This window comes from Nesoenas mayeri (assembly GCF_963082525.1).
Source record: "Nesoenas mayeri genome assembly, chromosome: 13".
NCBI classification, from domain to species: domain Eukaryota; kingdom Metazoa; phylum Chordata; class Aves; order Columbiformes; family Columbidae; genus Nesoenas; species Nesoenas mayeri.
Window position 1 is genome coordinate 19,263,811 of NC_137550.1, and position 69,996 is coordinate 19,333,806.

At 45.9% G+C, this 69,996-nt stretch overlaps 5 protein-coding genes across 12 annotated transcripts in view; 1 reads left to right on the plus strand and 4 right to left on the minus strand.

Annotated features, from left to right (window-relative positions):
- Positions 1-16,278: 16,278 nt before the first annotated feature.
- Positions 16,279-28,047, minus strand: PGK1 (phosphoglycerate kinase 1). The gene is made up of 11 exons (XM_080352832.1): positions 27,963-28,047; positions 25,259-25,309; positions 23,967-24,122; positions 23,709-23,853; positions 21,752-21,855; positions 20,935-21,054; positions 19,830-19,944; positions 19,349-19,528; positions 18,645-18,822; positions 18,289-18,387; positions 16,279-16,695 (listed from the first exon to the last, which is right to left on the minus strand). Exons 1-11 carry the CDS (start codon positions 28,025-28,027, stop codon positions 16,655-16,657), a joined length of 1,254 nt encoding a protein of 417 aa, XP_080208958.1. The 5' UTR covers positions 28,028-28,047; the 3' UTR covers positions 16,279-16,654.
- A 9,422-nt stretch (positions 28,048-37,469) lies between these two features.
- On the minus strand, positions 37,470-63,271 carry ATP7A (ATPase copper transporting alpha). 2 transcript variants are annotated; one of them, XM_080352685.1, is made up of 23 exons: positions 63,161-63,271; positions 57,413-57,549; positions 54,760-55,237; positions 53,265-53,978; positions 52,200-52,403; positions 51,049-51,212; positions 50,418-50,579; positions 49,798-49,874; positions 49,417-49,642; positions 48,881-49,114; positions 48,500-48,591; positions 47,962-48,089; positions 47,631-47,785; positions 47,190-47,324; positions 46,218-46,412; positions 45,832-46,014; positions 45,302-45,515; positions 44,504-44,650; positions 43,931-44,073; positions 43,382-43,585; positions 42,672-42,789; positions 42,100-42,202; positions 37,470-41,289 (listed from the first exon to the last, which is right to left on the minus strand). In XM_080352685.1, the coding sequence occupies exons 2-23, from the start codon at positions 57,518-57,520 to the stop codon at positions 41,013-41,015; spliced, it is 4,461 nt and encodes a 1,486-aa protein (XP_080208811.1). In that variant the 5' UTR covers positions 57,521-57,549; positions 63,161-63,271; the 3' UTR covers positions 37,470-41,012. The 2 variants fall into 2 exon arrangements, with proteins under 2 accessions (XP_080208811.1, XP_080208810.1); XM_080352684.1 differs by having other exon boundaries at positions 52,200-52,406.
- Positions 63,272-64,875: 1,604 nt separating this feature from the next.
- On the minus strand, positions 64,876-67,264 carry COX7B (cytochrome c oxidase subunit 7B). The gene is made up of 3 exons (XM_080352433.1): positions 67,076-67,264; positions 65,615-65,739; positions 64,876-65,074 (listed from the first exon to the last, which is right to left on the minus strand). Exons 1-3 carry the CDS (start codon positions 67,110-67,112, stop codon positions 65,000-65,002), a joined length of 237 nt encoding a protein of 78 aa, XP_080208559.1. The 5' UTR covers positions 67,113-67,264; the 3' UTR covers positions 64,876-64,999.
- A 36-nt stretch (positions 67,265-67,300) lies between these two features.
- MAGT1 (magnesium transporter 1) overlaps positions 67,301-69,996 on the plus strand; it is a gene marked incomplete at its 5' end in the record, with an annotated part of 11,582 nt that continues 8,886 nt past the window's right edge. For 3 of the 7 annotated variants that reach the window (XR_013922734.1, XR_013922735.1, XM_080352421.1), the window contains 2 exons: positions 68,371-68,481; positions 69,969-69,996. The exon at positions 69,969-69,996 is cut by the window's right edge and continues 142 nt beyond it. Coding sequence is in view for 5 of the 7 variants with exons in the window: in XM_080352421.1 (XP_080208547.1) it covers positions 68,371-68,481; positions 69,969-69,996 (139 nt within the window). Of the gene's footprint in view, positions 67,818-68,370; positions 68,482-69,583; positions 69,745-69,968 lie in introns of those variants that run through there. The other 4 variants (XM_080352423.1, XM_080352422.1, XM_080352425.1 and 1 more) reach the window with 4 other exon arrangements.
- The window catches only part of LOC308045249 (NTF2-related export protein 2), a gene marked incomplete at its 5' end in the record, with an annotated part of 19,223 nt that continues 18,746 nt past the window's right edge, over positions 69,520-69,996 (minus strand). Inside the window, one exon of the mRNA XM_080352430.1 lies at positions 69,520-69,658. Coding sequence (XP_080208556.1) covers positions 69,612-69,658 — 47 coding nt within the window. The 3' untranslated portion in view covers positions 69,520-69,611. The remainder of the gene's footprint in view (positions 69,659-69,996) is intronic.

A 69,996-nucleotide genomic window follows, 5' to 3' on the forward strand; every position in this document is an offset into this window, starting at 1 on the left:
TTTCTGAAAAGAGCACCACAAGAAACGCGGCTGCTTTCAAACACAGCCCGACACAAACCCACTTCACCGACTTCCACAGTAGTTTACTTTATCCAGTTACACACAAGTACATCACTATTAATTTTGGCTATTTACTGCTAATGGTGAAATGGGTGGACAAGTGTGTTTTTCTGCAAGAATTCTGCAAGATGAAGACTAACTTCTACAGAAAAGAGAAGTGATGAGCAAAAGCTGCCAGAGAGCCAGCCCAAGTCCCAGGTTTAGGCTGCAGGAATGAATGCCGAGTCCCCTGCCCCATGAGCACGTCTCTTACCTACTGATCTGCTGAAGACAAAAGGGTCTTCTTCTTTTCAGAAACTGGACACTCGTAGCTCGTTGGGTCAGCCACACAAAGCTTCCCTGCTGCCAAAGGTATTTTTTTCCCTCGGGTTTTTGTTGTTGTTGTTTGGTTTTTTACCCCAGAGAGTAAAGGGCAGAGCAGAGGATTCAGCAGGGGCAAAGGGTGGAATTCGAGACTCAACAGGCAAACTGCAGAGCTCCCTCCAAAAGATGTTGTATTTCAAGGCGCTTTCACTTGCAAATCCTCCTTCATCCTCAGTGTCAATAAAACGGGAGGGGAGGGAGTAAACTTTTTTTAACTCCACAGGAAGGGGAACGTGATATCAAGTGGATTTGTGGCTCAATTTTTTTTTTTTCATTTATTAAAAATAAATATACTTTCAGACAGGAAATGAAAATAGAAGGGTAAAAATCCAAGAGAGTCAGACAGGACCTGCCCGCAGTCCGTGGAAGGAGGATAGCGGTATCTCAAGAACGGCAGAATCAACAAAAAAAGAAGGCAAGTGCGGGTCCCGGTGGCCGGCGCCGGCTCCGCTGTCAGTGGCAGCGCCGCCCGGGGCACTCGCAGCGCCCGCGGCCCCGGCAGGGAAGGGCGGCCCGCAGCATCGCGGCCGGGAAGGCTGCTCCGCGCTGCTCCGCTCCGCGCCTCCTTCTCCGCGGTTACCTGTGCGCAGCGGGGCGAGCACGGAGGAGCCGCAGCGCCGGACGCGGGGCTGGAGCGGCAGCGTCCCCGGCACACACTCCCCGCAGCAGCAGCAGCAGCAGCCTCACCGCGCAGCTCCGCTCCCTCCTCGCCTCCTTCCGCCCGGCTCTCCGGCTGGCGCCCCGCGGGCCGGCCAGGGCGGGCAGGAAACACCGCCCCGGCCCCGCCCGCCGGCCCCGCCCCGCCCGTTGCTCCGCGGGGCTGCCCCGGCCGCTATTGTGCGCGGGGCGGCGGGGAAGCCGGTGCCGTCCCGGGAGGGCAGCGCTCGGCGCCTCCGCAGAGCTGCGGCTGGAGGTGCCAGCCTGTGGGAGAGCAGTGCAGGGGAAAGGGAGCTGGGGACAGCAGGGTGACCATGAGCCAGCACTGGGCCCTTGTGGCCAGGAAGCCAATGGTACCTGGGGTGGGTTAGAAGGGGGTGGTCAGTAAGTCAGAGAGGTTCTCCTGCCCCTCTACTCTGTCCTGGGGAGACCACACCTGGAATATTGTGTCCAGCTGTGGCCCCTGGCCCCTCAGTTCCAGCAGGACAGGGAACTGCTGCAGAGAGTCCAGCGCAGGGCAACAAAGATGCTGAAGGGAGTGGAGCATCTCCCGTGTGAGGAAAGGCTGAGGGAGCTGGGGCTCTGGAGCTGGACACGAGGACACTGAGGGGTGACCTCATTAATGTTTATAAATATGTAAAGAGCGAGTGTCAGGAGGATGGAGCCAGGCTCTTCTCGGTGACAACCAATGGTAGGACAAGGGGCAATGGGTGCAAACTGAAACACAAGAGGTTCCACTTAAATATGAGAAGAAACTTCTTCCCGGTGAGGGTACCAGAGCCTGGCCCAGGCTGCCCAAGGGGGTTGTGGAGTCTCCTCTGCAGACATTCCAACCCGCCTGGACACCTTCCTGTGTAACCTCATCTGGGTGTTCCTGCTCCATGGGGGGATTGCACTGGATGAGCTTTCCAGGTCCCTTCCAACCCCTGACATTCTGGGATTCTGCCACGGCTGCTCCACCACCGCTCCCAGCTCCGGCGGCCGCTGCACGCAGCACACGAGCTCGGGAAGCGGCGGAGCTCCGGGCTGGCTGGGATGGGGAGCGCATCCTGGTCTGCCCTGCTCAGCCCTGCAGAGCCCGCAGCTCAGCACAGAGCGGCCAGGAGGACTTTGTATGACCGGTCACTTGGCCACCAGCATTCCTAGGAGTCAGCCCCGAGGTATCAGACCCGTTCTAGTAAGTCACTGGAGTTACATGGATTTACACCAGTGTACAGCAGCCAAGGATTTGACTCACTCACTTTTTGCTGGCCAAATGCTGAAAATAACTGGAAGTGTGACAAGAAGCAATCGTAACTGCGGATAAGCAGGATATTAAAGGTGTTCCCTGTATAGATTGTTCCACTTAAAACTAAAATACACATCTCACAGCCTTCCAAGGCTTAGTCTATGGAAACAGCAAACACCCAACACCTCTACTGCTCTGCCACAGCTGCATCTAATGGTCAATATGGAAAGAGGAGATGGGAAAGACTTCAGTATTATCCCCAAATGCAACCACGATTTTGCTGTGTTTCATCATTTTACCACATGATAAAAGATGGTAGCCACATTCGGAGGTGTTTCTTGTTGGAGGCTTTAGTGCCTAGAATCACACTAAAATTTCAACAGAAAAATAGCTTAGCTTTAAACATGTAACAACTCTTAAAGAAAAGCAGGAACATGCCACCTTTGTGCATGTCTCCGCATTCAAAGGCCAGTGAAAGGATAGCAAAACGTTGAAAAAAGAAAGGCTTAAGCCACTCTCCCTGTTTTGCAGATCTAATAGCACTTGGTGATGGCGACAACGGTGTCACCTCTGCAGTGGTACCAACCTCTGTATCACAAAGGCAAAGCTCTTGTTCTGCAATGGTGTAAGCAATTTTAACTTCTCTCAGCCTGATGCCTGTAATCGGGGAAAATTCCCAGTCTAAACAAGGCCCAAGATAACAAATGGTCCTTCAGAGGGAGGTATTTGTGTACAAACAATGGTACCTTGCCTTTCTCACAACACAGCTCCTCCTCTAACTTGTGCATACAATGCACTGGAATTGCGCTGGTCCCCAGAGAGGTCACTCCTGGCCGTGAACTCCCGAGGACCATCTCTGAGCCACAGCTCCTCCTTGTCTCCTGGCTCCCACCCACCAACTTGTGATTTCAAGAAAAGGCAAAACAAAAAATGAGAGAAGCTGCCACAGCGTGTCCATAGCTGACTTAATACACTGAGGCCTGACCACGCAAATATGAACCCATTAAGTAGTCCCAGATTGGTAAGGTTTGGCCATAAGATGACTCTGGTTTCCAAAAGTATTAAATGTGCAAAAACTGGGCACATGTCAAATCCTTGCACTGTGAAACTTGGCCTGCTGGAGTTCATGAGGGCACTTCAGGTGAGAAGAGATAACATGATTCAGCCATTTACCTTTTAATTGCTCTAAGCAAATGAAGTCTTTCCAACATTCCCAACTCTTAACATTGAAACGAAAGATCTGGAAAAAAATTCAGGAAGTAAAATTCCAGAAATCCCAAATGCAGCATATGTTAACAGATATTTTTTCCCTCATAACTGCCATTCATTCATTGGAATGTTTCAGTGGAACAACTGTAGAAATACACGTAAACAGTTCATTAATGTCCCATAACCTTCCAGTTTGCAAATGCAAAAAAAAAAAAGACAACGCAGAACAGGCTAATGGAAGCACATATTTGCTAGATGCTGTGCGGTGGACTTGTAAGGGAAATATATAGCTACAGTGAGTTAGAGAGTTATAAACTATGCTTCGGCCACACATCCTGTCTCCCTCCCACACGCTAAAAGAAAATAGTGGGGAATAAAGAGAGAAGGTAGTCACCAGGAAAGTCAGAATGTCACTTAATGCAGACACTGCAAAGCAGCTAGCCTTGCCCAAGGCATATTCACCTCAACTCATCTGCCACTGTTATCCGACAGATCTGGCTTAACACACACAATTGGAGATAACAGCTTTATCAGAACTGGGAAAGAACAAAGAGGCATGAAATCCACATTCTCTTCCTTAAAACATTCTCTCCGCACACACGTTCCCTTCCCCAGCTCCAGCGCAGCCTCAGGAGCTCCAGCACAGCTGAACGGCCGCCAGCGGAGGAAGCAGCACTTTCCATACACACATCACGCCACAACGTGGGAATTCAGGAAACAACGCAAGAAAGGGGTTCCTAACAACTGTTCCACGCGTACCCTGGCCGATTTGTGCAATCATACGAAGGTCACAGAAGATGTGTTAAAAAGCACAAAAGATAAATGCCACAACGGCAACTAGATCAAAGTAGGAAAATAAATCTTGGGCTGACAAAGTGTTTGGATGACCTGGAATTGCTCCACCTACAATTTTTTTTAAGAGGTTGTCCTTCACATTCTTTAAAATTCCTCCATCTTAAAGTTCCTCCCTCCAGGAATCGCTGCAACTCTGCCATCCTTTGTCCACGGCAGCTGGAGCTCAGGAAGATGCTGACATTATCCCTCGTGTACGGAGAGAAATCACGGCTCAGCCCCATGTCCACTCAGCGCAGCTGAGAGGGGTGTAAATTCATTTCTGTGGATCTCTGATCTCCAGCCAGTTTAACAGAGTTTTTCTTCTTGCACATAAAAATAAACTGTTAATGGTGCTCAGAATTGCCATTTAACTCTTGGGACCAGACAGCACCCCCTCACCACCACCAAACCTGGGAGCTCTCTGTCTAGTCTATAAATATACCATTGGGGGAAATAATGGCCCTACAGTAAACAAACAGCAATTTAAGCAACAGCAAAAAAGACACAGAGGAGAAGATGAGGCCAAGATTACTGGGTGTGCAGAAGCAAGGAATAGGTAACGCTGAGAAGGGAGATTACTTTCTCTTTCTTGCCATAGAAGCCAAATTGTTTGGCAGATATACTCATTGAAGAAAAGGAAGTAAACACACAAATACAGTAGGAGATACAAATCAAAACAAGATAAGAAGATTTCAAAACCATGTAAGAATCACAAGAATTGTGTGGAGAAGGCACTGAGGTACAGGAGAGTTAAGTGGTTTGTCCAAAGCGATGCCGGGAGCTCAGTCGAGACTTGCGGAGGCTGGGTCACAGGACCTGCCTTGCTGCCTGCAGGTACCATGAACCTGGACATACAGCATCACGGCTTTTGCTGCCATTTTACCAGCAGGGTGGGACAGCACCCAGGGCCTTCAGGGTGGCCATGGCCATTTTTGAGTTGTATTTAGAGGATTTCATGCTTCTGCTGTAATATATCCAGCCCCAAGCTGTAACAAACGCTGACAGGCTCCCTCAGGTTCTGCCACTGGGTATGGCCGGAGACCAGAAATAAAAACTGATCTGACAGACAGGAGAATGAGTTATCATTCACCACCAGATGGGAATGACAGGTATTCACAGACCAACGACACCAGAAATTACTACCACGAAACCTGACATACGCTGGAAAAATTCTACTTTTCAAAACAGAAGAGCAGGAATAGTTCCGCACTATGTATTCCTCTTTCCTTCACTAAGTAATTGCGGTGTCTTTCTACACAAGTTTATTATTCTACCAATTCCATATAATAAAACTTTAATGGCCACGTAACTTCTGGGAGGGAAGTAATTGATACAGAGAGTTTTGCGCACACAACTTAATGTCCTGTCTATACTGTGATTTACGCTGTAACGCGACTCCTGCTCATCTAAGGTTTTGTATGCTATGGCACGTGAAGATTTTTAGAAGTATGTCAGCCTGGATGGTACCTGTAACGGAGTGTAACTCAAGTTCAGCATGGTTCCTTGGGTGAAGAAGAGAGAAAAGCAACAGCTTACCCCAGCGAAATGCAATGTGGTGCTCAGCACTGATGTGTCACCCACAAGCTGATTGATCAGGCACCACCTCTACAGAGAATTATTCCAACTGCTCAACCATGGCCCCTTTTCATGCAGAATTTCAGAAGAAAGCTGCGTAACCATCAGAGTGTTAAACAACGGCCAATTATGGAAAAACAAATGGAATGTTTCACCTTTCTTCCAAACGCATTCGCACCGCAGTCCCTTAGACTTAAATGTAGTTTTGGCAAAATAAAGACAGTCGGGTTAGTCTGGACAAAGGGATTTTCTTACAAGACGCTGTTCTCCCAAAGAAGGACCTGTAAGCCTTTAACTGATGTCTGTTGTATGTTAACAACCTTGATGTAAAAAAGCTGCCCGTCTCCCTTGTTTCTCTGCACTCTTGCCTCTCATGCCTCTTTAAATAAAAAAGATGTCCTTTGAAAATCTGCTGAAATGAATTAAAAAATTCCCTCAGTTTCCAATGGCTTTGGATCAGAGTAAACTGTAAGAATAAGGCACAGCGGCCCTGCACTTCAACAGTCTTTGTTTGCTCTCAGTGACTAAGGAATGTAAGAAATCACAAGAGGGCAAGATATACAGCAGGTTCTGCAGCAAAAACCAGATTTGATATTCCTGATTATTTCAACTACCATAAAGATTAAGAGGAGAAAACCATAGCTGATTTGAAATTAAAAAGACAGAGCTCTTCAAAGTCTCCAGGACTTATAATGGTGCAACAGTATTGATAAATACCATGGGGATGGAGGGAGGGGACGCTTTTTGATTTAAAGCTTTTGCAACTCCTTTTTGATATTGATGTCAGAAATTAAAGAGGCCCAACCAAAATTAATCTTTGGCTGGAAGCAACGTTCCATTGCGTGAGTATGAGTATGAGTATGGTGGCAGTGAAACAACAAGCGCCATATCGATGCTACAGCTCTGCTAACTGTAGCAGCAGGGCCATCTACCCCGCTACACAGAAGCTGTACTGAATAGTAAATACATTACTATGAACATGAAATTAAAGAAGAGAAATAATGTTATGTACAGAAAAGGTCAAATGCATTGGAACAAAATATATGAAATTCTGTTCAATAATTGCTTCAAAAAGTGGCAATTATAATTTTTCTCAGCACATGGTTGTGCTCCGAAAAACAATCTTTCTCCTGCAGTATGTTACACAAAGATTGATAATTAGAGACAGCAAGATATCACGTTGCAGATAATTGGTTCATTTTCACAGACGTGAAAAACTAAAAATAGAATTATAGAACAAAGTCTGATTAGATTTTACAATCAATTTCAGAGGGAGCTGTCACATTCTTGAAGAGCACCAGCACTCTCTGCTGGTGATCTGTGTTCAATAGTTAACCAGAGGAGAAATGAGGAGTGAAAATGCATTATGTTTTTGATATGGAATGCCATTTTTGTTTTAAATGGATGATTAATTAGATCCCTTACCAATTTAGCAAACAGCAACTCTAGGACTTAGTTATGTTTTTGCAAACAATACAATCATTACTAAGAAGTGTATTTACTATGGGCAATCATTCACTGGAATAAATTTCCCTGCCCAAATAGACATCTGATGTTTAACGCTGCTGTCTGCACAAAGCGCTTCTGCCGTGCAGCACAAGGACGAGCCGGTGTGAGTGCCCATGGCGCCAAATGCCTTGGCTCCACCCTGACTTTCCATGAATTTTAGAGCTATGCCAAGAAAAACGCTCTTCCCCAAAAAGTCCTTGTATAGCACCAACATCTTCCCCTCCAGCAGTAACAGTGGAAATGCTTCTATGTTCTAATCAAAGCCAATCTGCTTCCAGCCCTGCCTCTGCTCCACTCTTTGCCAAGAAGCTGGAAAAGCTTTGAGCCGCTGTCCCCAGCCTGGACTCAAGTCTTGTCCGCACCCCTCCTGCTTTACTTTACTGCATCTGAGCCAGAGACTGCACAGGGAGAAACGGATCGGGGCCAAAAATAAAACCAAAGCCAAGTACCTAAGTGACAACTGTCCCAGTTTCCAAACTGGGCACAGATCAGGAATCAGTAAGAAGGGTTAAAGACTGGCTAATGGAATCCATGTGCAGCTCAGGAAAGTGTGGGAAACAAAAGAGACAATGTGAGTTAAGGACAGTGTATTCATTAGCAAAGGGCTCAAGTTTCTTGGCTTTTGCTGGTCTGCTTCCCAATGGCCATTTTTCAAGGTAGCTTTTTGTTCTTTAGTTTTGAACATAGTCCTGGAAAAGCATTCTACTCTTTCTTAGCTAACGAACTAAAGCTCAGTACACATTGAACTGCTTAAAATAATTTATCGTTTTAATTCCCTGGGGGTAAGAGGGAAGAACAATGTCAGAGATGGAGTTTTTCTGCTGGGCTATAGTGGGGCTTTGGATCAGAGCTTTATATGACATATCTGATCCAAAGACCTAAGACACCTTCATAAACATTCATTTACGCTATAGTATTAAATACATAAAGAAATGCAATTTTATATATATATATATATATATATATGTATGTATGAGACTTCTATACCCCTCCATGGTGCCGAGGGCCAGTATGTTGAAAGCAGCACCATATCTGGTAGGACAAAAATACCACCTTAGGATCGGCTTCATAAGATCCCTACATATAAGACATGTCTTGAAAATCCGACCTTTGGTTCTCCAGAAAAATCTGAACTTTGGAAGTCCTGGGGCTTAGAGGGGAACTGATTTGCTGCTCCATCAAGAAAAAGCAGCAATTAGGGTGGAGTTCTGGAAAATGCAGTTAAAATAAGGGGGAAAGTGAATTGAAACATGGGGTCTATTTCACTGTTCCAGTCAGCAGATATCTATTTATTAAGCATGGTGAGATTCATAGCATTTTACTTTGACTATTTTGCTTCATGAAGTAAAAAATGGGAAGAACAGCTCCCAAATTAGAGAAATGGGAGCCCTAAAATGAACAGAGTGGTAAAAATAAGGGAGTTTTAACATAGCTGTAGGTCAGCGTCAGAAGTAAGTGTTCCAATGCGTTCTGCTCCTGACAAATCACAGCTTCAGAGGAGCTTCGCATCTGCAGAGACCCAAGGACCTTTGCAGCATTCAGAGATCACCAGCACTTGGCTGCATGGGACAGAGCGACAACCCGATGTCAAGCAGGGTGCTCTGAACCACTGCATGGGGAACAGAGATTCCTGTCTAAGGGATCAGAGCACGTTTCCCATTGTACAAAAAGGACCGAAGGTTTCAAACCTGAAGTTTTCACCTTTTCAAGGAAGTTAATATTTTGGACAAGGGATTACTGATCTACAAGGACTGAGAAGATGCTAAAAGCCTTGAGAACTTGAGTAACTAGAGGAAATGACATGATCACCTTTTTTTAAAAAATATTATTAACTATGCATGCCAGACTGTTCTTAAATATTTTCTTCCCACATTCATACCCACACCTTTACCTACATACCGTACGAAGTCTGTATTCAGCCCTGTCCCTTGATCATTAATGCAGACTCCTAAGCTTCAGACTTCAAAGAAATGCAGGCGTAAGAGTCACAGGCACAGGACTGGAGCAGCGTCAAAGCCTCCCTGTGCAGGAACCTCCAGCTTGTGCTTGACTTCACTGTACAAATATCTCGCTCTATCAAGACAAGGAAATTCAATGATTTATGTAGGGCTTCCCACAGATTAAGTTAATAAGGGAACCCAACAGTGCCTCATCTCCTTCCGCCTTCCAAACCCGGGGAAATGAAAGGAAATGGGAATGTCTCCTGGGGTCGGGGGAAGACGTGAGCGCTCTACAAATGTGCAACGGAAGAAACCAAACGCTTTATTGTGTGAATATGCACTTCTCCAGGAACTCTCCTCCCTTCTTCTCCCTCCCATAAACAGCACAATGTTCTTAGGGAAGCTTAGTTCAACGGCAAAAGCCTCATCCACACCACACCAATGGTCGCGTATAACAGTGGTGGTTTGTTTTCTTTCTGCTTTTTCTTTATATTTTTCCTTCCTTTGTCCCTCCCCTCTTCTGTTCTCACCATCCTCTTTCTGCTGCTCAAAATGTCTGCACTCTCTCCTTCCTTATTTCTGCAGGTTCCCTTCTGTCATTTGGAGCACATTTCCAGTACCACCAGCATTACTTGGAGCTCCAGCCATGTCTTACTACTCAAAGCCTCCAGCATATGACACTGAATTACAGTTTAACACAATACAAATGAAGAAATTACAGCACAGATAGACCAAGATATAGGTCTCTCCAAGACCCTAAGGGACTCATTTTAGTGTAGCTTGCAATCAACATCCCTTTGAGTTACATTTCAAAATTACACCAGCATTCCTTGGCCAAAATTAAGCCTCATCACGAGACAGTCAGAAAGGCAGTCTGGCCTTTTCCAGCTTTATTTGTAGCTGCTCACAGACTGCCAGCTTTCAAGGAAATTACCCAATACAGGTGCAGTTTCTTCAGCGGTAAGAAAGCTGCTATAGTTTATCAGATTCAGGGCTTTCCATTGACAAGAAGATCTATGCTTGCCCTAAGCTAGGCATTGCAATGGCAAAGTGAGAAGCTGTGGTAGATACACACACTTCCAAGTGCCTTCATTGGCCTTATGATCCCTCATAAAACACTGGGCTAAAGCGGCAGTAGTGATGGTAGATGGTGTTACAGAGCAAGGATTCACTTACTGAGAAGGTAAACTATAAAGCCAAACTCAGAAGTTTCTCTGCCTAATGAGAGCGTTGCAATTAGGTCACTGCTGAACACTGCGTAACCACAAATCGGAGCAAAAACATTCCCACAGAATAAGTAATATGTGACAGCAGGTATTTGGAATGAGAACAAGGATTTCATCCACGTAGCCCTGCTGCTGAATTATACAGATAAAGAGCAGTCCTGAGATAGTCGGCTTCCAGTGGGGACATGCAGGTGTCAGGATACACAGACCCTGCTTAGCACCGGCAATCTAGAGCCTAAACTCCCAAACATGAAAGTTCACGCCCAACTCTGATGAAATTTGACAAGGTGTTCAGAGCAAGTTTTGGGGTCGAAACTCTGTTTAGAGTCACGTATGAACTGGATCCAGGCCACAACCTTCTTTCTACCTTCTGGACTCCAGTTTAAGCAATGCTTCGAATTTCCAATAACTATTTCTGCTAAAAAACTGAATTAGTCCTACACCCAACCTTGCTCAGCTCAGGCTGTACATTTTGGTAATTACATTACATCTGAGCACGAGACCTTCATTCAAACAACAAAGGTAAGGGACTTTCATAGGAGAACACTCTCCAGGCTGCTTTTGATCACTGAAACTCCCCAACCTTCTCCCTGCCTTGGGTCCTGTGAGGCAGACACGTCAGGAGAAGGAAGATTTGTGGGTTAACAGATACTGTTCTGATCAGGGAGCCGAGGTTACAAGGCCGTGCCTTTGAAGACCGGCTTCTTCAGTGTGGCACTTTGGTTTACGACTGGGAATCAGTTTTAATTAGATTGTACTCTTAATTATTTATAACCTATATTATCTGCAGAAGCTGCCCAAAACCTAAGCCTTAAAAAGGATAATTGGAGTAATATTTTCACCTCTTTTGTAAAGCACCTTGAGCCTTACTAATGAGAAATGCTAGGACAGGATTAGATGCTTAATGAAAAATTATCATTTAAAAAGTGGAGTAAAAATGAAAAGTGAACTGAAATTGAATTTGTTATTTTATACTGCATTAGGGCTGAATTGAGGATCATTTATCAGAGGTGACACACCGCAGATTTCAACTGAAAACTGAATGGGGATCTTTATTATGCATCTAACAATGCAAGATTCCAGGCAAGGATGCTAAGGGCCAGCGCCTGAATGTTGTGAGAAGTCAGAACAGCCACAGGAGCCTGCACGATGGAGGTGCTGGGGTATCCTACCGTATGCTGGTGATTTGGTCAGTTCTTGGCTATTTACAGCATCATGCAAAAGGTGTTTATGGTCACCCAGGTTCCTGCATCCACCACAGCTCCTCCACACTGAAGATCTGGCCTCCCAGCCCTCACCTTCCTCAAAAAGTATGCTGGAATTGAGACAGACAGCGCTTGTGCTTCGACCATGCGGTAAATCTCACAGTGAATATTTATGGGCCTACCTGAATCAGCCTGGTCACGAAAGGCACAATCTTTCAACCTGATGGCAGGGCGTGAAATAGCAGTGGGGATGGCTAAACCCAGAGCCTCAAGGGCCTGGCAAGATCTCCACTCTCTGCCAGGCAAGGATGCAAATGGAAAGCCTCTAACTCTTTGGGGATTATCACCCTCAGACTGGCATTTTGTTCTTTTGGAGATCAAAGCGGGAGGATTTGGAGACACTTTTGCTTAATGCAGAGTTTGCGTGGAGGCGGATCAGCTCCTGCGGGTGTTGGTGCTGGCGGGGACAGGAGGGAAGGGGAGGCCTCCGTCTCCTGCAGCTGTGGCTGTGGCTCTGGACCTGCGGGGCTGCAGGGAGCAAAGCACCCCTGGGATCACCTGCACTTGAAAACGGCCCTGGGAAGGGCCAGGGCCGCTCTGCTCTCTGCTCTGCCCCAACGACCACGCTCAGCAAACAGTCTCCATCACAAACGCTCACAGCCCCCTCACCCCATCACCTGCCCACGACGAGACCGTCCCGAGAGCCCCGGAGCTGCGACCCCCAAACACCGGGCGGCGTCCCGGGGGCTGCGGGCGGAGCCCCAGAACTGCCCCGCACCCGCTCGGGGGATCTCGCTGAGGAGAGACACGGGAGCCCCCTCCCCGGGCTGTGCGGGGACCCGCCGCCGCTCCCTCCCGGTGTGTGGGGAGGGGGCAGCGCGGGTAGGCCGGCATTCACCTCCGCTGGGGGCGGGGGGCGCCGAGAGGACGGGGCCGGGGCCCCCGCGGCCGTCAGGCGGGAGCCGCCGCCTCAGCAGCCCCTCCGGCGGGGGAAGCCCAGCGCCGCCCCCCGCTGCACCTGCCCCCGAGCCCGGCATCCCGGCCGCGGCCGCCTCCTCGTCGCGGGGAGCCGGCGGGGCAGCAGCCAGCCCCGCTCCGCTCCGCTCCGCTCCCCTCGCCCCGCCGGAGCCTCCCCCCGCTCCACAGCCGCTCCTTACCCCGCGGGCGCCTGGCCCAGCGGCCGCCCGCTCATCCATCTTGCGCCTCTTCCCTCCGAGGTGACAAAGCCGGCATGGCAACGAGACACACCGAGGCGCTCTGGGAAGCGCCTACCCCAGATTCAGTTATTAACTTTCACCAGGCGGCTGCAACTACGGCACCCGGCATCCCCCGCTGGGCCAGCGCCTGCAAAGGCGGCCGGGAAGTGTAGTCCCGGCGCCCCGCCCGCTCCGAGCGGGAACGCGGCCGCGGGGCGGGCGGAGCTGCCTCTGCGCGCCCCTTCAGGTCTCCACGTCTTGGCGGGTGGAGGAGAGTCGGTCCAGGCGCGTTCTCCGCGGTGCAGCTCCTCTCTAGCAGGCCCGGGACACGCAGGGAGCGGGTGGCTGAGGGCACAAAAGTTCTCTGTGAAGAACTGTCTGGGCTGCGAGGCACAACCAGGACGGCAGGCATCGTGCACAGGAAAAGAGGGGATGAAGATGTTCGTGCTGCACTCCAAGAGAGCCTGCTGCCTTCCCCATGTCAGGGCATCCCTCACAAAATGGCTGCTGCCCACAGGAGGCCCCTCCTTGGACAGGCAGAGCCACAGCCAAGTTTTAATGTGTTAGTGGTAACGTTATGTGGTACCTGGGCCACGGCTCGGCCTCCTGGCTGCCCAGAGCTGGAATATTGAGGATGCCCCGAGCCCCTTCTGCACCACCAGGGCTGATGTCCCTGCCCGGGGCTGCCAGGGCACCAGTGCCACAGCCTTTCTTACTACAGGAACTTTCTCAAGCTTTTTACAACACAAAAATGCTTTCTCCACCTCTCGTAATTAACAGTATATTGCAAATTATGGAGGGAAACACCAGTACGAGAGCTCACATATTTCCGTGTTAGAGGAACTTCTTTTCTTGACAACAAATTTAAAGTTTCAGTTTTTTATAGACTCAGCCATGAGGATTTAAGCTCTTCACTTATTTTACTTGTCTCTTATTATCAGCCCACTTATGTGCTAAATCTACTATCTTCATCACACCATGAGCTTTCTGCAACAGCTTTGTCTTCTAACGTTTCCTTCACCATGTTTCTATCTAGCAACTCACCTTGCTCCAAAACCACCCTCCACAAAAGCAATACAAATATAAAAGCAGAACTGTCTAGCAAAGTTGCCAGAACACATGCAAAAATAATCTAGGAAAATCAGCATGATTCCAGAGACATAAAATTTAATGAGAGAAGGAACCTCTAGATGCCTTAAGAATATTTTATCACTGCAATAGCTAGGTGCTAAAAATATTAATAGGCAAAGCGTAAAGAAACATATCTGGAAACTCTCACACTCAGATAATCAGCTGCTGGCCATCACGTACACAGCTCCTGCCATCTCATATTGAGATGTTTCATCCATTTTTTCTGTACAACCCATTAAACCGAGTATCTCTCTGGCCTTGCTATGCAAGGTTTGCGATGTTGAGCTCCCAGACCTGCACATTGCATTGGTTAAAACAGGCCATGCAGAAACAAAAGGCTATTTCAGAGATGTGAGTAGCAAGCATCCAAAGTGAGGTGGAAAAATGCTTTTAAGTGCAGACATCTGTGTTCATAGGGCATTTCTACTCCCTGCCAGATTTGATTACATCTGTAATCAGATTTAGTTTTGTTGCTTTTGATGGAAAGGGGAAAAAGAACCAGCATCGGTGGTGGCCACACACCAACCTCTCGCTCTGAGCACCAAGGAGCTGTGGAGGGCAAGTCTGTTATTGCTCCACGGGAATCCAGCAACACGGGGGCACGAGAGCGACACTAAAATGGGCTGTGCTGTCACAATGCCATGTGTGCCAGAGCCAGACAAGAACAACCTCTTATAAACCACGGTGGAATGTTTATTTTTGTAGTACTGGATTTCCAAAATCCATGGTCTTTTTGTGGCTGACAAGCTCACTCCTTTCTTTGCCTGGTTGCTGCAGCTGTCGGAGGTCTGCACCCCTGCCTGGAAAACATGAGGACGCAATCCTAGCAAAAATCTGCATCATTCATGCGTAATCAGACAATGCTTGGGAGATTTATAAAGGAGGGGAAGAGAAGGAGAAAACCACAGCGCTGCAGTCATTTGCATTATTTCTCATTTCTTTTCTTCGCAAGAGTCACTTTTAGCTTTAAAAACATAATGAGTATACATTCCATGTGCAGCTTTATACACACTTCAGGGTTACTGGGTTCTAATTGACATCCCACCATGACCAAGTAAAATTTGGCAAATAGGTTGTGTCTGTTTATAACACATGCTTTCATTTTGTTTTGGTAATATTATGTAGATATATACAAATTAACTTAGAAGCATAGTCTGTGTTGTGGCTTACTGCTTACCTCAAGGATCCTCTCCATGGTTTGTCCTGGTTGCTTTATACTATCCAGACCTCCTGGGAAGCACCGTGACAATACTGCTGGAATCCACGGGGAATGGAAAAGTAGGATCACCACTTCCCATCACTTTTCTCTAATCCAGCAGGAAGATCCACAAGCAGTTCAGCTGCAGCGCTGCATCTTCTTACAGTTCTAAGGAGCAGAGCCATGACTAACATCACCCAAAACACCCATCCGGATGCTGGGAAGCCAATCTGGAGTAGCCCTGGCTTTAGTTTGGAGCCACCCCGTGCTCACATTTGGGTCCTGCAGTGAGCACAGGAGCCAACACACAACAGGCAGAATGGAAATCGCAACTCTGTACGTCTGCACCGTGTTGGTGATGCCCCGTTGACAATACCTGTGGTTCTGCAATGTGTTTTAGCCACACACAGGAGTCTGATCATCCAACTGTGGGATATTTCCATGCTCGTTTTGGTGCTTTTAGGACCACAAACTTGAGCAAAGGCACATTGCAGTTCTGTTTGCCTCTGACTCGGTTTTTACCTGTCTCTGTCTTTAAAGTTTCCCCTGTATTCAGGTTAGATACATTAGTTGCTGGCTATAAGGCGAGTTCTCTAGATGAGAAACAATTTGCTTTTTTTTTTACTAGATTTGCACATTCAAAATTTCATCTTACTTTATTACTTGATGGCGTGGAAGTTTTAACAGCACAATTTACTTCCTTATCAACAAGGTTCGCTTTAGTCATGACTGGGTGTTTCTAGATCCACTGGACAAAAATAAAAGGATATTTCTAAATATCATAATTAGTGCAAAAGGAAGAATATCTCTGACTTCTGATGCCACGAAGATGTTGTAATGTTGACTGTTCTAAAAATCTGAAAGAAGGACCATATACAAACTGGAAGCACTTTAAATATGTTTATTCAGCAGCTATGACAATCAGCCTCCAAAAAACTGGAGTCCCCTCTTGTTTCTGAACCGTGTCAAGTGATGAAAATGCCTGCTAAGAATATTGAAGCTACACAGTGCACTCCCTTTCTGAGAAACAGACACATCTAACAGGGATTAATCTCTTTGAAAGGCAAAGTATAAATATATACACTCTAAATTCACAACAACAGTTTAAACTCACTACGTTAATTCAGGTGGGATAACAGTGGACAAATCCACATCATGTAAACTGCAGTCGTAAAGTATCTCTGCTGTCTTCTCCTCAAACCCTGCCCAGTTTCGGTTTACATTCTGTGATCTGCCTGTCGCAGAGCTGAAGTACAGAAGCGCTGAAGTGTTGAGTCTCAGGGGCTGTGCACAGGACCGGGAGCGGGGCGGTAAATGTGTTCTCTACACGTTGCTCAAGGCATCCACGCCGGGAAGAACCTTACCTGTTAGCAGTTACAAAAATACCAGTCATGTTAGGAACCCCTCCACGCTCAAACAACCAAGCTTTACGCTTGCGATTGCAACATTTAAATATAGTAAAGAAAACAAACAACAACTGAAATTATAGGTTAGAAATGGAAGAGCTTGGCTCGACATGCACTCCTGTTGACCACTGTGGCTCCTGAGGCATATGGACCACATTTAAAGTGTTCCCCTCAGTAAATACCTTTTATGGCTGCTGTGAGTATCCAGAGCACAGCTGCACTCGTATGTCAGCTGACAGACTCTTAACGAACCGCAGAAATCAATTCTCAATTACTAATGGCACATCTCCATCCCAGTCTCCACTAGGGTGAGACCCAAAGATTTTTTCCATTAAGTTTGATGGCAAGCAGATTTTTGATTGGATCTAAGGAGCTGCTGCGTACTTCCTTTAATCCCCAGTGGCAGGTCAACAGAATTTTGGAGTGTGCCGTGGAAAATTTAAGAACGAATTAAAAAAAAGAAACAAAGCCTCAAGTCTTTTCCTGGGACTAAACCACCCAGATCTAGATATTTACAGGCCTCGTTCCAGCTGATGGAAGCAAGGAACATGGTCACCTTTGAGTGTGAGGGCGCTGATTATTAAAGTGTGATGTTTTCTAAAGCATTTTGTCCTACTTCAGTAATGAAAAGAGACCATTCTGGTTTTGCCTTTTTTTCAGAAAACCCACCTTCGAATGCTCAAGCTGTGTAGCAGTGCTGAATTTTAACACTGTTAACAACTCGCTAGTTCACTGGGCTTTTGGGGTTGGTTGTTTTTAATCTTCAGAAACTTTTCTAATTACTAAACTTCCGTTACATTTAAAAGATCGCACACGCAAACCCATGTTTTGGGCCAAAACTTAGACAAGTTTGTCCTTTTGAATAAATCGGTTGCAGAGTCTTTACCGGTAGCCATCTGCATTCTTTCCCTTTCCCATCACTCTCTAGGCAACAGAAACAAAAGCTCTGTCTCGCACAGAACTGCTGGAAACCAACAGCTGCAACGCCGTTTATCACACTTACTCTTCTGCAGAGAAGTTGACAGCATTAGATAATTTACCCACATTGGGAAACAGCTAATTACCAGAGGAAATGAAAACTCATTTAGAGTACAATGTAACGCATTAGAAGAATCTTGTAAATTCTCACCATTTTAAATTCCAAGTACCCTCGTGCAGGTTCGTAAGCGATCACTAGAGGGCTCCCAAAACCAGGGAATTTCGAACAATGAGTTGAAAAGGAGACTTCTGGCAAAAATTCAATACTATTCTGATGAGATTTCCCTAACAGAAACTGCACATTTTAAACATGTCTCAGGGTATCACCTATTAAATAGAACTTGCTCTCAAGGCCATTTTATTTTCTATTCCAGCATTTTTGCTGTCTGGGAGTGGCAGACGGTGCTGTTTGCCTCTCTTCCTTTAGGACTACAAAAAGAACACCACTCTGCTCAAAACCTACGTGCAACTCCCCAGAGTGGCACAGAAAAAAAGACATTCCCTCTATTGTTGTACTTTCTTAGATATCAACATATAGTAGAGCACCCAGAACTAAGATAAAAGAACAGTTACCCTCGAGCAGTTCCAGGCTGGCGCCACCTCCCGTGCTGACATGGCTGACTTTATCCTCAGTGTTCCACTTTGCACAGCAAGTAGCTGTATCTCCACCACCTGTAGTACAAACAAAATCAATGAGACAAACAAGAAATTCAGATTTTGTTCAGCTTAAGGGCCATGGTCTTGCTACAGGCTTGTCCTGCTCCCAAATACTCAGCATTAGCACACACAGCAGTTTTTAAAGCCCTGTCTCCAAGCTGAAGGACGGATAAAGTGTTAGAAAACAATTTAAGAAATATTTTTAACGCAGTTCCAGCAAGCAGAAGCTTCCTTGTTGCTTTTAGAAAGACAAGAGGAACACAACTGCTTACCAATAATGGTGATGCTGCCCTTTCCAGTTACTTCTACCACTTTGTCCATCAAGGCTTTGGTTCCTCTGGCAAACTTGTCCCACTCAAAGACACCAACCGGACCATTCCACACGATTTGCTTGGCCCTTCCCACAACTTCAACAAACTTCTTCACGCTTTCAGGGCCGCAGTCCAAGCCCTAAGACAAGGAGGAGAAGCCATAGATACCCTTCCTGCCGGCGCTCACCTCACATCACCACAGCCCAGCTGGGACCCTCAGAAACTTCCCCCTCGCCCCTCGGATATGAAGCAAGAGTTTCTCTGAATACTGAGAAGCAGAAGGATTTGTCAGCAGCTTCTGCAGCAGGGTGGGCCTGGTGTGGTATTTACCTTCCTAGTACAAGTAAGTAATTTATAAGTTGGTGTCAGACACTTGACACTTTGGTTAGAAACTTTTGCCAACTGTCTCCCAGTCAAAGAAAAGGGATTTCTACAGCATTCACAGCTGAAGTTTTTAGAAGAATTTTGATGATTTAATCCAAATCTCACAAAAGCTACTTCAGGATAAACAACAGGGCTTCAGTTTTATTAAACCAACACACTCTATGCAGCTTCAGAAATATTTGCAAAGGATGACAGTTACTCTTTCTCTACTCCTTTCTCAGAGGTGTCCTTCCCACCCCACTGCTGCCTGTTACTTCAGTCCCTTGGCTATTAAAACCTACCATCCAGCCAGCAGGAATGCCTGAAGCCACCGTGGCTTCCCCAGTCTGTGCATGCTCATCAAATTTGTCTGCAGTGATGAAGTCAACGGGCAGAGTAATCTTCACACCATTCTTCTCTGCCTTGGCCATCAGGTCCTTCACAATTTTTGATCCCTCCTCATCAAACAAAGAGTTGCCAATCTGAAGGAATTATTTGGGAAAAGTAAGAAAAAGGCGTTTGTTTAGCTACTGGTCATTACAACAAAGAACAGCTGCAGTCAAGCCAAACTGCTCAGACAGCAATTCTGGAATGACTGTTTTCTTACAGCACTACCTAGACATAAGCGGTAATCCCATTTTTGCAAAGTGATTCTCAAGTAATTCTCAGTGCCCTCTACTCTTGCAGAGAGCAAAGACAGCGAGTTCTCAATACCAGAATATATAAGGGACATTCTGCCCATATTCTTCACTAGGAGCAGACACAGAATTGCTCTTTTCATACCTCCATGTTGTTGAGCACTTTGAGGAAGGTGAAGGCCATTCCACCACCAATGATCATCTCATTGACCTTATCCAACATGTTACTGATCAGCTGGATCTTATCCTGAACTTTGGCTCTGGTGAGAGAAAGAAAAAGAATTAATAATGTGCCACTGCCCAGAACTCCTCAGATGGAACTTACTCCATAGCAATCTTTAGCTAAGACAGTACGAAGCCTCACAAGGACTTACTTCTTGGATTGAAGCAGAATTAACCAACTGGTACTCAGTAAAGGCACATTACTTCATATAGGAATGGTAGAGGATGCAGTAAATACACAAAAGTCTCCTGTCTTCCCTCTTTAATGCCATGTATGGAATTTTGTTGTTATCTGAACCAAAGCTACACAAAAAACCTTTGGAAAACAACCTTGAGCTAAACCTGGGCTGACACTCGGGAGACCTGCATTATAGTCCTAGTCTGACCATGCCCTGCTCAGTGACATTAGCCAAGACCATTTCCTCTTTGTGTTTCAGTTTCCCTATCTCTGAAACAGGGATAACAATACATATTTCATTAATAAAATGCTTTCAGATGAAACCAACTGACAAATCGGCACCAACAAGACTTTATTCCTCCAAACAAGTCGTCATTTGGTTCTGCACCCTCAAGTTTCTTTGCACACTGGCTGCTGCGGAAGAGCGGAGGCCCATCCAGCCACAGCAGGTCACCACTGTGTAATGTCAGATCGTGTCAACTTACAGTGCTGAGCCTGCAGGATGCTTGTACTCTGAACTGTGGAGGAAAGGTCACTGACAATGTTTCAGGGCCTTCATGTGTATCTAACAGCTCTTGTGGCTCATCTGTGCAACAAACTGCTGTGGACTGTCTCAGTTTGGGGAATATAAGAGGTCAGGAGATATGACGAGCAGACCCTGATATCTCATCACAACAGGGGATGTGGTCAGGTAGCTGCTCTCTAACCCATGTCTTATAGAGGTCTCGGGACTTATCTACAAGGTGAACTGTAGGTAGAGTTAAAAGGAAAGCATTTGTTTGAACTAAACCAAAATAACTTTTCATTGCTTACAAAAGAGTTAAAGAGTCAACATGTTCTTCAGTCTTACCCTCCAAGAATTGCTAAGAAGGGTCTCTCTGGACTCTCTAGGGCCTTAGCAAAATAATCCAGTTCTTTCTTCATCAGGAAGCCAGCAGCCTTCTGAGGCAGATTGACACCTACCATGGAGCTGCAGAATAAGAGTGAGGAATGGAAAAATTGTCATCAGTACAGATCTAAACACCCCTGTGTCTCACAGCGTTATAAAGCAAATCCTTCAGCCAGCTGCAGCAGTAAGAACAGCTACTACCTGCACGAAAACAAACACAAGGCTTGTTTCTTTTCCTAGTTTGGTAAGATGGCTGTACATACTTTCTGAGATTGATTTTGCACAGATATATTGATATGCAAGATATTTATAGTGTTAACCAATGATCCAAAACACCGGTGACCAACTAAGCATAGCAAGAACAGACTGGATTATGAAATCAAGCTTAAAGAAGACCACGACAGTTTGCAAGTACACGAATCTAAACACACTACATGAGAATAATCAATCCAGAGCTATTTAACTTCTGGAAAAGAAGTCTGCTGTAATTGCAGACAATTTATGCAAGTCCTAAGCAGGTGGGTTTTATATCTTCAAGGCCTAAAAAGTCAATTCAAGTCTTAAAGAGTTTCAGCTGTCTCCTGTTCCCAGAGGCAAACTTGGGCATACAGTGTTGACAACTGTTCCTGAGTAACAGATTTAGTGGAAGTAAACACAGCAGGATGATAATGGCACACACCCAAAAGTAAGTTAAAATTCACTGGGGGCAAAGCTGTTTGTGTTTCCATGGCTGATATCTTTCTGAAGTTCTGCTCGTGGAAGGAAAACGGATGCAAACCTGTGAGCTCGGTGAGCAGTTCCAAAAGCATCATTGACATAGACATCTCCCAGTTTAGAAAGAGAGGCCCTGAAAGCCTCCACTTTTGCAGGATCAGCCTTGACCTAAAAAGAGAGAGAACGACAAGTTTGTGCTATTCAGGAACACAGAGCTGATTCTGAAACTGAAGTCACCAATTTGACCTGTAAACTCAAAGTAAAGAAAGGTCAGCTTGAGATACTCGTCCATTCTTCCTGGGGGTCACTGCACTCCATATGCTCTTTCCCAGTCCAGCAGGAGCAACAAAGAGGTTTAAATGGTTTGAATTTGACTTTAAACTCCCCGAGACTGCTATTACAGGCCTGAGGATCATTCCCACTTCAAGTTTCCAGTTCATCACCAGAGCAGGAATGAACTGCAGCACTACCAACCTTTCAGTCTCTCCAGATTTCTCATTTTGTGGGGTGAACATGGGTAACACAGAAAGGGTGTGTACAGACAGGACAATGCTGAGATGAGACTAAACAAACTCATGCTCACTTAATGAACAAAGTGTAGTCACCAAGTACCACAGGTAAAAGGATGAGCTCCTGAAGGATTGATTTAGCAACTGCATTGAGGATTAACTTACAAGTACCCTGTGCACTACAACAGGCCACAGTGAAAGCAGTCAACATTGGAAAGCTGGAGATAAGCTTAATGTGTAGTGGGCAAGAACAGATGCATTTCTGTTAAAGGCTTTCTCTCCATCCTCCAAGCATCCTGCCACATCCTCATGGGATGGCTCGTACAATTCAATTTTCCTTTCCCACTACGAAAAGCCAGCAGAGCTCACTTTGACCGTCAGTGACTGTCAGACGTAGCTTACAGCCTCTTGCTCTTAAAGAACGGCCCAGACGGGCAGTCAAGGGATCACCTCTCCTTTCTGCTGTCAGTTCACCACCCAAACAAGGCCTCTGCCAGCACCCAGCTGTGACGCTGTGGTACTGATGGCAGGAACCCACTCTAATATATGGCACCATGGCTTTGGGCGCCGTTTTATTCCCACAGCCTGAGACAAAGGGACTACACAGATTATAGAACAAACTAAGTAATGTGAGAATTACAGAAATGCACAAACTCCTTTCATAAATCAAATTACATTATTTCTCCACTCTTTTCCCTGCCATCATATTGGCTTTCAGTGGCACGCAGTTCTAGCAGTGAACAATTGCTCAGCTCCTCATTGCCAAGCAAAGGCTTGCTAGTTCTCCGGGCTGTTTCTCTAAGCTACAGGAGACCTGTGTCAGCCCATAAAGGGCACCACACGATGTCAGCATTCCACCCCATGCGCTGAATCTGAAAGGAGCCAAGGCCTGCCTAAAGTCAGCGGGGTCACCATCGCTAAGAAAAGCAGCTGTCTGGAACAAGCATTCTTCCTGACCTTCAAGAAAATGTCAGAGGTGCAAGGCAGCTTAGTTCTAGATGAATACTTGTAAAAGCAGACAGGCTTATAAAAGGGTTTGATAACCCCTATGCTATAGAACGTTTAAGAATTATATTAAAACGCTAGCCGGATAACCAAGAAAGAAGCATTGTTCTTATGGCCCCAGTGGCAACAAACTATCTCCAACAGACCTTGCTTTTTGCTTTAGACATCCCAAAATAAAGCCTAATAAGCAGCAACCAACTTCCTGCACAGCCCTATTTTGCTCCTTTTTCCTTCGTTTACAGACTACACAACCTTTGGCAGAGTCACCTATAGCCTTTCACTCAAGTTTCCATGCAATGTAGGACATGGAAGTAAAATGCATTTGACTCAAACTTTTGCACAGCAGGATACAAGTGACTGGATATGTTGAACTGCAAGATCCCTGACATTCTTCTAAGAACAAATCCATAAACAGCATTTTTGACAGGCTGCTGGCTTGCTGATCCACAGTGAACAAGGTAGTAAGACCAGAGCAGGCATGTGTGAAAACTAGACTTGAAGTTTCACCTTGTTCCCTGAAGCATCCTTCCCTTTCCCTTCCTCTTCTACATGGAATCGGAGGTTCTCTAGCAGGATGATGGAGCCAGCTGCAGGATTGGCACAGGCCTTCTCCACCTCAGCACCAACACAATCCTTCAGGAACAAGACCTCCCTGCAAACACAAGATACACACCGTCATCCCCCCAGCGACCCCTCCTTTCAGAAAGCATCCAGGTTCACTGGCAGGGAGGGCCTGATGCACGTGGGACTGCTCTTCTACTTCACCTGCCCATGAGTGCTTTAAGCTCCACAGCTACGGGGGCCAAGGAGAACTTTTCTGGCATGGGAACACCATCCGGGCGACCCAGGTGACTCATCAAAACCACTGACTTGGCTCCATGATCCAAGCAGTGCTTGATGGTAGGCACAGCCGCCTTGATTCTGTAAAGGCAAACAAGAACAAATTAAAAAGGATTCCAGTAGAGTTCACCAGGCAGGCAGACTTAGTGACCACTTACACAAGAGCCCTGGGAGTTGTCCCTCAAAAATGACAAAATAAATGGAGCACAAGAGCTGGGCAGAATAATTACTTAAGTCCATTCCGCTTCAGGCATTCACAGGGTTCAGCCTGCCCCTCATCACAAGACAGTGGGGCATCACCACAAGTCAGGCTCCAAAAGGGACAACAGGCTCCTCAGCAACCTGTCCTGGCCAGAACAAACACCTATGAGACAAATTGCACCCCCAGAGCACAGCGTTCCCTGGGGAGCTAACCCAGCCCACGCTCCTCCCTGGGACACGGACAATCCTGACACACGGTCCAGAAAGCATCTACAAAATTCTTCATCCCAGCACATTCTCATATGTTTCACTGTTACCATCCATGTGATGTAGGACATGGAAGTAAAATGCATTTTGTAATCTAAATTCTGCTGGTTGCCTGTAGCCAAGAAATGCCAGGACACACTTGAACGTTACTGGGCCTCCTGGTTTCGTCTGTAATCCTGAACCAATAAAGAAATGACAGGAATGTTGAGCAGTAAGTGTATTGTGGTGAACAAAACTGGCATCTGCCTGCAAATGATAGACACGCAAGACAAGACACATGATATCGCTGTTTCTAAACCCCGTGTCTTTGTACGCTACACTAGAATAATTATTCTAACATAAGCCAAAAAGTTAATACAACTGCAGTGTAACCAGGAGGCAGAAAGTTTTCTGGATAGTACCAAATAGAGCAAACTTTCACACACAGCCAAAGGGATGTGGTTGTGAAATGGTCATAAAACTTCACCGATGTTTAAAGAATGAAGTTTAGGATCTGTATGATCAAGAGACTATTTTTCTGTATGGTTTCCACAGTAGCTACAGTGAGTAGCAGCACTGCAGTTAGCGTAGTTTGCTAATTGCTGCAGAGCAACAATTGTTGGACTTTCTCTGAGACACCTTTAATGTTCTGGTACGAGCAATGACAGTTTAATCGTGGTGGCATTCCAGGCACTGCCAACAGAACTGGGCTAAAATCAGAGAAAAAACGGACTTGGGGGCTTCCACCTGGGATGGCAATTATAGCTCACCTTTGATTGTTGGTTATTTTGTGATCCTTCATTGGAACATTGAAGTCAACCCTAAAAAAACCAAACAGAAACAGAAATAAAATAGGATAGAGTGAGGGAACCTGCCAGTAAAAGCAATGGCTAAGAATCAATGTTACAATCCGAGCAAGGCTTTTAGCTCTGCCTTGTACACAAGTTCCATTTTGAAATCAGTATGTTACTAACCCCTTCTGCTTGTAATATTAGAACACAGAGAACAAACATCTGGCAGAACGACTTAGTAAAGCTATGCCACCAATGCATCCTACTGCTCATGACCTCAGTACCAACAATATTGTAGCAGGAATTAAGATCAAACAAGGTCCCCACAAGCTTTTCATTTTAAACATGCTCTCAGATCACCAACTAGGAGCTTCCAAGGGAAAGGAAGCAAATAATGACATTGTTTTCTCTAACGAGGCCTCTCAAATGTTTGGTTGGACCATCATGGCAAGCAGACAGGCTCAAGGAAGCTGCCCAGTTATTGCCTCCAACTTTGAATTGCTGTTCTCTGCAGCCAAGTGCTGTGGTTTCTCCCATTCCCACTAGCAGCTCTGGTGTGGATGCAGAGGTGAGGTCCCCGCTCGTGCCAGAGGAAGGGAAGCAGGGAGGAGTTCCAGTGAGCTCCATCAGCCGTTTCTCACTAGCACACCTCGTGCCCATGTGCTGAGCAGCAGGACGCTGCGTTGCATAACAGCAAAGGCAGAAATTACTCACTGAGCTCCGGAAGGGAACATGTGGCTGACTGTAACAGTGTATCAGAACAAGGAAAGTGAAATATGGCGTTACAGTTCAACCTCCATCATTCTGTATCTATATTAAAGAATAACAAAATCCAGGAAGTTGCCTGAATTCTCTTGTAGCCTGCTCAGCACAAAAACCAGATGGAAAGAACGACAAAAGCTGCCAGCAGAACAGGAGTAGCTGAGCAGAAAGAAATTGAACTGGCAGCCCCATGGTACAGTGGACTAATGCTAGAAAGGGGAAAGAAAAGCACCATTATCGTGCTTTTGTGCTAAAACGAGAGAAGAACAGTTTGCTTTCCAGCAAAAAAGAAGTTAAAACAAGACTCTGCTCGCCCTTCTTCCCCACTGTACAACTGAAATCTGAGCTCCCCTTTGATCCTTTCTCCTCCCCATTCCCAGCTTCTCTGGAGGCTTTGACATTAGGACTGGAAGATAAGCACGTTATGAGCAGGCCACAATTATGATGAATATGAGAAGAAAAAAAAGTATCGATTTTAGTAGTACCGACAGCACATGGTGATTCTTTTTGGGGAAATGAGATGGAGGCAGGAAACACAAAGCTTGCTGTGTCACCTGCTCTTTCATTTGGTTTTAGTCGCTCATCACAGAACTAAAGAGACAGCTACGTGCATTAGCTGATGGAGACTGAGAGCTGGGTAAGCCACCCTCTGCCAGGACAAGGCTGTTCTCTGTAACACAACTCACAAAAGGAAAAAACAGACAAAAAACAATGTTACAGAGATAAAAAGATCTTTTGTTGCACCATATTTAGGAAGTGAATGTAAATTCTGAGCTAGCTTGTTCAGTACTCATTGCAGGGGCAAGTTTCTGGTAAGCAAATTTCTAGGGAACTACTTCAAAATAAGATGACAGAGATAGGAGATAAAGAGAACAAACTTGTCTAACACAGACTACAGGGAAGAGAAGTTATGATTTGGTTATACCTGCCTACTCACTGAGCAAGCTAACACATACATCAGTCACATGGTGTGACCTTGGACAAAGAACCCCACAAAAGGAGTATTTCAAGCAGGATGTATCATGTTGTACCTCACTGCCCTTATCTCCCAGTATTTGGCAGCGATTCCAACATTAGGCTTTCAACAGGCCTTGATGCTTTATAAATAAGCTATGAATTCCTACTTTAGAGTTTTACACCAGGACGTGCTGAATATCTACAATTCGGTTCTTGTTGCAAAAAAGCAGAATTATTATTTTATTTGGGCAGCTAGCCAGAGCAATGTTTTCTTTTTTTTACTATTTTTTTATTATTTTTTTATTACCACGCTTCTTGGATTTGCGGGAAGGCAAAGGAGAAGCGGGGGATAAGCTTTTCTTGTACTGCTCAATAATAAAATAGAAAAAAGGACTAGACTGGGCAGCCTTCCCCTCAAGCAGCCAGAGGCTGATCCACGTGGAGCGGGGTCATTAAGCGAGGCAGAGCCGGGCCGGGGCTGAGCGAGCCCTGGGGATTTACAGCCCGCCCCGTCAATCACAGCCCCCGCACGGGAAACGGAGCCGTGTCTTCCACGGGCAATTCGGGATGCACCGCGGCCTTTACAACAGCCAGTGCAAGAAAAAGAAATAATTAAAAAAAAAAACACACAAAAAAAACAGGGAACCAAAACGCCCCAGGAAATAATTCACCCGGCTCAGCCAAGAAGCCGCCGAGGGCAGAGATGAGCGGCCGCTGCCCCGGGAAAGCTACGCGGAACCCGCCCGGCCCCGGCGAGGCGGGTGCGGCAGCCCAGGCCCGCGGGGCCCGGAAGGCGGCGGGCGGCTCCCCCCACCCCTCCATGCCCGGGGGGCAGCGCAGCCCCGCGGCCTCCCGCCCCCGCTGAGGCCGCCCCGGGACACGGCCACGAGGGGCAGCGGCCCCGGGGCATCGCCGCGGCCCGGCCGTTCTTCCCCTCACCGCCCGGCGGGCCGCAGCTCCTCACCTCATGACGACCCGCTTGCCCTTCACGTCCACCTTGTCGAGGGTGAGCTTGTTGGAGAGAGACATGTTTGCTGCCGGCGCGCTCCGCTCTGACCCGCCGCCCCGCTTCGCCGCCGCCCGCGCTCTGCCGCAGCGGCCGCCAGCACCGCCGGCAGCCAGCCCGCCCCGCCCCTACCCCTCAACGATTGGGCCGCGCTGCCCGCCGCGCGTCGCTACTGGTCGAGCCGCCTGCCCATCAGCCGCCTGCCCGCCCCCGCGGGAGGCCGGGCTGCGGCGGGAGCGGCGGTCACGTCCCGCACGGAGCCGGCGCCGCGCTGCGCAGCCCGGGGCGGAGCCTGCGCGCCCGGTCTGGGGCGTTCGGGTTCGGGCAGGTCCTGCCTGGGCCGGCCGGACCTCGGGGTGCTGGGAGGCGGTTAGAGATCCAGCCACGAGTTAGAAAATACGTTTGGCTAGAGAACAGAAATAAATCAGCAAGCACACCGTACAAAATAACTGGAAAATAAGGCACAGCAGTTCCTGCAGGTGACATAAACCTGCCTGGCCACACAGCAATATTGTTCTTCCAGCTTGTGGAAATAATCACCTCTTCTCGTTTCCTCTTTACTTGATCAGATTTCACGGAAATAAATCTTCTTCAATTTCCAATCTCTAAACATCCAAGTTAATAGTTCTGGATCTTATTTGAGGGCAAATTATCCATAAATGTTAAACATGCCTCAGTTGGTCAGGATCCTTCAAATGAAGGACAGACACCTATGCAGCCGATACACAGCTCTGGCATCTCAACTAAAAGACAAACCCCAGCATATTTTTAAATGACCTCTATAGATTCACGCTTTTCAATAAACGAAACCAACTGTTTAAAGGGATTCTTTCCAGAGGCATGGTTTGTGTGTGCTGCCAGAAAATTGCCTGTCTCGATGTATGTACACATATGTATGTACACATATGTATGTAGTCTATAATGCAATGTCATGGCCTGTATGTTGGATGAAAACAATGCAAAACAATGGACTGTGTGCTGTATGAAAAGGGAGCTCGTGATCTGTTCGTGTTATCTGTAGGACAGCTGGGCCTTTCTGTTTGCTGGTGGGTTTATTTTTTGCCACACTCACTAAGTATACAGGCAGCACACAGAAAATTGTGGTGGCGAGCCGAGAGCCTTACAAAATCAGGTTTTCACTGACAGGAAGGCTAAATTGAGGGGCACAGCCTACAACAGGAAAGAGAAGTGAAGGAAATAACAGAAGAAAATAAGTGTGCACTTAAAAGAAGTACAGCACACAGATATGTAAAGAGCCAAACTAATGCACAGCTCTGTAAACCAGCCCTGAACTTGCAACAGCCTCGTAAGGGTCCTTGTAAACCAGAGGCCATGGATGCCACTCGCAGTGTCACCGGTGGACAGGGACATCTGAAAGTATCAACGGCAATACAACACCCACCAAAGGACAAGAGTCAAATCCTAAACCGGTCCTGAATCCAGCCTGCTCCATTTCCAGGTCCTCTCCCAGGGTTTGTTCCAGGTTTGCTCTCTGGGGAGCAGGGATCCCCCCACAGCTGCCGAGAGCCGCTGGTACCCCCAGAGTCCAAAACACAACCCGCAGCAGGTGAACAAACGCTCACATTAAAGGGACTCTTGAGTGTGAAGATAAGGAAGCGGTACTCGAGATCCACCGGAGCTGTGTCTGTTTAACTGCTCTGAAATGAATTTGTTTCCTTCTCCCTGTTCTACTTTGTGCTGTGCTGCGTTCTTCAAAGGCAACGGTTGAGTTCCTCGGTGCTGACTCAGAAAGGAAGGCTCCTTTCCACTGCAACCCATAACCACACCCTCGCAGCACCTATAACTTTCCCCAGTAAATGGGCTCATTCATTAGTACAAGGTTTTATTTTATAGAGCTTGCATGCCACCTCCTAGGGGTGAAAAAGTATAGAAGAGAAATGTCACGGTACGTGGCATGAGCACAGTAACCTGAGCACCCCCGGTAATGTAAGATGGAAGAGAGCTGGGCAGCACAGCTGAGCAGGAGAGGGGACAGTGGGACACTTGCTGATCCCCAGTTAGAAGGGGGTGTTCAGGAATAAAGGATTAAGCAAGCCATAAATAAAAATAAATAAACAACAACGACCAAGAACACTTTACTCAACGGGACTAGCTCCACTATGACAATATATATCCGATAGGCTAATGTACGAGAAATCTGTAGAACTGCAGAGAACTTGCGGTAATTCCAGATGGGATACAGCCAGGACACCGGAATTTGTGCTTTATAAAGAAGCTACAAATAAAGGGTAAGTATTACAGTGTTTGAGACTCAAAGCTCATTTCCCCACCTGAGTCACCTTTCTGTCCTTCGCTTCTGTTGGGAAATATTTAGAATATGCTGCAAATATTTAAAGAAGAAAGCCCATGTAAACAGTTCATATGCTGTACTTATAAATTAACCAATAAAGCAAAGCCAGGAGGGCGAAGGGCAGGTGAGAAGGATCTGGCTTTAGACGTATGACCATCCTGGAAGTGATTTCTAGGAATACAAAGCAGCAGCTGTACTTTGACACAGCTCTCGCCTGCACCGTCCTGTCTGCCTCCTTTAGCCAAAAGGAGCGAGACTGGCAAGTTCAGACAGAACCTGGGCTGTGGTGCGCGGGCCTGCGTATTTATGTTCTATAACCACTGTCTGCATGTTAAGCTTCTACTTAAAATCAGGTTTCAGCAAAAGCCTGAAGTTTCCTTTGCACCTTGAAGTTCAAACACAGGCATCTTGTAGGAAAGAAAAGAAAGCAATTGAGAGAGATGGAAGAAATTTAGGAGGTAAACTGAGAAATAGCTGTTTTGTGTTTTTTCCCCCAAATGCTGGCTCTAAGCCTTACCGCCTCGACTTCAGAAACAGAAGAGCACCGAATGAGTCCAGAGCAACACCATTTGTGCTAATAGGCTTTTACATGTATCACATATTTCACTATGGGGTTTTAATACTACAGTTTATAAATAAGATTTTAAAAAGTATTATTTAAAACCTATTGAATTTATTTGTAATACAGATTTTCTTGAATAATTAGAGCTGATGGTGTTTGGGGCATGTATTTCAACATTCAATATAAATGTCAGACACATGCCCCTCCATCTTAACTGCACATTTATCTATTTTAACTCAATCAGCTCCAATCTTTCGCTTTTGACCTTTAGCACTGCCTCGTTAAAAAAAGAACAAATTAGTCTAACAATAATCACCAACTAATAAAGAGACAAATCTGCAGCTACGCCCTCTCAATACGTTTGCCTTAAACACAGTAAACCAGAGGTGAGAGTGGTTTGGGGCACCTGCTCCCCAGCTCCGACCCACCCTGAGGCTGCTGCTGGAGCCCAGGAGCCAGCCCTGCATCCGCGCATCCTTGCATCCGCGTATCCTTGTGTCCCTGCATCCGCGCATCCCTGCATCCACGGATCCCTGCATCCGTGCATCACTGCATCCCTGCATCCACGTACCCTTGTGTCCCTGCATCCGTGCATCCCTGCATCCGCGCATCACTGCGTCCCTGCGTCCGTGTATCCTTGTGTCCCTGCATCCGCGCATCCTTGTGTCCCTGCATCCGTGCATCCCTGTGTCCCTGCATCCGCGCATCCCTGCACCCGCGTATCCTTGTGTCCCTGCATCTGCGCATCCCTGCATCCGCGCATCCCTGCATCCGCGCATCCTTGTGGCCCTGCATCCGCGCATCCTTGTGGCCCTGCATCCACGTATCCCTGCATCCCTGCATCCACGCATCCCTGCATCCGCGCATCCTTGTGGCCCTGCATCCGCGCATCCTTGTGGCCCTGCATCCACGTATCCCTGCATCCCTGCATCCACGCATCCCTGCATCCGCGCATCCTTGTGGCCCTGCATCCACGTATCCCTACATCCCTGCATCCGCGCATCCTTGTGGCCCTGCATCCACGTATCCCTACATCCCTGCATCCGCGCATCCCTGCACCCATGCATCACTGCATCCCTGCACCCTTGCATCCATGCATCCCTGCATCCCCGCACCCTTGCATCCACGCATCCATGCATCCCTGCATCCGCGCATCCCCGCACCCTTGCATCCACGCATCCCTGCATCCCCGCATCCCTGCATCCGCACATCCCTACCACTTAGGAAGTTCCTGGAGTTTTTAAGAAACAGGACCCTCTAGGGGAAGGGTGGCGAGAACTCACTGGGAGATGTCAACGCTCTATTGCCATTTCTCTGTGGTTTCACGGTTCCTGCAAGGCCTCTTGGCAAGCAAATTGCTCCCCAAAACTCTGCCGGGTGCTCTTGCTGTGCCCTTTTGCTATTTCTAGTTACCTGATCCACTCATAGGTTTTCTGCTTCATCATGTTTAAGTGCCTTTCTTTAGTTGTGCTTTCTTTAAACTTTGGAACTTGCAAGTCTGCTTTGTTAATTTGTAATTCACTCAGTTCCCAAGCCACCGAGCACTGAAGGAATAAGCAGATTTTGTCTTTTTCTCCTCCGTTTCTCTCATACTTCTTTAATGAGGGCAGTTTATTACAGCACAACCCCAAATTTGGGTTGTGGAGCTGACACCCCACTGAAGAGTCGTCCCAGCACAGGTAGATGAGATGAAATGGCAGGAACCTCCGGGTCAGTTCTGCTCGGCTTTTGGCTCCTGAAACTACCAATGGGAAGCAGCTCCTTGGAGAGGAGATCAGGCCTGGCAGACAAATATATCACAGAATCACAGCATCCCAGAGTGTCAGGGGTTGGAAGGGACCTGGAAAGCTCATCCAGTGCAATCCCCCATGGAGCAGGAACACCCAGATAAGGTTACACAGGAAGGCGACCAGGCAGGTTTTCAGGCTATTCTGCATTCACCATAAACGTCAACTGAATTCCCCTCCATCAGCGACCATACTCACTTTGAACTTGAGCTTTTTACAGCAGAGGACTTTCATTCACATGTTCTGTAAGTTATCAGGCAGCTGTGGCTCTGTGGAATTAGCAAAGCCTTAGAGAAACGACAAGGGATTCCTTAACAGTGTGCATGCACAAGTCAGCTTTTGCCTTTTTATCCTAAAGAAAAGGTGGAGTTACCTGCTGGGAAACGTCTGTGCCCTTCAGGACGCGGCAGAGCTCTGCATGTGATGGCAAAGCACTCGCTGCACCGACCAGCACCAGGCACCCAAGAATCACACTAAAGAATCTGGCTCTATACACACACAGTCTCTCTATTCTTGCAGCTGAACACGTGTGTGTACAGCTCACAAACTCCACTTAAGAGATTCATTTTAGGGATGTGCTTAATGGGATAAAAAGCCCCAACATCTTACCTCTTCGGAAGTTTTCATTCACAACCCAGTAGACGTGATAGAAATTCACAGTTGCTGCTTAAATTATCTGGTCAACTGGAAGGAAAAACAAAACCAAAACCCACCAAAACCCAGACAAATGAAAAAGAAAACAAGCATTGGCAATAGCGCAGCTCTGGTGTCAAGACAGATGCTGAATTTTAAATCAAAGCTTGTCAAACTGTCCTGCAGAGATGCTTTCTATAAATGTTATTTATAAGAAGGACCATGGTAAGGGAAGATAGCACAGGCATAGCAAAATGAGAGTGTGCAGGTGAATGGATGCGAGAGTTCGGCCCCCCCTCCCACAGGTGTTTGCTGCCACCAAGTGATGGGATGCAGGCAAGAGGCTGCAGCAACACTGAGATCAGTGGCTTGCAACAGAATTTACTCCATGACAACTCAAAATTTTCACTTTAGAAATATTATTGGCTTGCCAGATTTCAGAGAAAGAGGCATTTTCAAACCCCAGCAGAGCCTGAATAATCTCTAATTCTCTATCTATTAAACTCGGTATTACTTGAATCCTAGGTGATGTACATTGGCCGGATGAATGCAGAGATTTTTGTGTCACACCTTTTTCCCCGAGAACATTTGACACAAGATTTGGGGACTCTTGGTTATGTAATGAGGTGGTTCTGGTTTGTTGTTGTCGTGTTTTGCGTTGGGTTTTTTTGTGTGGTACACTTGTGTTTTTGTTTCCCCCCACCCCTTAAACACAGGTTCTTATAAATAAGATGTTTCCATGAGTCGAGCTCAGGGCCTCCAGATCAACCAGCGATCTTCCCTGAAACCACAGAACCTTCGACAGATAATCTTAAGATCCAGATGTGTTAAATTAGGCGAGTTTTCTGTTCAGAGAAGTCGTGCAGCTTCACATCAGGATAACTGACTTGGGTATTTCTTTTGCCAAGATGCCAGCATCTGGGAAGCACAGCTTACAAGGGAAATGCTGTTGTGTGTTAAATAACAGACTTGCAATTATAGAAGATATCTAACACCACCAGCGACGTCAGATAATGTTTTTTAATGCATTCATAGCTAAAATAGACTGATTTGAAACAAGAGGGTTCACACACTCTCTGAACCCAAAATAACTGAAAGCCTAAGTTAAACAAAACTAAATGTTTCGGTTGCTATTTCTGCGCAACAAGCCTGTAATTTTCAAAACCATCAGTGCTATAAGCTGTAGGTTTCCACACCTGTTGGGGCACATTAGGCCAACGAGAGTCAGTCCAAGATGATGAAATTACAGGGCTGTGTCTCCATTGAAAGCAAAATTCTTCATCTTGGAAAGACTTGGATGCAAACTTATCTTTCTACACAGTGAAGACAAAGACTCGTTCTGCCTAAAATTAGTGGTCACTAAACATGTCTGTACAGCCGCTGGGATCTCCCATGTCTTGCTCATTTAGAGATAGCTCAGATACCCACCTCTGCGTTCCCGCTCCCAGCAGCGTGGACTCGTGACTCTCTCCCTCTCCAGCGTGGCAGGATCTGCCTGTCCAGCTCCAGCCAAGCAGCAAATCATCTGAGACATAGGAGGAGGAGACATGAGATGGGCATCACCCCCTAAAACCCTTCGCACCACCTCCAGGTGAGACCAACGCAGCATCAGGCAGAGAGGAGCTGAGGTCCCAGGTGAGAGAGGGGATCTTGGCAGGAATCTGAGCCACCCAGGGTAATCAAGAAGGAGCTCTTCTTGTGGCAGCACCGTAAGAATGACACCATGGAGCTCCAGAAGCCACCACACAAGCAACAAACCTGTTTTGTCCAAGACATTTGTCATTCCCTGCGTTCTCTTGGCAGCGACCAGCTGAGGAGAGAGGGTGATCTTCTGTGATCTTCCAGCCGCTTGGATGATAAAGGAAGATCAATACTAACATGACTATCCAGATGGTCAAAGAAGAAATAATATTAACATCATTAAACCACAGCCATCAATCAAAACAAGGCGGCCTTGACGGGACTGTGTGTTTGTGAAGGAGTGATGGCCCAGGCTGGCGAGAACGACATCTTGGGCCAGAATACCATCCCCATATGTATGATGTGTGAATGTTGGGCCCGGGCACATGTGTTTGGAATAATACTTAAAAAAACAAGCAAACAACACCCTGTTTAACCTCTTGGTCCAGGCCTGTAACTGTAAAGCTATACATTAAGAAAGGCTGATTAAAGAAGGCTCAGCTCGGCTCACCTCTGCCTGGCTCTGCTCTTGCTGCTAACAAGAACCCTGGGTCTACATCTCCGCGTTTCTGTATGTATCATTCTTATCACCGCAATCTTCTGTTTCTGCTCCTCAGGGCTTCAAACACCGTTCAGGACAGCACCTGGGCTTCGATTTCAAGCCAAATGATGATTTTGGGGGTGGGAGCCCGGCCATCTCCACGAGAGAAACCCAGGAGCACTCACATTGAGTTTTCCCCACCACTTCACGCTTGGCACTTTTCTCTGGGACACGGAGTGGCTGTAAAACCACCAGCCATCAGCCAGACTCTTCAGCAGCGCCCGTGAAAGAACGAGCAATAGCACCATAGAATGCCCCAAGCTGGAAGGGACCCGCGGGGATCATCCAGTCCAACCCCTGTCCCTGCACAGGACACCCCAAAACTCACACCGTGTGTCTGAAGAGGCAACAAGCACAAATTGAAACAGGGGGAATTTGACAACACTTCTTACTGCGAGGGTGATTCACCACTGGAACAAAACGCCCAAAGAGCTTGTGGAGATATTAAAAATCTCAGTCCTGCTTTGACAGGTTTCGACTACGTGACCTCCTGCAGTCTCTGCCAGCCTCGGCTACTCTGTAACGCTGGGATATCGTGATGCTCTTTATGCGATAATTACTCCACCGTTTCCCAACTTTCCCTCGTGGCCCTGGCAAGCAGCGCTGCAGTTTCCCATGGGCTGGGTGTCTCGCTCACGGCCACACGGTTCGGCAGAGCTGGCATGAGACACCCCCATCCTGCGCCTTCTGCTGAGTAAGCAAAAAAGCAAGAGTGCTCCAGCTGTCCCGTTTCACCCCGGTGCTCTTACTTGGTGCGGAGTCTAGTTGGAGGCCAGTATCTAGTGGAGTGCCTCAGGGGTCAGTACTGGGGCCAGTATTATTCAATATATTCATTAACGATTTAGACGAGGGAATAGAGTGCACTATCAGCAAGTTTGCTGATGACACCAAGCTGGGAGGAGTGGCTGACACGCCAGAGGCTGTGCTGCCATCAGAGACCTGGACAGGCTGGAGAGTTGGGCAGGGAATAACCTAATGAAATTTAACAAGGGAAAGTGTAGAGTCTTGAATCTGGGCAGGAACAACCCCAGGTTCCAGTATCGGTTGGGAAATTACATATTAGAGAGCAGTGTAGGGGAAAGGGACCTGGGGGTCCTGGGGACAGCAGGATGACCATGAGCCAGCACTGTGCCCTTGTGGCCAGGAAGCCAATGGTACCTGGGGTGGGTTAGAAGGGGGTGGTCAGTAGGTCAGAGAGGTTCTCCTGCCCCTCTGCTCTGCCCTGGGGAGACCACACCTGGAATATTGTGTCCAGCTGTGGCCCCTCAGTTCCAGCAGGACAGGGAACTGCTGCAGAGAGTCCAGCGTAGGGCAACAAAGATGATTAAGGGAGTGGAGCATCTCCCGTGTGAGGAAAGGCTGAGGGAGCTGGGGCTCTTTAGCTTGGAGAAGAGGAGACTGAGGGATGACCTTATTTATGTTTATAAATATATAAAGGGTGAGTGCCACGAGGATGGAGCCAGGCTCTTCTCGGTGGCAACCAATGGTAGGACAAGGGGTAATGGGTTCAAACTGGAACACAAGAGGTTCCACTTAAATTTGAGAAAAAACTTCTTCATGGTGAGGGTGGCAGAGCCTGGAACAGGCTGCCCAGGGGGGTTGTGGAGTCTCCTTCTCTGGAGACATTCAAAACCCACCTGGACACCTTCCTGTGCAACCTCACCTGGGTGTTCCTGCTCCAGCAGGGGGATTGGACTGGATGAGCTTTTGAGGTCCCTTCCAGTCCCAAACAGATTGTGATACTGTGATAAAGCACATATGAGAGGCGAAGTTGCTTTCGGAACCTCCATCCCGGAGCAAGGAACGGGGAATTGTGCACAGCTGGAAGCACAAGCTGTTAACTCAGCGAAAGAAATATTTAAAGATCATAGAACATGATTTAAACCAGGCTTTGCATGTTGCATTTTTATTATATAGCTTATAACTGCCATTATAATGATGGAGGCACAGTCTTAAAAGAACAGGGAGTGCGAGGATACGCGTTTCTAGATAGAAAGAAATGCAACAGCACTACATTAACATTCCACAACAGCATTAATTTCTGCATTCTTCATAACAAAATTGAATTTAAAAAAACCCTCTGAAGTTTAAAACATTTTGTTGGAAGTTCTAAGCAAAAAAAATAAACATAGTTTTTAATAAATAAGAATACTTACTTGCTTCCATTGTGTTTTGTCAACTTCACGTTCCTTCTCACAGAAAATGCCAAGTGTCTACTCTTTTAAAAGTTTATTGGTAAGATTCAAAGAGCAATTTTTAAAGCCTCAAGCATATGTACTTTTTAAAATAGAGCACAGGTTTTATAAATAGCTAGTTACAGAATAGTTACAATAGAACAGACAAACTAGTAATAAAATGTTGTTTGTAACTCTGTGTTTCCAAGTGATATTTTAAATTCCTGAATCCAAACTGTCTCCAACAGGAGTAACATATTTACATATTAAAACATGTACATTTAGGAAAACATTTCACTCCCACATTATTTCACTTGCACTGTACATTCAAACTGAAAAATCTTTTGGTTCTTCAACAGAAAGCACCTTATGTAATATTTTAAGCACAAGGTAAACATTCCCTAAGTCAATGCGGCCCCTTTGGAGGGGGGCGCGTTGCACAGAAAATCTGCTTCCAAAGTCCTGAACTCTGAATCTCTCCACCAGCCACACGTTGCTCAAACACACCATGTGCTGAATTCAAGTTCAAAAGACAAGCACAGACAGATTTTTACAAAGAGTAAAACTGGAGTAAAAGGGCCTTTGTGGGTCAGCCGGCCCCGGTGGCTGCTTTTCCTGGCACCTTCACACAAGCCTCTTCCAGCAACGAGAGCAATTTGCTTTCCACCTAGATGAGCGCCAAGAGAAGCTGCCTCAGAACCCGCCAGCTGTTAGAACTGAACACCTTCACCTCAATTGCAGCGTGGTTTATCACAGCCCATTCCGGCGTGGTTTATCACAGCCACCTCGCGCCCGTTGGCTCCTGGGCTAACGCTGGTCTGGGGCTCAGCTCCTTCCCCTCTCCAGAGCCTGATCCCAGCCGCACAATGAGCCGCAACCCCCTTCCCCCTGGGCCAGCATCCCACTGCTCCTCGTTCCCCCATTATCACCTCCGCACTGCACTCCGTATCCTGATTTTGAAAAGTATAGTCTTATTTTGCTCTATCTGGATCCAACGTCGGGTTTCACAGAAAACTGGAAAAGCCTAGAGAAAACATCTCTGTTGGGAAAGCGTTGGGGATAAAAGCCACTGCAAACATGGAACCTGCGGACAACTAAAGGTCAAAGCCAAAATACTCTAAAAACACATTCAGAAATAATTTAATAAATTCTTCAAGCTCCTTTATCTGCCACCCAGGAATTTAAGCCTAAATCACTGTATTTCCTGCAGTAAGAGTGCGATGTCTGTGGTTTACACGCCATATATACCATGAGCAGTGCTCGCAGCACTGGAATCCCCACGTGAACGCATGAGCGGATCCACCTTCTGTCCTCACCCATCAGCACAACTCAGCCAAAACCAGGCAGAATAGTCCCCTTCCATCTGCAGAACCCAGCCAAGAACGCCACCGAAAACGAGTGTGGATAAACAAGAAAACTGAAGTCTTTGGGCACAGTTTGCATGGTTGTGAAACACTAAAAACTCATCATAATGACACGATCAAGCAGTTTTTAGGTAACTACCTTCTTTGTAATAAACAGCTTTGCTGCCGAAAACTGAGAACAACACCTTACGGAATGACTTTACAGAAACGTGTCTCAGCATTTCCCAACACTACAACATATACATATAGCCATAAGCTAATTAAAAAAATAACCCATATTCATGTATAGATATTAAGAACCTAAATCCTGCAACAGAAATATTGTTTCTTAAATCAGCGGCAGCAACAAACGTCGTTGTTCTCCTCACAGCAATATAACAAATACACTGATTTACTAACACCACATTCCACAGCACAACTCTTCTGTTTTCATACACTGATATTTTTCTGGTAGTTCTCAAATAAAATGCAAAAGCCATTTACTTAGGACTTTTTACACACACGATCTCTGAACTGACATCTGACTTCCAGTAAGAAACTAGAACATTGCACAGATGCCTTTTTCAAACTCGAATCTGAATACTTCTCCTCTACCAGCACAAAATGGAATTACACGTTTACACCATGGACTGTATCTCATAATGTAACTCAGCATTATTGAACCTACTAACTGCTTTAGATAGCTGTCTCAGCAGAGGATTGAAAGAAGCAGGCTTATTAAGTAACAAACAGGTGGCTACTGGATGATGAACACCTTCATTCCTCACTGAGAATAGTTCTACTACTAGTGACTTAATGATCTAAACCCACATTTTGATATTTCAGTTCAGTAACACAGACTGGCTCAATCCACAAAGCCTGGATCTGAACATCCCAAGCAAAGGAGGTTTGGACCAACCTACAGAGCGGATTCGGACCATTCCTGGTACACAGCCACTTGTCTTTGCAAGTAACTGATGTTAGTGCAGTATCTGACACACAATCAATTCTTTGGTGGTGTCAGATATCTGTAAGGACTGAACTGCAAAGATTTTAAGGGCAGTCTGCACGACAGCAGCCCAGACTACCCTGGTTCATTTCAGGAGTGCCAGGAGACATGGGCAGCGAGCACTAACTGCATTGCTGCCTTCTGAGACGCTGAACATTCCGGCTAATGCCACATCACATTCACCTCGTGTTCAGACAGCGCAGGAGATTTTGGCTGAGGAGAGTTGGGAATGAACCAACCTCCCAACCCATCCAACCTCCAGGCAGACGGCGGCGGGAGCAGGAGAGCGCGGGTGTGCGGAGGTAACGTGAGGATGGGCTCAGAGCAAACCCCAAACCTCGCGGGAATCCAGACCACAAACAGCGAGATGATCTGATGCCGGGAGTGCTAAAAGCTGCAACCAGATGTTTGTAAAAAGAAAAGGCATTTGAGAGGAACCACTTCTGGTAGAAGGCAGGTTACGGAAACAAGAGGGGCCCCAGTGGGTTTGGAGTAAGGCACGTCTATCTGCGCACACAAAACTTGAAGTATTTCGCAGATGCAGTAACTTATAACTTTTTAAACACAGTACTAAGCCTGACTATGCATAAAGTAGCCTATTACAATGCTGGGAAACAAGTCTCTGGTTCCTTTGTTTCCTTAACTATTTTGACACTTTGCCAAAAATATAATATACTGCAAGCTTCTTGGAAGGGTAACACAGCCCTGTTTGCGAGCGCTAACGGAGCCTGCACCATTGTTTTGGTAAGACTAGTTTAAGAAAAAGACCCTGGATAGTCGCTGCAAAAACTAGCTTTCTACATTAAATAGGAAATACATCTGAGAAGACCTCCAGAATGCACAGGTACACGCGCAGACTCGTAGACAGCTGTTTTGGTTGTCTTTTGTCAAGGCAAGGGGTGAGTCTTTCACAATGCGGTGTCATCGTCTTCTCCAAAATCTCCCACCAAAAGCGAATGCTTATCTGGTTCATTAAGAACTACGCTGTTCACTGAGCGCTTGTCTGAAAAGAGAGAATTTATAGAGGCTCTGCTGTAATTGATGATCCGATCCATTAAGCTCAGTTTAGGGGAGCCTGTCCCAGTCTCATCAATTCCAATGTGGACGCTGATTTCCGACGGGCTCTTGTGCCTCATTTGGCCACGGGCTCGGAACTCCAGCTTCTCAGAGCTTGGTTTCTGGTACCTAAGGAAGAACAGAAAGGATGACAATACATCTCACATTGAAATAACTACACTAAAAAATGGAAAGAAACTAGCCTGCATGCTACGGTCACACACGAGCCAGAGACATTTATAATTTGATGGATGATGCAGTGATGCAAGCTTCAGATTTTGCAAGGCTACTATACAGCCAGACGCTGATTCAGTGCTTTATTCAGGGCACAGAAGAACAGGTAAAGCTGACGAGCATCACTCAGTATTTAACTGCTTCAGTGGTGCTGAGCATTTGCACAAAGTATTGGCAAAATGTATCTGGTGAGAGTGGACCACTGTAGCCATCATTTACCACCTCTTCCACGCCTCTTCTGAAACTCCGTGTGTACCATTCCCACCACAGTGCTATGCTGCTCCTAACCGTGGAGGAAGGAACAGGAACGCAATGACAAATACGGCCACCTCGTTTAATTACGGCAAAAATCAGCATGAGGTTTACAGCTGCGTTGTCTGAGAAGCCACCATGTCCCGACACGATTTCTCACCAATACAAAGGCCACTAGGGAATTTTTCAATCCTGAACGCAGTTCTGACTTGTACATTTCCCTTCACATTAGAAATGACACTTTTTAAGCACTACTGTCTGAAGCGCTTTGGACCAACTGATTCCTCTTCTCAAGCAAGAGCAAAACCAGCTGCTGCTAAACACAGACCTGCCCGAACTGTTCTTCAAGAAGCCTGGAAATCTGTCATAGTCCCACGCTTATTTTCTGCCACTCAAAGCAAAACACTTGGGCTTCAGAGCCAAATTACAAACGATAACACTGTTCACACTCACATCTTTAACAGCAGTGAAGAAAGCACAACAGAAACAGAGGAGGCAGCCATTGCTGCAGATCCCATCCAGGGCTGCAAAACCAAACCAACGGGCAGAAAGACACCTAGAAAAAGAAAACAGCAGTGAGTTCATGGCAGTTACAACAGCGTTATACATATATTACCACATATGACTTCACATGGACTGCCTAATTTTAGTGGTACTTCAATATGTTAATAAATAGGATCTTAGTTTAGTGTTAAATGACAAATATATAACAAATATCTGTGTTCTACCTCAGCTAGAAGCTGTAGGTGAATACAGCTGGATGCACCACTTGCAGTCTGAAGTTCAGAGGGAGGCACACAGTGACCACATTGCGGTAAACTGCTTGTTCACAGGATCAGGCTCATTCCTTAAGTCTTTTATCTTAAAGTTATTTTGATATACCACTGCAAGGTCCCCAGGCAGCGAACTCTACACTTACTAGCACTCAGAAATAAAGAAAATGGATACTCTTCCATGCAACAGTAAATCACTGCAGTCCTCTACTCACTAAGCACAACCCTTTGACTGCAGAGAAAGTCACATACCAGCAGCTATGGGAACTCCAATGAGATTATAAATTAAAGCAAAGACAAAGTTGATCCGGATCCTTTTCACAGTTTTCCTCGACAAATCTATACTTGCTACCACATCCATCAGGTCATCCTGCAAGGTAACGTGTTCATTAGAGAAATCAAAGAGGAAAAAAAAGCACAGCGTCATCATACTCCTATTTGAAAGCTAACTACCATACACTGATGTAACAGACCACACGTAGTTGTTATTCTGCAGGCTGCTCCAGTTTGTCTGCATAGGTCCTGTACAATCGGCACCCACCTCATTCCAGGTGTCACTGTAACCCAAGTAATGTACACAGTACCACACAGTACAGCTTCGGCATCAACCACAATTTCTGCCCAGGTGTTGCTGATATGCGGGAAGAAGTGACTGTAACCTCAGAGGGACTGTGGTGTGCTACTGAAACATCATTCACATTTCTCAAAGGTCAGGTCACTTTTTCTTCCTTTGCCCACTCTCAGACTTTACCCCCAAATTTGTAGTACCCAGAAAAGGGGGAAGTTTCCTCCATAGGATTATTCCCACTACCCTCAGCAAACACGATGAAGACAACCTCTGCTCCAGTTCTCCTGGTTTATGACAGCTGTACACCTCAGCAGTGGCCTGAATCATTCAGGACATCTTGGGCCTTCTAGCCCCTCTTACCATATCATTTTAACCAAGTACTCCTATTTCTTACCTTAATTAGAACCACATCAGCCGCCTCAATGGCTACATCAGTGCCCGTGCCAATAGCGATCCCCACGTTGGCCATCGCGAGAGCCGGGGAGTCATTGATACCATCTCCAACCATGGCCACCCGTTTACCTTCGTCTTGTAATTGTTTCACTTTGGCTACTTTGTGGGAGGGAAGAACCTCTGCAAACACTTTGGTGATGCCAACCTAAAGAGAGAGGAGGACAAAACTCCCCTGCAGCTTTTCTATGAGCTATCAAGGCTCTTGCCTCTCATAATGTGACCAGGAAGGTTCAAATCCATGCTATCACTCATGAGCTAAAGACCAAACCCATCTGATATGAAAACAGTTCTGAATTCAAAGTTGATGCTGTTTCAATTCAAAACCGCTATTCTTTAGTTCCCCCCTTATTCTGAGTTGGTTTACATTTCATGTTTCACTACAGACCAGTTCAATGCCAGTCACAAGCGATATCACCATGACAACATCCTTCCTGCATGTGGGTTGTAACAAGCTTCAAACCCAAACTTGTGCATGAATGGAACAGTGTACCTGAGAGGCAATGGATCTTGCTGTTTTGCTGTTGTCACCAGTCATGAGGACAACTTCCAATCCCATACTCTTCAAAGTGTAGACTGCCAGCTCAGCTTCTGGTTTCACAGTATCAGCAATAGCTATCAAGCCACAAAGCACACCTAAAAGAACAGAAAGAAAGAGCGAGTTTGTATTAAAGATCTTTATTTTTTGTAATAAAGATTTTTTATTCAGTAGGACCATTTCCAGAAACAGTAATATCAACAATGAAAAGCAGAATAAGAACGGGTGTCAGGGCAGCAGTGTTTTAGGCAATACAAAGCATGGTCCAACCAAATAAAGAAATCCCTTCTTCCGTCTTTCTTCCCCTTTGCTCTCTTTGAAGTCTTTGCATTATGTCCAACTCTCCTCTCCACTAAAAAGGCAGGAAGAGGTCTCCCTCATATGAAAATCTTATAAAACTAGCTAATAGCCTCTTTTTGTGCCATTATTCTGCTTCAGGTATAGCTGCTATGACATGACTACTCGTTACTTTCTGTTTAAATAGCTGACAAACCAACCTCTGAATAGAAAAGACAGCGCCGAACTTACCATCGACAGCGGCCAGAACGGCCGTGCGGCCCCTCCGCTCGTGCTCCGTCATGGCTCGATCCACTTCATTTTTAACGAGGAGGCCGTTTCTGTTCATCCATTCCCGGTTCCCAATGAGAACTGAGTATTTTTGAGAAGTCATAGTGGCTGAAGGAAGAAAATACAACCCTACCATCATATGGAGAACCAGGACACCTCCCTCTACATAATCCTACCCACGTTCTCCCAGTATGCGCCAAAATAGCATTACAGAGAATCCAAATCGAACAAAGTCTTTCTCAATACTTTCTGCCCTACCTATCTTCATGTGTTCTTGACATCAACAACTCTGACATTTCCTCCAAAATGGGTAGTTACCATGTCAGCAGGTCAAGAATCACAGGTTACAGGACAGTAAGGGACCGAGACCCTTTCTCAGAGCGTCTAACTTATGTGTAAGAGCCCAAAAATAATTGAACGATCTAACAATGAGCTGCTCGGGATTGAAAAATCAGTCAGTGGTGGAAATAGACAGGATTTTGGGTAGCAAATGGTCACTTGGGATGAACAAATTAAAAAGAGAGCTGAAAGACAATTCCTGTATGATTTGCCAGTCCCAGATTCAACACGCAGCTTCAAACTGTATTTAATCAATACGTCCTGGTGGAGCACGAGATAAACTAATGACCAACTGTTTCACATGTGCCTTGATGCAAGCCCAGGTCTCCAGGGCAGAAAACAGCGACCTCGTTCTCAAGGATCCTAAAGACACAAAAGCATGAATCATCCATTTTATTCCATAAACCAGAGCTAGCTTACTTGGTAGTTCAGCATCAATAATCAAAGCAGGCTGCACCGATTCGTCTGTGTTTTCCTCAATTTTCACAAGCGTCACATTTTTAATATTGTTCTCTTCAACCAATTTATTTTTCCTGTAGAGTAATGCTTCGATATTGGTGACTTTACAACTAATGCCGCAGCCTGGAACCACCTGAAAATCTGTACATGTCCCAAGGGTTTCCGAGTCCAGCTCCTAAAGAAAAAAGACCCAAACTGAGAATTTTTTTCCATATATGAAAGCGTGCCACATTTACAAACCCCACAAAATAAAGTGCAGTCGAACTCGCTCTAATGGGAGGAGAGGAATATTCAATCATCAAAACATAAGTGTGAGTATCCAGTGTATCTACTACGGCACTAAGTGATTTATGTGGCTCCACAATTTTCAGCTTTCCCAACTGAACGCATCAATTACTTTCTAAACAACACAAGACTATTCATACGTGTTAAATACGGCAAGAAAGTTCACCGATAACATAATCTACTCTTTTCCTCCATAAATAACGTACCTTTTTGCAGTATTTTGTTATTGCTACTCCAAGAGGATGCTCGCTATTACTCTCCGCAGTCCCCACGATCGCCAGCATTCTCTTGTGTGGCAGCTGGTTACCCTCCACTAGAAACTTCACCTGCGTCACTTCTGGCGTCCCATGAGTGATAGTACCTGTTTTGTCAAACACAACCACCTTGACCTGCAGCAAAACAGGGAGGCTTCAATCAGCGACCAAAGCTTTAATGTACAGCTTCCTTGGGTGGTTTTATGACACGTAAAGATTATACATCAACTCGATAACACGTACAGATGCACACGGGATGATCTGCTTGGGTGGCAATGGGCAAAACACCACCCACGGCCGCCTTTGAAGTTCTTTAACAACAACCAAACGCTCCTCACCTTATGCGCCATCTCCAGCGGCTCTCCCCCTTTGATGAGGATGCCGTTCTGGGCGCCCACGCCGGTCCCCACCATCACGGCCGTGGGGGTGGCCAGTCCCAGCGAGCAGGGGCAGGCGATGCACAGCACCGTGATGGAGGCTTGGAAGGCAAAGCGGATTATCACCTCGGCCGTGGAAATGCTCTTATTGTAACCCTAGCGACAGAGGTTTGCTTTAGTCATAGAAGAAATCGAACTATAGAAACAACACGTTCAACTACACAGTGCCTTTGGTGTTAAAAACCTCTGCAAATACACAAAGTATAAAAAGTACATTATGCAAAGGCTAAGATTAATGACTAAGTTCTGTTCTGTGCTGCATATATCCATGATCTGTTTTATTTATAGGACATTTTCCTAATTAAGGTATGATAACTCCGCTGTAATGTGAAAAAAAGCTACTCTATCAACAATATATACAATAACAAAGAAAGAGGATATGAAGATTGCTTTCCTGGAAACTAATTCTAATGAGAAATGGCCACGAAGCAAGAAACCCGTGATCTAAGCAACACTAAGGTACAAGTTTGGATCCTGATCCTCCTCTGGCATCCGTAATTAATATTGAATTCCACTGATTTCGAAGGTTAATTCACACAGTTACACTAATGTACTAGAATTGGAGCTCGCAACACAAGGGGCTTATTTTCCCAGAGAAGGGACTGAAATTGGGAAATTTTGATGTTTAGTATTTACTTCTTTTTAACTTTTTTTTTTTAATACTAACTTTAAAGAGTTGATTAATTACTGCAGATTCTCTTTAAGTATAAACGTAGGAGTGATGTACTATAAAAATACATCTAATATGAAAAATATAAAACAATATAATATCTATAGTCAGCAACTTCCTGCAAGGATAATTCAGAAAGGGAACCACTGCAGTCTAAGAGCTAACTATTTAAATATTTCAAGTGTTGAAGGAGACTTACTTACCAGAAAGTATTTTTCTACTATTTCAAAATCCACGAATCCAATTATAATCCAGGCCAAAAGGGTGAGCACAGAGACAGCCACAATGCACGGAACGAAGTAGCCACTGAGTTTGTCTGCAAATTGCTGGATGGGAGCCTGGGAGGGAGAAACACACGTCAGCACCAGCAACGCGACGCTTACCCTCTTCTGTGCCTTTAGACATAGGTATAACCACAGCTGCTGTTTGCCGCACATCTGGCACACTGCACTTTGTAATTACTTATTTACTTAATAAGACAATGAGACTTGGAGCAACAGACCACATCACGGTCCTTATTCAGCAAGATACTTCACTATGCAACTGCAATTCAAACTTAACTGTAATCACTCTTCGAATGACTTGGCGTGCTGAGGACTAACCAGTGATACTAAAGCCAAAGGCTTCATTTGATAATACTCTACCTTTGAGGTCTGAGCCTCCTCCACGAGTTTAACGATCTGGGAAAGAGTTGTATCGGCTCCAACGTGGGTTGCTGAGATCAGCAGTGACCCATTCTGATTAATAGAACCCGCAATAACTGTATTGCCAGGCTTTTTAGTCACAGGCATCGCTTCACCTAAGGAAAGGTCAACAGCAGACACTCAGGTATATTTTCCAGCAATATTACCATAGCTACCAAGTCCTAACATGCAATTAGAAGAATGAGGAGAACATCAGCTTTGTTTTTCCTTCTTCAGATTAGTTTAAAAGAAAAGAGAAACATTTTTACATCTGCGAAAAGCAACTGCTTACCGGTGATAAGAGACTCATCTACCATAGAGTGCCCTTCGATAACACGACCATCCACTGGGAATTTGCCTCCTGGGACCACTTTGACAATGTCACCTCGTTGAACCAGTTCCACGTCAACTTGCTCTTCACTAGAACGATGTGGTGTTTTAACAAAGATACCGTTAATTCAATTACCCGCGCAAAAGGAGTTGTCACTATAGACAAAGCATAATCCCATTGCTTGACATCATTATCGTATACAAAAATTGTCAGAAGAAAGGCCGTTTTAAGGAGTGCTACACGTATTTTATCGTAATTGTATTTACTTTCCAGTGGGGAAAATCCACTCATTTTCTTGCAAAAACTAACAAGATTCTAATAAACCAAATTAGAGCGGTGTTAATTTTTCTACATTTTAACACTTACATCTGGCAAATCTGCCAGCAAATCTGAAGTTATTTGCTTCATAGTTATATAGAACGGTAACATTTGTCTGTAAATTAAGCATATTAACAACAAAAAAGGAACAACATAAAAAGCAAATGACAAAGCAAGATACCTTAAAAGAACGTTATCAGGGCCCAAGGTAACAATAGTAGCTTCAGTAGCTTGTAATGAAATTAGTCTTGCCAGTGCTTCTGATGTTTTACCCTAGAATAATAATTTTCATATTTTTCTGACTATGCTATTGCAAAACAGTCGCTGGGTAAATGACAACGGCATACGTTGCGATTTACCCTATTAAGAAAACACTTGCTGCAAACAGACTTATACCAAGTCATTCCATATTTTTACTAGTTACTGAAGGTGATTTTACAACAAAGGTTAAAAAGAACCTAACCAAGCATTTTCACGGGATTTTTTTAAAGCTATGCAACATTCTGAAACGATTCTTAGTGTCTTGAAGCTCGTGGATATCACGGGCTTCCATTTTCCTCACCTTTGCAACGTGCTCCAGCCACCGGCCCAAAGAGATGAAGACGAAGAGCATAGGAGGCGTGTCAAAAAAAGTGACAGGGTTGACTTTTGCTTTCTCAGCCATTGCAACCAGAAGAATAACAAACGAGTAGACGAACGAGATGGAAGTTGCCAGAACTATGAGCACGTCCATGTTTGCAGTCTTGTGCTTCAGTGCTTTATAGGCCTGGATGTAGAAGTGCCAGCCTCCAAATATCTGCGATAAGAGCATCAAGTTGTATTTTACACCCGCATTTGTAACACACAGCAGGAGCGTTTCCGCAAGAAAGGGAGACACCCATTTGTGTTATTTGCCTTCTCCATCCCATTCCGCACACAATCCGGCTCTAGCCGAGGGCTGTGTTCTCCACCATCTCAGCCGTGGTACCACTTATTTTGGCCATAACAACCTCAAGAGCATTTTGCATCAGCATTACGTTCACTTGTCAAATTTCTTCATCGCCTGCTATTTTGAGTGTTCAAGCCCAACCAAGTAGGAGCTGTGACATCCCCACTCACCTGCACGGGGACGCAGAGTAAGAACGACAGGAAATTCATCACCGACAGTCCGGGCAGGAGCTGGTATTCCAGGGCCATGGAGGCGTGAAGGGCCTCCAGCTCCTCCGCGCTCACGTTGTGATGCGCGTGAGCATCCGAAAGCCGGCTGTCCATAACCATCATGTAAATCATCAGCCCCATGACGGGAATACAGAAAACGAGACTCACCACAAAAGACCTTTTCCACCTCAGATTAAAAAAAGAAAGAAGAAAAATGATTGTTTTGGAGTCAAGTGCTGGATGACATTTTAGCTAGCGATAAAAAATTACCATAAATTTACTGGTGATTAAAAAAATAATCAAAGCTGTTTATGCAATCTAGATATGGTCAGGAACACTTACTGCCGGATTTCCTGTCTGTGATCCAGATGACTAGCAGATCTGTCTTTTTTGACTAACGAAGTAGTGAAACCTAAATCCTGAGGGGAAAAAAAAGGTACAACAATAAAAAAAGAGATCAGTCAATTTTATATGAACACAAAGTGCCTTTAAAAGTTATTGCCAGATTACTGATGGTGCCAGCCTCATGTTTGATTTACTTTATTCACATTTCTGATACAACTGTTAATATTGTTACCTTGCAAAGAAAAGCAATCTGATGTGTAAATCAACCTTTCTAGAACATTGAAATGCTATTCTAAAGTGTGGCTTTCCAAAAGGGTCATTCCTGAAGCAGAGTAGTAGGGAAACTGAAGGCAAAATACATAGGTGGTATCTTCAACTCTACCACAGCCTGGCTTTCCTAGTATTTTGTGTAAAAACTTAGGCAAAGTCATAACAGAGCATTGCTCTTGAGCCAGAACACACGCATTATCCACAGAAACCTGCACTAAGAACAGCGCGGATGGAAGAAAAGAGAGAGATTTTTTTCCCTTTAATAGTATTCTCTCTGTTTCTGGGGGGTGCAACTTGTCAAAGGACACTGGACATTTCATGAGACTTGGTGCCTTCGTGAAACTCACCTTGATCACTTGTATAACATCTCGGGGACCTATAATCTCGGGGTCATATTTAATGTGTGCTTTGTTGGTCGCAAGAGCTACCGAGCAGTACAAAACCCCGTTAGTCTTCATGAGGGTCGATTCTATTTTGTGTACACAAGAAGCACAGGTCATTCCTCTCACCTGTAAAATAAAGGTTGCTTCCTGTTAGCAAAAATCACAGGTTACTCAGTAAATGCATCTTAAGTAGGAAAAGTGCTTATGACTGTCCTGAATTACTGATTGCGTAATGCTGGGGTTTGAGGCAGCGAGATGGGGCGCTCTCGTTAAGGATGACGCGCAGCAGAGACAAGGTTATTAAGCAAAGACAAGGTCGTTAAGCTCTGCTAAAGCTCTGCTGGCTTTTCATGCTCAGACCTGGAAATCCCTGCAATGGGCAGAGTAATCAAAAAAACACAGGAATATTCTCTGACTTCAGTGCAGCGAGGACAAGATGGGGTTTATGACACACTTGATGTAGTCCTGGACTTTATTTTGTGTAAATTAAGCTCTGCCGTACAATTAACACTTTAAGAAGCAGATGCTTACAAAGGTACATCCAATAGATAAAAGTAACAAAGACAGGGGTAGTTGGTTTTAATTACTAGCTTACAACAAGCTCCAGAATTCCATCTCCTTCACCATAGTTTTCCATCACAGTAGCTCCAAAGCCCAGCTCCCGTATGAGCTCCGCAATAGCCGAGGGGTGGATGACGGCGGGGTTGTACCTCACCTCTGCCTTCCCCGCCATCAAGGCAACAAGTATCGAATGGATTCCTAGAAAATACAACGTGTGAGTTGCAGATCACGTTGAAGAAAAGCACCGCGTTTACGGTAACATGATGGCACTACAGCGGTTTACTGAAATTGAGAAAGCTGCCACATCATAGGTACATATAAAGAAAAACATCATTTTTGGAAAACACATCAACAATGCAACAGAACCATCCCAGCCTAGGTGTGACAGGTGAAAGTATTATTCCACATGAGCTGCATATTTTTAAGTCTAATTACAAACATTCAACCTATGTTATATAAAAAATTATCTACTTTTAATTAAGTTCTTCTACAATACAGCTCTGCATATTTTTCTGATCTGCATTTAGCATTTCTAAAAGGCTTTTATTCAAGAGAGAACAGTAGGAGAAATGGTTGATCCAACAACGTGCAATCGTACTGTACATTCAGGGAAAAGGATTTCTATTAACACACTTCCTAGGATGAAAAAAATAAACTCCAGGTTAACTTGGAATACATCCATCTTCTTTACAACAATTAAACACAGTCTACATTAACAACTCTTCATTACATCACAACTATTTGCTCCTGCAAATATAATCAACACCTCGCCAGAACACTGACATAGCAGCTAAAATTAACTCATGGCTCTTTAATCCATGTTAATACTGTCTGTGTCTAGGAGTTCCCTTCCTAACATAGCCACGTACACTTCTGCCTTTAAGTTGCAGACCTGGGCACACCCCTACAGTACAAAAGATGCTTTTTACTTGCAGGAGGATCCACATTTGAGCGCTGTGCTGTCTCTGGAGCACTCCAATCCTGCTGCTGAAGGCTGGAGCAGCAACAGCGACGCTGTTCGCATCCTACAAACCAAGGGCGAGCAGACTGTTCCCACCTGTGAAACCCACCAGCAATGGTGCTTCTCTTGACAACCCACCCATTAAAAACACCCTACAACAGCTAGACGGATTCTCCAAGAGAGGCATTCAGAAATGTACCAGATCACACTGACATCTCTCTTACCATCTTCCCTCCTCAAATTTCTCTCAATGTTGGCTACACACGAAGCACACGTCATTCCCGTGACTTGGACGTAGCACTTGGAGATGGCCTTGGTCTCCTGTGCAGCGAGGTGGGCTGGCGACGCTTTGGAGGGAGGTTCGGATTGCTGCGATTCCAGCCGCGCCGGGGGCGAGGGCTGAGCTACGGCCACAGGCAGCTCTGCCTCTGCTGAAAAGGAAATTGCAGTCCGTGACATTAGGAAAAGCCACCGCAACGGGGCACGAGCCGGTACTGCATCAGCCACAAACACACGCTGCTGCAAACTGAGACCAAGAAGGGTCATTGTACACGCTTGTCAGATTCACCCATCCGCCTGTTAACAACACAAAGGGTTGGGCCACTGATTAACTTGCTGATTCGCCACTGTTTTCCCTTTTACTTTCCCTTATTGTATTCACCTGTTCCGTTGCACATCATCTGTCCTCTTCTGTAGGTTGTAAGCTAAACCCCTGCATTGCAACCTTAAGTTTTATGCACAATTTTATTTACTTAATCTGGGACACAAAGCTAAATTTGTAAGCAAGTGCACGTTTTGTAAGTGAAGCCAGTGTTTTCAACCTTAGGGAAGGGCTCTCAAACTACAGACAACCGCTTCTTACAGCGATCCAGGAGATGCTACAGTAGGAGTAGCATGAAAGGAATTAAATGGGAGCACCCAACCACTCCTTCAGCTATTGCCGTAAAATAGCCCACATACGCTATTTCTCAAAATTCCTCTTCATTGAATCAAGACATGGAGCTTTCACAGAGCTGGTGGAAGGCAGAGGGAAGGGGGACGTTATACTGGAGCACCATTCCAACATCAGTATTTGACCTATTTGTATTTCCAGATCTCAATAATGCTTAATTAATGCAATGTACTAAAGGAAGTGCATGTATATTCAGTTATCTCACTGACAGTGAAGATATAAAGCTTCTCTCGGAAAGCAAAGTATACGCCAACTGCTAAATTTCATAACAGGTGGCACCAAATCCCAAGCAGAACTGCACAATCCTTTTAAACTTAAAAGTCGAATATGTCATTACCTGATACAGATGCATCAAATCCCATATCCTCTATTGAGGAGCGCAAGTCTTCCGGGGATGTTTGCAGAGGGTCGTATTCTACAGTCCCATTACGATTTGCGAGAGAGACGCGAACAGACTTCACCCCTGCCTTTTGGGACAGGACTCCCTCAATGGACTGCACACACGACTTGCACGTCATTCCCTCGATATCGATCACAACGACCTGAGTGAGCGGCTGGCCGGCGTCCCTCGAAACCGGGGGACACAACTTCAGCGGAGACGCCAGCGCGGGGAAAAGCGCCACGTGCTCGCCCTCCTCAGGAAGGCTGACCCTGAACGTCCCCGGAGACACCGCCTCTATGGCTTTCCTCAGCCCATCTACGCCAATTAAGTTTGGGTTATAGCTTATAACAGCAGATTTCTTCTCTAATGAAACAACTACACTTGTTACCGACGGGATTGCTGATAGAGTGCTCTGAATATTGAGGACGCACGACGTGCAGTGCATGCCATCGACCCTGAAGACAACTGTCTGCGTGTCGCTCCCGCTGGAGTTTTCTTTGAGCGGAGCGTTGCGGAGCCGCTCCAGGTCAATGGCACCGAGCCTCAGGGGTCGAGGCTGCTTCTTCAAAGATGCTGTGAAACCCGCAGCTTCGATTTGATGCTTTATTTCTTCAGCTGTGATGAGATGAGGTTGGTAGACAACGGCAGCTTCCTGATTGTCCAGGGACACTGAAAATTAAGCAGTAAAAACAAGTGTGCATTATTGCCCTAAGAACAACAAGCACGTTGACCTAAGAGCAACAGACCTTGTAAAAGCTTCCCAAGAATGCTTTAAATACCCAGAAATGTAAGTGCAATGGAAAGGAAATTTAATTGGTCTCATAAATATCAAACAATTTAGATCTTCAACCATTTTTTGTCCAGTACTACAATTTTCAGCTCCTCTTTTCCTCAATTTTTTGTTCCTTCCCCAATACTTATACAAATAGCACTACTATTGCTTAATAAATTTATCCTTTAATCGGGGTCTGTGGCAATATAATTACGCCACAGCTATTCACACAGATAACTTCATACCTGTTCTTGGTTTCACTCCGTTATTTGAAATGACATTAAGAAAAAGTACGTAAAATGCATTTTTCTCTGCAACTAGACCATCAGTGAGGCAAAGTCGCTTTGTAACAACTTATGAACTTGCAGTTTCTGAAATGTGTGTGATACTGAATAGTAAAAAATGATGTGAAGCAAGTTATCTGTGAGAATGAGTTGGTTATGGTAAAGGAAACACTATCCCTTCAGAACGATGAACAGTCATGTCTGTGTTCATCAAGATAACTCTCTTGCCTTTTAGATACAATCACATATATGTTTAACTGAACAGAAAATATAAATGAATATTAAAACAATAAGAAAAAAGACATCTGGTATTAGAAAGTTATTGAAAAGTGAGAGAAATCTCCACAACAGCAGGGTCAGCTTCAATTTCTGTAAAAGCAGGCCAAGGTTTTACCTTTAACGCGCTGGACCCCTTGCAGTTTGCCGACCTTGCCCTCGATGGTGCTGGTGCAGGAGTGGCAGCTCATGCCCTCCACGCGCAGGCGCAGCGCGGCGCTGCCCGCCGGGCCCCAGCCGGGACCCTCACCCGCTCCGGGCGCCAAGACACCTACATCTACCCCCGGGACCATGTGTGTAATCTGCTGGCCGTTTGTAATGGAAGAAACGAAAGTCACCACCGCGGTTTTTTGATCCGAGGACATTTTAACATCCACTACGCCTTTGTTCTTCAGCAGCGCGCTGCAAATCTGTTTAGATGTCAGAGCGGACTGAGGAGGAATTGTAAGAAAAACAGTGTCGAGTAAAACAGGTTGTGGGTTTGAATCAGGTAATGTAGCCTCGAATCCCATGTCGTGTATCGCTTCCCGCAGCGCTGCCGGACTCTGCACTTTTGAGTCATAAATGATGACGGCGTTCTCATCCTCCAGAGATACCTTGCGAAGGAAAAGAAATAAATGAGCAAACTGTGATACTAAGAGCTGAGAACTAGAGAGATGAGATGAGACTAGAAATAGCTTTTATTTGCATATATTCATAACACTTGTCCAGTATAATTTTATCCATTGCTACTCACCTTGAAGAGTAAAGCCACACCAACAGCCACCATAAAGTAACTTCTCATCCATGTCACAACACAACTAGCAAGAACAGATTGATTCGCCCCCACCGGTTTCAGAATCCTTTACAAGTCTGTCTGGCCACTTTTACCTAGATCAGCATCAACGCACCTAATGAAACGTCCCGAGCCAAACTCTCCTGCCTGACGGTGACCAACCCAATCCAATTCAACAGCAAACCAGCCCGCAGGAAAAACCCTCATTACAGGTACAGTTCTGCAGTCAGCAGTAATTACCCTGAGGCTGCAAGGTAGAAGAAAACACTCTGAGAAAACCCATGGATATCAGTAGCAATGTTCAGTATTTCTAGGCAACTTAAGCACAGGCTGTTAACTTCCAATGAGCAACAAAGTGCATCAGATTTCACAGAACAGGATTCGGGTTTGAAATCTGATAGATGACAAATATTAAAGAAACTGTTTTCCTCTCCCTGTACATTTGGGTGATGCAGAGACATCCTAATTTGGTACTAACCTTCCACGTCAGATGGTACAAATACCCTCAATTTAATTTGCTCCCAACTGACGATATATCAAACACAATTACCGCAGTTTCCAAAAGGGAAAGCTGATGCCTGCCAGAGACCCAGCGCATAATCATTCCATTCCATCTTTCCTCTGGGCAAAGGTACAACCAAAAGACCAGAGTCATGATTAAATTAGACCAGTTAAATCACTTTAAGAGCCACCTTTCTTCATTTTTGTCCCAATTATGGGCCTCAGCAGAATTAGCAACATGGACATTTATTGGTTTCATTGCAGTTGGAGGCAAAATAACCTAAAAGCAGCTGTGTTTGCCTGTATTAGTCATCTAACATTCATCTCTCTTGCTGAACTAATTCATAATCACTAAACAAAACTCTGCTTAACTATTCTCAAACAGATTTTTCTGAGACAAATATCTGGGTAAATTGAAGTTCTGATGCTGCAATGAGAGTAACTATGAAATATGACCTTTTCAAAGTTTCTTATAGTCCTATTCTACTCAGACTAAGTTTTTATAATACATTTTCTTGTCAAGAGTAGTTTTAGATATAGTATTCAGCTTTGGGACAAAGCATTTATCTCTGTAAGTAAGTAATTAAACTCTGGAATATTGTGTTGCTGCTATTGTCAGGAATATTCTTTCTAGCACAGATTGGGTCAAAAAACTCATAGGAAACTCCCAGCTTTAAAACTGTTTCCATTGTGAAAACTACTGTAAAATGATGTATTGTGCAGGAATAATCAGCTCACCCTCAAATACTCTACAGCCCAATATTTTGCCCATGATAGAAAAATAGTTAAAAATATATTGATATTTCCTCTGAGTTGTGAAAAAACCCCACAACAACAAAAAGGTAAAATCAAGCCTATGGTTCTGCTGCTCTTTCATTTCCTCACTGACAGCAAAAGGAAAAGGAAACTTGTAGCGCTTCAAAGTCCCAGCAACACTTTCCTTTGTCACCTGGATTGCCCACTAATCTTATTTCACAAACCACAACACCACAGCTTCATTTTCCATGGCGAGTCAATGACCACATGATTAACACGACACCTCAAGCGCACAAACACTTTTAACCTGTGCAGGTGATCTCTGTGCAAAGAAAAAGCCTCGTGAGCAAATCCTGACATGTATTCAGTAAGAGGGACAAGCACATCTTGCTTCTTATACCAGCGTAAGTTCTAGGGCTTGTGCTTTATCTTATTTAAAAATGTACTGTTCTTACCTTTTTTTCCTCTCGTTACTTCACAATAGTGAATTAATTGTAAAGCAGAAAATTACTTAAGAGTAACAGGTAACGACTTGGCTCCCACTGCAGTAAAGCACGCACTAGTTTTTCTCTTGTACTAGAAAGGCACCAAGGCACTTCTAACATCAGCATCCTCTGGAACGTACAGAATATACACAATATATATTCTGCACATTTTCCTCTCTTGGCGCATACTTTATCACGGTTTCTCATATAAGAAACAGCGATAGCGTGTAAGGAACAGCGACAGCGTTACTTACGTTAACGCGATGGACGCCGCTCATCTTCCCCACGTGCTCTTCGATGGTCTGAACGCAGGAACCGCACGTCATCCCCTCCACGCCGATCGCGATGGATTGCGCCTCCATTGCGAAATCCTACTCAAGTCTTCTCATTGCTGTCGGCCAAAAACAACAAGACGTTTGTTCTTCAATCATTTCACAGAGACTGAAATCAAGCCAGGGGTTGAGCAGGTGATGTACTTGGCTGTTTGTAACTCTAGAAGACGTCAAAGCCTCAACAAAGCTGAACGGGAAGGAGAACTTCAGGTGTTTATACCTATGAATTTTGAAACCTCCACTGTGTGTGAGATGAAACCACAGGGAGAAGCAAGTGAGAGAGACCCCAGCTCGTTGAACGCTACGACAAGAGAGGCCGGCGGGGAAGCCACACGTGTTGTTCATGCTTTTCCACACTTCTATCTCATCTACGTTCCTATCCTAGCTAAAACAAGTGATATTGAAATTAGCCCCAAGAAGCGAATCAAGCTTTTTCTACACCTCAGTGGGAAAAGTCTAATTTCTGCTCCTCTGAGGATTATTATTATTATTGCTTACAAAAATAAGCCCAGAAACAAAAAATATAATCAACTGGATGTAAATGAAATTAACTTATAGAAATAATAGCTAATACAAAGGGCTTCTTTTGTCCAATGCAGAAGCTGTTGAGTAACAGAGGGGAAAGAGTGCAAAAGAAGCCATTTCTAGATTATTTTTTAAATCTTTTGACAATCTGCGTTATTTTTCCAACGCAGGGAGGCTCATGACCAGGAGAATGATCAGTCAACTGCTTAATATCTGGCTGCAGGGGAAGCAACAGCAAATGTTGGTGATGAGCTGAACAGCTGAAGTTAAGCATGTGCTTAACTCATTGCTTTTTACCCTGTAGACTTATCTGGGAAAATTACATTACATTAAGTATGAATAATGTTTAATAACATTAATTTCTTGCTCCTTGGCGGCTTTTCAGACCTGTTCCCTGCTACAGATGGACTGAAAGCTTCTGGTTTTGCTTTGAGATGCGAGAAACTGCGTAAGGACACAAGGCGGCTTCATCACAGAAACACGGTCACCCCACTGACGCACAAAACTAAATACTGAAGCTCAATCAATGAGACGACAGTAGAAACATCTGAATTAGTGAAGTTTCCAGTAGATTCAATATATATTTTCCCTTTTGTATGAAGAAGCAGGAACACGTTGCAATTTTCCATCAGCCACTAACCCATGGGTGAATTCTACTCTAATGTCTAGGTCAAAAATGGAAGTGTAACTATGTCAACATGAAAGATAGCACGAGAAGCTGATTTTAAAGATTTATTTTCCTAAAATCCTTAAATGATTGGGTAATTCATCTAAACTGCGGCATGAAGCTTTGTATTCTGATAGGCAGTAAGAGTTCTGTTTGAGAGCTACACAGTAAATGACCGGACAAATGAAGAATTAGCACACATTAACAATAAGCACGGCTAATGAGCGCAACATTCAGCAAGGCGCGGAGGGAACCTCGTAGTCCTGAGGACTTTGAACACCATGTGCAACAACACAGGGACTTTTTCCACCGCCAGAGTTACTGCAGATCTCACTTCTCACCTGTTCTTACAAGATCCGAGTTGTTAGAAACACAGGCACAAGTATTTATAGGTAAATATTCACCCATGACGCAAATACAGAAGCGCCACACACCACAATGAGGGATCAGAAGAATATATTTTAAGCAAACTTCACACGGCAGGTCCTTTCCCAGGCTCACCTGCACACTCAGAGGTACAATATGGTTTTAAAACCACTATAAAGCTACCCAGGAAAATATGTGCTTTCATCTCATCGTATTGAAATACAATCCTTACCGGTTACCTCAGCTCTTCCATAAGGAAGGCTCAGAAAACAGGCAATATTTCTAAGCAATACTGGTAGAAATACTTCGCCTGAAACTTAAGTATGTTGTCAGAATTTCCTCCCTCTGAAAACATTAAGAAAGGCTCATGACTAAGCAGCCCGAAAAACACTTGTCACACCAATAAATTACGACTAGATACACACAAGAGGTGTACAAATATTGACAATATAATCCCAGGCCTCTTTATATGTGTTAATATTTTACCAAGTTGACCAGGAAATGGATGTGGAAGTTGAAAGATCTCCATGGGGCCGTGTAGCAACCCGTGTGTACCACAGTGATGCCTTGAACTTGAACACCCCACTTCCTTGCCTTCCATATACATTTGTTTTCTCCCCCATTAAAAAAAATCTATAGAAAATAACGCATAGAAAATAATGCATAGAAAATAACGCATAGAAAATAACGCATATATATATGCATTAGCACAAAAGAGAAGCGGGCTGTGCAGGGGACGGTTATGGCTCTGGTGGGATGCAGCTGAAACACTCAAATCTGACACTTGTGTAACATCTAAAAAGCTTTCAAGTGACAACGTATATTTTATAAGCTGATGCTATAGATCTCAGTTATTACCACTGACTGCAAGGCAAATGACTACTAATAAATAACTTGTAATTCAAAGTCATCACAGACATTATTTTAAGTGAGACATCAATGTGTTAGAGAAGAATAGTGGGTTTACTCTTAACCAATGCATTGCTCCATCTATAAAGACCTTCATCATCAATTAGTAACGAGTTTTAAGACTTGACAATGTGAACAAATGGGAGTGTCCCTCCCTGCCCTTTAATCAAAAGGCTTCAGTTCAAGTACTGCGGCTGTGGAATATCATCTAGAGTGGCTTCATCTTACAAAGAGACATGGCTTTGAACAGAACGGGAAAAAGCTGTGCTGTTTCCTGCTTCATACCTTCAGAAACTCCGATTTTCTGTTCTCTTCCAGCCCTTTTGCCCATGTTTTGCAGCACACAAGGCAGCGGTATTTCCTTGTTTGTGCATCAACGCCATCGATGGAGCAGCAGAGCCCTAGAAATAACCTGGCTCCGCAATAGAGCCAAACCAAGCATGGGAGGGTACGTGCGGAGGAGCAACGCCCAGCGACGGAATAAAAGATAATTAAAACCAAAATGATATTTGCCAAGAGACATAAGTCCAAGTGTATATTTTCCAAGTATGATTTTAGGCTTAACACAAGATAAAATCCAAACATTCACTTTCCTTAAAGAAAGTCAGCCAGTGTTTCTATGAAGCAAATTATGCAACAGACACAGAAATAGTTTCTAGTTCCAACGGCAATTTCTTCCTATAGAAAGGAAAATTAAGCAGTGATTAGGCACAAAGTGACTGAGAAACCCAAGATCCATCTCTCTAAAATATTTTTTCTGGTTTGCTAATGGGGGCCTTCGTAAGCAAAATATCTGAAGGAAAATCAGATTTGCTGAAGTCAAAGTGAAGTTGTTCACCACCTCAAATTAACAAAAAAAAAAAGCAATGCAAATTAAGTTAGCACTGATAAAAACCCAGATTCTGACCTCACCAAATACACTTTAGCGCTTCTAATATGTGAGCTAACCCAGACAGCACAGTGTAACAACACAATGTGCATCAATGTGCTTTGTGCCTGGTCAGGGTCAGGACACGTACCTGAGGAAGAACACAACGTTTCTGGCCAAGTGTACAACTTCAGTTTTCACAAAGGCTATAAATATACGTCTATAAGTGTCTTGAATTTATAGCTGCTGAAACTGAGAGGGGTCAAACACCAGAAACACAAACACCAGAACCAGAATGTCACATTTAAACCACAGCCTCTGAATGGCTGAGTCCTGCTTTATAGCTTGATTTATTGATAGCAGCAGAAAGATAAATCGCTAATTACGTTAAATGGAAAAAGGGACCTGTCCCTAGAAGTCTTCAAAGAGCTATGAAAAAGAGCGAAAGACAGCAGGAAAGGAAAAAGCTGTAACATCTCATCCTGGCGCTAACAGAAGTGCTGGAAAATGGGTTACAGGAGATCTGGGCCAACACAAAATAACAAGGTTTTATTACATTGATCAGCAAACAGATACACTGGAAAATATGACTAGATATACGGCGCTTAATCGTCAGAGAAACTGCACATCTATGGAATATCTGCCACAGCTACGTGACACTCTGAACAGGTTGTAATTCATGTTGCTCAAGACTTTAACAAGTCTGGCTTGGTCAGCAGACTGTGAAATTGCTCTGAGGTACTTTATTTCTATATAAAAAAGCACACATTACAAACATCCCACTTCTAACGAGTTTTAAGACACTCGAGACAAATTCTTAATACATCTTTTTACTTGTTTATGTTCTTCCACTATCTCTTCAAATCAGATTTTTGGAGAACATGAGTGTTCCCCTGGAAGAATTGTAGCAGATATCAGGAACAGAAAATGATTTACAAACCTTTGTTATGTGGGCGCACTGAGGCCAACTGGGCCTCCGCATTCTTGAGCTTAGTCTCAAAATACAAGGCAGAACAATGGTGAATGCATTATGAGTTAAAATATAAAGAATAAACCAGCAAATAGCACGTCACACTAGCTTTTACTTTCCCACTTTGCCAGCTTGGAAGCCTTTTCTCTACAACAAAATTAACTATTATTACTGATTTCTAATCAAACTGCGTTTGCTCTCAGCCAGTGTGCACCAGCTTTCACATTAACAAACAGAAAAAACCCTATTTCTTGGTCTATTTGCATCCACAAATACAATTCTACAAGTATTTAAGTGCCGAACTACAATCTTCAGTGACTGTATAAAAGATTTTAAGGAGCTTTACACTCTCAATAATTACGTGCAATTTCTAGAGCATGGATAGAGAAGCAATAGTGAAGCTGGGTCTGCTCTTGCCCATTTTAATGAGGTTTTACCCTGAAGCACCACAACTATTTGCCCTTTTCCAGAATGTTTACACTACCCTTTTAGCCAAAACATACGAAAAAATGCACTTGTGCACAGAGTGCTGCCATCACAAGGCAAAACACTAAGTAAGATGTTTCAGAGGCAGCTCAGATCTGAAAAAAGGACCTTGCAGAAGAGGCTCCGTGGCCTGTGCATTCAAATTCAAGTCTTTCAAGAGCAGAAAAGCTACTTTTGCAAGTGCATGAGAGGGCGCACACTCACTGTGTACCGGGAGATCCCAGGTGTGGTTGCCCCTGATAAGAACAGCCTATTACGGTTCTGTTGAGCTCCCGTTTGATACCACTCAACCTTCCGGCGTTGGCTGCATCCCAAGGAAACCACACGAGCGCCGATGCGGCTGCAGCATCAGCGCTCGCCCGGCACTGGGAAAAAGGGAAGGAAAACCGGCCCAAAAAGCGGTGGAGCAGGAAATACCGTTTGGGATTTTCGGAGCCGTGTTTTCGATCCAGAGCCCGCGCTAAGTCGGTCTGATCGAAACGCCGCGTCAGCCCCGTACCCCGCGCTGCTCGCACCCCCGGAGCCCCCCGGGACGAGCCCCCCCCCCCCCCCGGTGCCGTTCGCACCCCTCGCCCCTCCCAAGCGGAGAGACCCGCGGCCGGGCGGCAGCGCCTGTTCGGGGCCGCGGGGCGCTCGGGCAGCGGCGGCGGGACCGGCCCCCCCGCGCCGAGGGGACACGTAGCGGAGCTCCGCACCGCCTTCCCGCGGGAAGCGCCGGGCAAAGCCGCTCTCCGCAGCCAGCGGCCCCGCCGCCGTGACAACGGGCAGAGGGAGACGGGACAGCCCCGCAGGAACCGAGGCTGGGGAAGAGGGGAACGCCGCGGGCAGGGAGGGGACAAGCAGCAGGACCGCGGCGCAGCAGCGCAGGGCCACACTCACCGGAGGCTCCGGCCACGCAGACCTGGCAGCGCCCGGGCGGGGGTCCCGCCTGGTGCTCGGCTCCGTGCGACCGCCCCGCCGGGCGGCCCCGCCCCGCTGGCTGCGCCTCACGTGACCGCGGCGCGCCCAGCTCCTCCCTCCCGCTCACGTGACGCGGCGGCGCAGGCGCGGTTGAGGCCGTGGCGGCGGGAGCGCTGCCTGGAGCCCTGACAGGCTCCGTGCCGCTGCGCAACGGGCACCGCGGCCCGGACACGGAGTCCCAGAGCGTCAGGGGTTGAAGGGACCTGGAAAGCTCATCCAGTGCAATCCCCCCATGGAGCAGGAACACCCAGATGAGGTTACACAGGAAGGTGTCCAGGCGGGTTGGAATGTCTGCACAGAAGGAGACTCCACAGCCCCCTGGGCAGCCTGGGCCAGGCTCTGCCACCCTCACCCCAACAAGTTTCTTCTCATATTTAAGTGGAACCTCCTGTGTTCCAGTTTGTACCCATTACTCCTTGTCCTGTCACTGGTTGTCACCAGCAGAGCCTGGCTCCATCCTCCTGACACTGCCCCTTTCCATATTGATCCCCAGGAATGAGTCCCCCCTCAGTGTCCTCTTGTCCAGCTCCAGAGCCCCAGCTCCCTCAGCCTTTCCTCACACGGGAGATGCTCCACTCCCTGCAGCATCTTGGTGGCTGCGCTGGACTCTCTGCAGCAGTTCCCTGTCCTGCTGGAACTGAGGGGCCACAGCTGGACACAAGATTCCCGGTGTACCTTGCAGCGGGCTGGGCGAGGGGTGCAGTGCAAGCGCCCTGCACAGCACCGCGGCTCAGCCCTCTCACCCGAGGCCACTGAACACAACCTATAGATCATCGAGTATAACCCATAAATCATCAGATGTAACTGCAGATCATTGGATATAACCTACAGATCATTGGATATAACCTGATAATGCTGCTCAAAGCACCGCAGTGCTGAACGGTGCTCAAACCGAGCTGGACCTGCTGGTCAAATGTGTGTTTTCACCTTTGCTCCAGCAAAAGTTGGGAAGAAACCGGCAATTAAAATCCCTGAGAAAAGTAAAGGCAACAACTTCATGCACTCTGCTGTATCAAAAAGCAAGATATTTTTGTATTTTCAGGGATTCAAGCTCACTCCAATGTTTATAGAGTCTGCATATACCTCTCATCTATTTCCTGACAAATTCTGATCACACAAGAATCATGAGAAAAATCCCGTTTCAGCATCAGCGCAGAGCAGGATGGGGACAGTGCCCACCCCAGCGGAGCATCTCCCGCTCCAAAGCTCATCCGAGTCCTTTGAAACTCTCAGAGGCCTGAGAGAGAAGCAACTTACTTGGAGATATTCAAGACACAGAAATACTCTGTGGAAAAAAAAGGAGGATCTCAACAGAAAATACAAACTTTGTCATATTTCAGATGTGCAGCAGAAGCCAGAGGTGAACTCTGCAGTGGGAATGCACGTGGAGTTCATTTAAGCACCTGAGGTTTATTTAAGTGCAAACATCTGGCCAAACAGACAACTATTTAATAGAAAACTGTATAATAAACAACTGTATAACAGATAACATTTTGGATTTGTCCATTATCCATAACTGGCCTTGACAGGAATGACTGTGACCACCTAAAATATGATTTAATTATTCCGAGTTTTTACACTATTTCATCTACTTCAGCAGACACAGGGCAAAGAGGAAACCTAAAAGAGCCAGACAAGTTTCCAGGTATGTTTATTAGACCAGGAATGCCACTGTACAAGTGGTCATCAAGGAACAAATGCCTTCGTGTGATGATTTTTCAGTGAAAGTTTAGACCAGTTCATGACAAGTAAAGGCTGTTACTCCCTCCATTCTTTTGGAGTGACTCTGCCAACAGGCGACAGGCCCCACTCCATTCCAACACCCGTAAACACCTGTAGGAGGATAAAACAATCAAGATTATTAACTCTGGAATCAAATAAACCTTCTGACAGAAGGCTATTGCTGTTGCTTTCAGTTTCGATTCATTGTATTAGAACATGACATCTCATTCATATTCTAATAAAGCAAGTAGAATATACTTATATTGAATAATATTTAACTACTTCAGTTTTCTATTTCAAAATACCTATCTTTAGAACAAAGAATGCGGAACATAAAGCCCTGTCACCATACTGCTATTTCTATCTATAAATTCTTCTGCTAAAAGCTTAGAAGTCTCAAGTAAAATAGAGAACAGTTGTGCTTCTACTACATTTTAAAATTAAGCAACAGACTGACACAGAAATTTGAGTAACAAGTCAAAACCAAAACCTGAACTAAAGCAACTTTAATCTCTATCACATTACTATTCACTTATCTAAAGGGCTCCTAAATTCTGACCACTTAGGTTATTTCAAACTTTGTGAAACTGAACAGCTTGTGAGATTTACAGCTCAAGTGACCACAGAGCGGTGAACAAAAGGACGACTTACATATCCCCAGACAGCAGCAAAAACTGAGGCTCCACCAAGGAGCACCAGGTTCCCGTATTGATCGTGGAAGTTGGGCTCATGTTTGCGATGAGCCTGTCTCACCGCAGTGCGCTGAACTCCACGAGCTAATGAACGTCAAAGAGAAGCAGAAATACAGAAACCAACTAAAATATACATCCAGAACATTCACAATGCTCATCTCCCACCACCAGAGAGGCAAGCGTAAGCACTAAAAGTCTTTAAGCAAAGCTGAAAAAAATAATCTTTTAGTCTTAGAGCTTTGGAATGATTCCAAAGCACAGGATATACAGAACGCCATGCATTTTGTTTCAGCTCTCCCAATTTCTCTCCAGAAAGTTATTCCTGAAGTCTAATTCCAGTAAGGAATTCCTCCAGGTTACCTTTTTCATCAATATGTTTTCTTGAGGCCCTCAGCATGGAAGTTCAAGTACGCTTTTAAGCGTTATTATCTGTCTAATAGAATATTTTGTTTATTAATGAAAAGTTTCAGAATTCTGTATGTAAACACCTACGCTGTCAGTAGGTGTAACCTGCTATAAGCACTTTCAGGATGGAGCTCGTCCTGTACGGGGTTAAGACAATGGGTACGGTCACACCTTTGTTACGGCTTCAGGATTTTGGACGGGAGGAGAGGGAGGTGAAGGGAAAGTATCTGTGGGCCTTGGCATGAGGTAAATGGCGGCGAAATACAGGAGGATATTTCCAGATGACAGCGTATGAAGTGTGTTATCAATGCACACTACACAAGGTACACTTATTAAAAAGACAGAGTGAAAACTCAAACCACCAGCTTCAAAACCCAAGCCATTTAGTAGCGGCATACAGCGCATTTGATGAGACAGCGGTCTGCGCACAGACATTACAAATATAATCTTTTTGTTTCAGGTCAATGATTCACGTTTACCCAAACGTGACTAGAGAAGATGATAATACTCATAATGCTGCTACATCCCCGGCATGCTGTGAGGCTGCACAAGTAGTTTTTCGTTTTGTTTTAAAGAGGAAAAAGAGAAGCTTGAATATCTACCAAAAGAACCACTGCTAAGTACATTTATTTTAGGTGTGAGAGGGTGGGTGAAGCTCTGGGGGGCTGTCACTGAACTCCGTCACCCTGCCCTTGAGCTGAGGGGCTGCTCCCCCCATCACCTCGGCTCACCACACCTGGACGTGCCTTCGGGTGCTATCAGGGAGGAAAAGCACCGAGGGAGGGCACGCAAGGTCAGCTCAAGTAAAAACAACTAGAAGAGGCAGGGTAAAAAAAGAAAGCAGCAAATGAAAGCCGGCGAAACCGCCCGCAGCCCCTCAGCTGCCCTCACGGCCCCCCCGCTCAGGGACTGTCCCCACAGGGAAGGAACCGGGGGAGACCCCCCTGCCAAACCGCTTACACCCGCGACACAGCCCCGGCGGTTCCGTGCGCCAGAGACCCGCCTCCCTGCTTACCGCTGAGGCTCAGAGCGGCCCTGGCCACCGGGAACATGCTGGCGAGGAAATAACCACCGGTACCCTTGGCGAGCGGTGAAAAACAAAATGGTCGCGCCGGAAGCGGCCGGCGCGCCGCGCTACGGAGCGGGGTGGAGCGCTGTGGGTAATGTAGGCGCGGGGTGACGGGAAAGGTGCCGCCTCCGTGCGGCTGAGTGGGGCCGGGGAAGCTCCGGAGCCGAGAGAGAGAGATGGCGGCTCCGCTTCGGTTTGTAGGCTCTGCAGCGCTCCCCGGGGGCGGCTGAGGAGGGACGGACGGACGGGCACGGCCTGAGGAAAGCGCTAAGAACCTCACAGCGCAAGACCCGAACGCAGTGTCAGGATGGCCGAGTGGTCTAAGGCGCCAGACTCAAGGCGTTCCGCGCCTTCCCGCGGCGGGTTGGGTGTTCTGGTCTCCGTATGGAGGCGTGGGTTCGAATCCCACTTCTGACACCACTTTTTCTTTCCTTCTCTTTTCTTTTTTTTCCCCTCTTTTTCCGTTTGAATTATAAATTTATCAGCCCAAAGAGCTACAGCCAGAGATTTTAGTGACAACAGAAACTACAGCGAAGCCCGCGGCGCCAGAAACGGTTTCCATAGTTCACACATCCTCGAATTAAGGAAAGGAAAGGGGCGGAGCGAAGCGGCAGTAAAGCCGCGGTTTTCTGTGCCGGTTTCGCTCCGCAGCCCGTAACTCGCTACACGCCGGCTGCAGATTACCCGAGTGCGTTTACAACTTTAAGTCTTTCTCTTAACGCGACCCAGAAATACACACGCGTTTATAAAATTAAGCAAGCGCACACCTTTAGGGAGCTAAGGATTAAGTTCCTTGGAGTTCTCCCCTAGATTCCTATTTTCGCTTTTTGGGGTTTACCGACGTCAGGCCCGCACCCCCCGCGGCGGCGCCGGGACCCCGGGCGGCCCGTTCTCACTGTGGCTGAGCAGCAGTTTGCAATGTTTAAAAGAGCCGCAGGCGCTGCGGAAAGCCCGGGGGGTATCCCCAGCGTGAGGGGCTGCGGCGGCGGGACAGCGGCGACACGTCCCGAGCGCGGGCAGCGAACGGGCCCGCTGCTGCCGCCCCCTGCCGGGGGCCCCGCGGCACAGCCCGCCCCGCCTGGGGCTGCGCCAATGGCGCGCCTCCAGCTTGCCTTGCGCTTATAGGCTGTCCGCAGCCCGAGCTGGGGACAGTTTCAACGAATAGCGAGTCGCGGGCCGGCGCCGCCGCCAATAGGAAGCGTGTGGGCGGGGCCGCAGTGCCAGTGGGTCGGTCAGTGCCAATGGGCGCGGGCCGGCGGAGCGGGGCGGTCATGGCGGCGCTGGCGGTGCTGGCGCTGCTGCTGCTGGCGGCCTGGGCCGGGCCGGGCGCCGCGGGGCAGAAGCGCAAGGAGGTGAGAGGCCGCCGGGACCGCGCCCGCCGCTCTGCCCGGGGCGGCCCGGGGGCGCTGGCCTGCGCTGAGTTCGTACGGCGGCGGAGGGCGGGACGGGGCCCGTCAGGCCGCGGGCGGGCGGGCGGCGGGGCCCGGCCTTTGGCTTGGCCGCGCATGGGGAGCAGGGGGCTCATTAGGATCACACCGCTCTAATTTATGTGTTTGTAGGAAACAATTATTCTGCCAATGGAATAGGCTCAGGCAGGATCTCTTAGCAAAGCAATTTTTTTAATAAGGATATTGCAACACCGGGTGTTCTACCTAAAGGCAGGCACACCGAATAGGGCAAAAAGGCCCTGCTTATGTCCCCCCCAAATCCCGGCTGCAACTTCCCTTCCCTGTTCGCCATTGGTTGGATACTTAAGGGTCTACAGGCTGCCCTGACACATACAATACCCTTCTCCTTATGAATATGGATTCCTGGTACTTTGGCTACACTTCCCCCTAAATTAACTTATAAATACAGATATATACAGGTATCAGTATATATTCCAGGAAAAGACTGTGTTTTACATTAAGGATTCTTAGTCTGATGTCTCTCGGTCCTTCCCCCTGCTGGGGTCAAGCGCCAGGTCCTCGCTTATGTAAAAACAACAGTTCTTTGTTAAACCTTCCTTACGTTTTATTTTCAAATGTGTTTAATCCCAGGTTCTTCTGTTATTGTGTAAGAGCGTGTGTGCCTGGCTGTGGGGTTGGGAGGGTGAACCGATTGTCCTAATCACTGAAGTGTCACTTATTCCCACACGCTTGACTCCCGGGGTTCAAAAAGATCCCTCGGTATATACGTGTGTCAGTCGTAAGTCAAAGAAGAGCAGTTTATTATTTACCCTAAAAAAATGTATCTGAAGAAGAGTGTTAATAAGGAGTAGAGAAGTAGAACACTTGGAGGTTTGTCCCTTACCAAATACTTCATTGTATATTGATATAGAATTGATTGGCTCATTTTTAAAGAAGAGCTTAGTGAGCGCTCCCGAGTTCTCCAAATATGCACCGAATGCAGTTTTTCCCAGCGATGAGATGTTGAGCTCACTTCCATCTCTAGTGTTGATTCCACTTCCAGCAGGTTTTGAATCCGACACAGTGTGCGATGCTCAGTGGCGAATAAATCCTGTGGCGTGACTTGGGGCAGTCTGGATGTCTGAAAGCAACCTCACGGTTAGCTACGTGACAAAATACTAGTGAGCTGGCAGTCCTCACCACTGTGTATAATACCAAGTGCTTAAAGTGTGTATAATACTTAAGTGGTTAAAGTAAATTAATAATATTAACATGACTGTCAAAAGGATCTGTAAATGCCTTCCAAAGTCTTAATGTGTCTTAATGACTGTGTTCTTTTGAAATACAGTGCAGCTGTTTATTACATCAAATCTAAAAACCTTCCAGGATTCTCCTGTGAGACCGATGGGGGGGAACCCAAAGCAACAGTGTTTCTCCAACTTTATTTTCAGATGGTGCTATCAGAAAAAGTGAACCAGC

What these genes read in the sequence shown, in the direction of transcription:
- PGK1 (XM_080352832.1), bottom strand. Translation starts at nt 28,027, where the DNA reads ATGTCTCTCTCCAACAAGCTCACCCTCGACAAGGTGGACGTGAAGGGC. An exon ending in ACTGCTCACCGAGCTCACAG is followed by an intron (nt 21,055 to 21,751) that starts GTTTGCATCCGT and finishes CTTATTCTGCAG; the next exon opens with CTCCATGGTAGGTGTCAATC. An exon ending in AAGTGCTCAACAACATGGAG is followed by an intron (nt 19,529 to 19,829) that starts GTATGAAAAGAG and finishes TAATTCCTTCAG; the next exon opens with ATTGGCAACTCTTTGTTTGA.
- ATP7A (XM_080352684.1), bottom strand. Translation starts at nt 57,520, where the DNA reads ATGGAGGCGCAATCCATCGCGATCGGCGTGGAGGGGATGACGTGCGGT. An exon ending in AAATTTGAGGAGGGAAGATG is followed by an intron (nt 51,213 to 52,199) that starts GTAAGAGAGATG and finishes TGTATTTTCTAG; the next exon opens with GAATCCATTCGATACTTGTT. An exon ending in CCTGATAACGTTCTTTTAAG is followed by an intron (nt 48,090 to 48,499) that starts GTATCTTGCTTT and finishes ACATCGTTCTAG; the next exon opens with TGAAGAGCAAGTTGACGTGG.
- COX7B (XM_080352433.1), bottom strand. Translation starts at nt 67,112, where the DNA reads ATGTTCCCGGTGGCCAGGGCCGCTCTGAGCCTCAGCG. An exon ending in GGCCGCTCTGAGCCTCAGCG is followed by an intron (nt 65,740 to 67,075) that starts GTAAGCAGGGAG and finishes GACGTTCATTAG; the next exon opens with CTCGTGGAGTTCAGCGCACT. An exon ending in TTGCTGCTGTCTGGGGATAT is followed by an intron (nt 65,075 to 65,614) that starts GTAAGTCGTCCT and finishes ATCCTCCTACAG; the next exon opens with GTGTTTACGGGTGTTGGAAT.